The sequence below is a fragment of the Homo sapiens genome, chromosome 4, assembly GCF_000001405.40.
Source record: "Homo sapiens chromosome 4, GRCh38.p14 Primary Assembly".
Classification (NCBI taxonomy): Eukaryota; Metazoa; Chordata; class Mammalia; order Primates; family Hominidae; genus Homo; species Homo sapiens.
This window is the reverse complement of record NC_000004.12, coordinates 68,619,165-68,691,253: the sequence shown is the minus strand read 5'-3', so window position 1 is coordinate 68,691,253 and position 72,089 is coordinate 68,619,165. Positions and strand designations below refer to the sequence as shown.

The 72,089-nt window shown below is 36.9% G+C and overlaps 1 protein-coding gene and 1 pseudogene across 1 annotated transcript; both read left to right on the top strand.

The window, feature by feature from the left end:
- Window positions 20,602-44,657, top strand: UGT2B15 (UDP glucuronosyltransferase family 2 member B15). The gene is made up of 6 exons (NM_001076.4): window positions 20,602-21,359; window positions 23,066-23,214; window positions 28,115-28,246; window positions 36,072-36,159; window positions 36,998-37,217; window positions 43,871-44,657. Exons 1-6 carry the CDS (start codon window positions 20,636-20,638, stop codon window positions 44,148-44,150), a joined length of 1,593 nt encoding a protein of 530 aa, NP_001067.2. The 5' UTR covers window positions 20,602-20,635; the 3' UTR covers window positions 44,151-44,657.
- On the top strand, window positions 62,303-63,073 carry LOC728807 (UDP glucuronosyltransferase family 2 member B15 pseudogene; annotated as a pseudogene).

Sequence of the window (72,089 nt, the reverse complement as noted above, 5' to 3'; positions counted from 1 at the left end):
AGAAGGTAAGTACGTATAAAGTCAGAGAAGTACTGTTTTTCAATAAAAGAAATGAGGAAATGAAAATATAAAATAATCTATCAATCTCACAAATATTATGGAAAGACTTACATTATAGCATCTGTTAGAACCCTGTGGTCATCACTAATACAGCACACTCCAGGAACTCATAAACCTATAAATTAATGTCATTAGGATTTCTTTCAGCAATCACACATCCATTTTACTTGACATATTTTTCATTTAAGAAAAGTCATTAGACACATCAAGAAACATCCTGCTGAATGCAGACATGTAGATTGAGGAGTTATGCATTTTTCTAGCACAACTATCTAGTTAGCATTGAGGGGATTGTTTTGAATTGTGTATCTCAGGTCCCTTATTTAGAAATTAAAATATTTTCCCACAGTACCATAATGTTTCCTTCACAATTGAACGATACAATTTCTCTATCAAAGACTCAAAAATCAATGCAGGTAATTTGAAGTTTCTAGTATCTTTATACTCCTTCACTAAAGGATTGAAAATCATTTGTCTTAAAGTCAAACATCTGTTGAAATGTGAACATCAAGTTACTTCTGTATAGTTTTTTTTTTAACTATGTCTCTTCACTAAGAACAATATGAGTGAAATCCATGTTAGGCAAAAGTCTCTATTTCAATAATTTCTGAAAAAATTTCAGCTGCTATTTGACAATATGTTTACTTAAAATCTAACATTATTAAGACCTTAGCATGAACCCAAAGCAGTAGTAGGTACAAGGATTTCAGCCATACTCACAAAATACTCAACAGTTCACTTGAAGAACAAAAGATCAAGGGACTAGCTTAATTTTTGAAAAAAATTGAGTACTTCTTAGAAAATTGTTTTTTATGAGTAGAGTAGAATCCATTGATCATGGACCTCAAAGACTTGTTTTAAGTGTATATCTATTACTATTGCTGCTTTATAGAGTAAACAAATGCATGTTTTATTCTCTAAGGTTTATTTTAATTATGGTTTACGATGGCGAATACACTGATGTGATAGAAGAATAAGTTTTCTCCCACAATTCTCTTAGCACTTGGTCTTTCTTGTAAATACATATGAGCAAAATAGATAATGCACAAAAACTAAATTATCCCCAGGTATAAATACATGTATATTGTTTTATCTAAGCATAGACAATTTATATATCTTTGGCTACATTATTCTAACTCCTTTCAGATAATTATCAGTTGTATTCTCATAACAATTATCTTGTGTCATATGCCTTTGTTTTCCTTTTTCCCATTATGAAAAAATACTACATTATCTGAGATAATGGAGAAAAGTGAAACAAAGCTTCTTCAAAACTACAGGAATTTTTAATTTCCTCACCCACACTTACAAAATGTTCACTTTGTTGGAAAACTTCACGGCAAACCTGCAAAATCCCTGCCAAAGGTAAAAAAAAAAAAAAAAAAAAAAAAAAAAAAACCTGTTTGTTTTGTTTTGTTTTGTTTTGTTTGTCTTAAATTTTTGGTGGGAATGATACTATATTCTTCTTTCAGTGTTTTTGCTTGAAGTGAAAGAAAGATGTTTAGTGGGTGGGGTAAACCAGATGCCAATTAAAGATTCCTATTTCTATATCATCACAATTATATGAATTTCATTATTACTACAGAAAAAAGAGTACTACTAGAGACTATCTGAACCTAGTAATGTTCAAATTAAAGCCTTCATTTTGCAACATATAAGAAAGTATTAGTTATTCAACCAAACAATACTTCTTATAAAGTGCTTCACACAAACCACTGCTTTGGATTTTAAGAAGACAAGAAAAGTAGACATAGTTTCTGTCCCCACATTCCTTAAACTCTATGTTGAAAGATAAAATATAAGCAAGTAATAAAATGTGTGAAAAGCATTATCTTCAGTACCACAATAACAAGGATATATCCAGTTGGGATAACAGAAAGTATACTGGAGACATGGATAATCAAGATGAGAACTGAAAGGTGTGAAGAAATAGGTGATGAATGAGGGGGAGAGGAAGACACAAAAGGAAAAGCAGGCAAAGTAGTAAAGACAGTTCTCAAGTCTTCAAGTTTAGTTTGCAGAAGAATACTAAGAAACAGATGATTCTGAAGAGGCAAGTTGGAGCCAAATAATTATTAGGATCTTGAAATATTTATTATGGCATTGGGAAGCTACTAAAAAGAGTTAACAAATGGAGAGATCTGATTATATTTCCTTCCTTTAAAAAGTTTCCAAGATATTCAATGAATTAGACTGCAGAGGGTCAGAATAAAAAGAATACACAATTTAGAATTTTTTTAATAAAATCAGGCAGCAAATGATAGAAAAATATACCAGCATGTTGATAGAGATATTTATGTGTACTTTTGCCAGCTTTATATTGTATTGTGGAAAAAAGTTAAAGCAGGTAAAACACTTAAAATGTGTCTGGCACTAAGTCAGTGATCCAGAAATATTAATATTGCAATTTTGGTTATTTTTGTTATTTCCAATAACATTAATTACCTATCATATGCCAGTCACCTGAGATATCATTCCTCATTTAATAGATACTGATTATCATCTAGCACATCAACATTACATTCTCTAGCAATGTTATAGATGACAGATATCCTGTGGACTTGTTTAAAAGCAGAAGCAGAAGTTTTTGCAAACAGATGAGCAAGGTGAAATGCTAATGATGTATTGTAAGGATTGGGGCTCTTCACCAGTATTCTAGCTTAAAATGTACACCATTCTTCAACATAAAAAGAAATTGTGCCCCCAAAATATTTGCAACAAAACCCAGTGTTTACTTGCTTTCACTCCAGCATTTAAACCATTCATCCCTGAGATTCCAGAGGTCTACATGTTACAGCAAAAAAAGGTCATTTTACCCTATAAGAACAGGTGTTTTTCCACCTTATGCCAAGCCTGCAGGACAACTCAGGAAAGCTCCCTGGGGCAACTTATGTCTCAACGTCATACCTGCATCTCAGAGAATCCAAGAAAAAAATGAAAAGTGCTTGCCTAATAAAAACCAAATAATTTCTACCACTTGTATCTGAAAAGTGCCCTTAGTTCATAATAACAATTATTTATTCTATAGAATATTCCTTATGAGAGAACACAAGAATCTCATGTGTTTTAAATTAATATCACACTTTTAAGATATATATAGATAGCAATTATTCTTTGCAACATTATTATACAGTCTCTTAGGGGATCATTTCTGTTTACCTTCTTATTAGCATCAACATACAACTAAAATCTTATTCAATGGCTAAAACATAATATCCATGTTGAATGCAAATTATATAAGGTCTACATGGTAACTTTCTCGTGAGATAAAAGTTGATGAAATACTAATAAAAATTCAAAGCAATCTAACTTTATATTTTAATAATTTTCCCATGTACATTAAGGGAAATTAATAGTGCCACCAGGAAACGGAAGAGTTGGTAGGGAAGTAGGACAAGTGAAAGAATGACTAATAGTACAATCATGATAATTGCTAATACTTACTGTTGTTACTAAATCCAAGTCAATAGTTTTTGAAACCTGTCCCCTAATTGTTTATTACATAAAATAATTGTATTACAAATTGCTTGTTTTTCCATTAAGTATATCTTTCAAATTTTTAAATTTTCAATTTTTAAAAATTTTTGTGGTTACCTAGTAAATGTATATATTTGTGGAGTACATGAGATACTTTGATACAGGGATGCAATTGGAAATAAGCATATTATGGAGAATGGAGTATCTATCCCCTCAAGCATTTTTACTTTGTCTTATGCACAATATAATTACACTATTTTAGTTATTTAAAAATGTACAGTGAAGTTATTATTGACTATAGTCACCCTGTTGTGTGATCAAATAGTATGTCTTATTCCTTTTTACGTACCTGTTAAAATCCCTGCTTACCCCCATGCCCCCAGTACCCTTCCCAGGCTCAAGTAATCAGCCTTCTACTTTCTATGTTCATTAGTTTAATTAAGTTTTAGATCCCACAAATAAGTGATAACATACCATGTTTGTCTTTCTGTGCCTGGCTTATTTCACTTAGCACAATGAGCTCCAGTTCCATCCATGTTGTTGAAAATGAATGGATCTCATTCTTTTTCATGGCTGAATGGTACTCCATTGTGTCTATGCAACACATGTTCTTCATTCATTTGTTGATGGACATTCACGCTAATTCTAAATCTTAGCTATTGTAAATAGTGCAACAAACATGGGAGTGCGGGTATCTCTTTGACATACTGATTTATTTCTTTTGGGTATATATCTAGCAATGAGATTGCTGGATCATATGGTAGCTCTATTTTTCATTTTTTTGAGGAACCGTCAACTGTTCTCCATAGTGGTCTTTACTAATTTTCACTCCCACCAAAATTGTATAGGGTTCCTTTTTCTTCACATCCCCATCAGCATTTATTTTTGTCTGTCTTTTGGGTATAAGCTACTTTAAATGGTGTGAGAAGATGTCTCATTTTAGTTGTGATTTGACTTTCTCTGATGATCAGTGATATTGAGCATCTTTTCACATGTCTGTTTGCCACTTTTCTGTTTACTTTTGAGAAACATCTCTATTCAAATTCTTTGTCCATTTTTTTATCTTTTCCTATAGAGGGTTTGAGCCCCTTATATATTCTGGTTATTAATTCCTTGTCAGATGGATAGTTTGTAAATATTTTTCCCATTCTGTGGACTGTCTCTTCACTTGTTGATTGTTTCCTTTGCTGAATAGAAGCTGATTAACTTGATGTGATCTCATTTGTTCATTTTTACTTTGCCTGTGATTATGGGGTATAACCCAAGAAATTTTGGCCCAGAAAAACATCCTGGAGATTTTCTTTAATGTTTTCTTGTAGTAGTTCATAATTTGAGGTCTGAGATATAAGCCTTTAAACCATTTTTATTTGATTTTTGTATATGGATAGAGCTAGGGATCTAGTTTCATTCTTCTGCATATAGATATTCTGTTTTCCCAGCACCATTTATTAAAGAGACTGTCTTTTTTTCTGTGTATGTTAATGGCAACTTTGATGAAAATGAGTTCACTGCAGGTGTGTAGATTGTTTTCTGGGTTCTCTATTCTGTTTCATTGATCTCTGTGTCTGTTTTTATGGCAGTAACATGCTGGTTTGGTTACTATAGGTGCGTAGTGTAATATGAAGTCAGATAATGTGACTCCAAGTTGGTTTCTTTTGCTTAGGATACCTTTGACTATTCTGGGTCTTTTCCGGTTTCATATACATTTTGAGATTTTTTTCTATTTCTGTGAAGAATGTAATTGGTATTTTCATGATTTTATTGCATCAGTAGATTGTTTTGCTTAATATAGAAATGTTAACAATATTTATTCATCTAATCAATGAACATGGAATATTTTTTCATTTCTTGGTACCCTCTAATTTCTTACATCAGTGTTTTCTTACATCAGTGTTAATTTCTTACATCAGTAGTTTTCATTATAGAGATCTTTCAGTCCTTTAATTCCTAGATGTTCAATTTTATTTGTGACTATTGTAAATGGGAATACTTTTTTGATTTCTTTTTCAGCTGCTCATTGTAGGCAAATAGAAATGTTATTGATTTTGTCTGTTAATTTCATGTTCTGCAACTTTATTGAATTGTTCATTGTAAAAATTTTTCACTAGAACATGCTTGGATCAAAATATCTCATGTACCCCGTAAGCATATCCACCAACTATGTACCCACAAAAATATAAAATACTTTAAAGCAATGAACAAATTTTTTTAAAAATATACTATTGAGAGCTTCAAGAACATAAGAGACAAAGCAGAGGAAATAATTTCCAACTATTACCATGTTTTTGAAATGACTCACATAGACAAGAAAGAAGAAAAAGAATAAAGTAATCCTACAGAATTTATGCAACATCACTAAGTAAAAAAGAAAAAAAATTAACATGATGAAAATTCTAGAATGAGAAGATAAACAGCATAGAAATTATATTCAATGAAATAATAGCAGAAAGCTTCTTAAGTTATTGACAAAAGATGAACATCTAGATCCAAGAAGCTGAAAGTTCCACCAAGTTACTTCAATCCAAAAAGGTCTTCACTGATGCACATATCGTCAAATTATCAAGTCAAATGCAAAGCAGGTGTTCTAAAAATGGCAGAAGAAAGCTGACACATCATCTATAAGGGAATCTCCATTCAGCTAATAGTGGATTTCTCAGCATTAACTTATAGGCCAGGAAAGAATAGGAAAATATATGCTAAGTGATAAAATTTGTTTTATAATCATGTCAATGAAGAATATTATATAAAGCAAACTTTGATCCTACAAAAAAAACAGAGACAGAGGAATAAAGTATTTCTCAAACAAGCAAAAACATAAAGAATTTATTACCATTAAACCAGCCTTAAAAGGAATATTTGAGGAAGTCTAACATCTGAAGGTGAAAAGATGATAATACACTTCATAAAAACACACAAAATTATATAACTCACTCATACAGCCAACAGACAAAGGTGAAAGAAAAAATAATCAAACTTTATCAGTATAGAAAACTATCAAACTGTCAAAATAAGTAATAGAGAAATTAAGGAATAAGGGAGATACAAAATAAACAGAAAAAAATAAAAGAATAAGCCTTTACCTATAAATAAATAAATACCTTGAAAATAAGTGGATTAAATTACACAACTGAAAACGTAGATTGATGGATTAAAAAACAAGACTCAACAATATTCAGCCTAAAAGATACTCATCTCACCAATAAAGTTACACATAGACTGCAATTGAAAAGATGAAATAGATATGCTATGCAAACAGAAACCCAAATCAAGCAGAAATAGCTACACTTACCTCAGCAAAACACAAACTTTAAGCCAAAATTTTGAGAGGAAAAGAGAGACTTAATATGATAATAAATGAATCAATTGTTCAAAAAGACAAAAATGTAAATATATATGCAACCAACCATGAACCGCTGAGATATATGAAGCAAATATTATTATACCTGAAAGGAGAGATAGACCTAAGTCCAATAATAGTTGAGGATGTCACCATCACCTTTTCAGCATTGGACAGATATTTAGACAATAAAGCAACATGAGATTTAAACTGTACCATAGACCAAATTGAAGTAGTTGATATTTACAGAACATTTTAACCAACAGCTGCAGAATGTAAGATTCTTTTTATAGCACATATAACATCCCCAGAATTAACCATATATGAGGACATTAAGCAAGTCTCAACAAATTTTAAAAAATAAAAATTTTACTAATTATTTTATCTGAACACAATGAAATAAATTATAAAATCAATGCCAAGACAAAACTAGAAAAATCCATGAAAATTTAACAACATATTCCTTATAACCAATAGATAAAAAAGAAACAATTTTGAAATTGCTTAAAACAAAGAAAGATCACATCATGCAATAGCAAAATCTGTGAGATTCAACAGAAGCACTATTAAGAGACAAGTTTAGAACAAGAAATGCCTACACAAGAAAAGGAGAAAGGTTTCATATAAAAAATGTAATGATCTATCTCAAATGACTAGAAAAGCAAGAACAAACCAAAACCAAAATTACTATAAGAAAAGAAATATTAATAATTAGCTAGGCCGAATAGGAACAGCTCCAGTCTACAGCTCTCAGCATGAGTGATGCAGAAGATGGGTGATTTCTGCATTTCCAACTGAGGTACCAGGTTCATCTCACTGGGGAGTGTCAGACAGTGGGTGCAGGACAGTGGGTACAGTGCACCGAGCATGAGCCAAAGCAGGGTGAGGCATTGCCTCACCCAGGAAGTGCAAGGGGTCAGGGAATTCCCTTTTCTAATCAAAGAAAGCGGTGACAGATGGCACCTGGAAAATCAGGTCACTCTTAATATAATACTGCGCTTTTCCAACAGTCTTAGTGAACGGCACACCAGGAGATTACATCCCATGCCTGGCTCAGAGGGTCCTATGCCCACAGAGCCCCACTCATACCTAGCACAGCAGTCTGAGATCAAACTGCAAGGTGGCAGCGAGGCTGGGGGAGGGGTGCCTGACATTGCTGAGGCTTGAGTAGGTAAACAAAGCAGCTGGGAAGCTCGAACTGGGTGGAGCCAACTGCAACTCAAGGATGCCTGCTTGCTTCTGTAGACTCCACCTCTGGGAACAAAGCATAGCCAAATAAAAGGAAGCAGAAACCTCTGCAGACTTAAGTGTCCCTGTCTGATGGCCTTGAAGAGAGTATTGGTTCTCCCAGCATGCAGCTGCAGATCTGAGAAAGGACAGACTGCCTCCTCCAGTGGGTCTCTGACAACTGAGTAGCCTAAATGGGAGGCACTCCCCTGTAGGGGCAGACTGACACCTCACATGGCCGGGTACTCCTCTGAGACAAAACTTCCAGAGGAACAATCAGACAGCAACATTTGCTGTTCACCAATATCCGCTGTTCTGCAGCATCCACTGCTGATACCAAGGCAAACAGGGTCTGGAGCGGACCTCCAGCAAACTCCAACATACCTGCAGCTGAGGGTCCTAACTGTTAGAAGGAAAACCAACAAACAGAAAGGACATCCACACCAAAACCCCATCTGTACATCACCATCATCAAAGACCAAAGGTAGATAAAACCACAAAGATAGGGAAAAAAAAAGAGTAGAAAAACTGGAAATTCTAAAAATCAGAGCACCTCTCCTCCTCCAAAGGAATGCAGCTCCTCACCAGAAATGGAACAAAGCTGGATGGAGAATGACTTTGATGAGTTGAGAGAAGAAGGCTTCAGATGATCAAACTACTCCAAGCTAAAGGAGGAAATTCAAACCCATGGCAAAGAAGTTAAAAACCTTGAAAAAAAATTAGACAAATGGCTAACTAGAGCAACCAGTGCAGAGAAGTCCTTAAAGGACTTGATGGAGCTGAAAACCACAGGATGAGACTACTTGATGAATACACAAGCATCAGTAGCCAATTCAATCAACTGGAAGAAAGGGTATCAGTGATGGAAGATCAAATGAATGAAATGAAATGAGAAGAGAAGTTTAGAGAAAAAATAATAAAAAGAAATGAACAAAGCCTCCAAGAAATATGGGACTCTGTGAAAAGACCAAATCTACATCTGATTGGTGAACCTGAAAGTGACGGGGAGAATGGAAGTAACTTGGAAAACACTCTGCAGGATATTATCCAGGAGAACTTCCCCAATCTAGCAATGCAGGCCAATATTCAAATTCGGGAAATACAGAGAACAACACAAAGATACTCATCGAGAAGAGCAACTCCAAGACACATAATTGTCAGATTCACCAATGTTGAAATGAAGGAAAAAATGTTAAGGGCAGCCAGAGAGAAAGGTCGGGTTACCCACAAAGGGAAGCCCATCAGACTAACAGCAGATCTCTCCACAGAAACTCTACAAGCCAGAAGAGAGTGGGGGCCAGTATTCAACATTCTTAAAGAAAAGAATTTTCAATCCAGAATTTCATATCCCGCCAAACTAAGCTTCATAAGTGAAGGAGAAATAAAATCCTTTACAGACAAGCAAATACTGAGAGATTTTGTCACCACCAGGCCTGCCCTAAAAGAGCTCCTGAAGGAAGCACTAAACATGGAAAGGAACAACTAGTAGCAGCCACTGCAAAAGATGCCAAATTGTAAAGACCGTCATGGCTAGGAAGAAACTGCATCAACTAATGAGCAAAATAACCAGCTAACATCATAATGACAGGATCAAATTCACACATAACAATATTAACTTTAAATGTAAATGGGCTAAATACTCCAATACATTTAAAAATAAATGTAAATGGGTTAAATACTCCACAGACTGGCAAATTGGATAAAGAGTCAAGACCCATCAGTGTGCTGTTTTCAGGAAACCCATCTGACGTGCAGAGACACACATAGGCTCAAAATAAAGGGATGGAGGAAGATCTACCGAGCAAATGGAAAACAAAAAAAGGCAGGGGTTGGAATCCTAGTGTCTGATAAAACAGACTTTAAAACAACAAAGATCAAAAGAGACAAAGAAGGCCATTACATAATGGTAAAGGGATCAATTCAACAAGAAGAGCTAACTATCCTAAATATATATGCACCCAATACAAGGGCACCCAGATTCATAAAGCAAGTCCTTAGAGACCTACAAAGAGACTTAGACTCCCACACAATAATAATAGGAGACTTTAACACCTGACTGTAAACATTAGACAGATCAACAAGGCAGAAAGTTAACAAGGATATCCAGGAACTGAACTCAGCTCTGCACCAAGGTGACCTGATAGACATTTACAGAACTCTCCACCCCAAATCAACAGAATATACATTCTTTTCAGCGCCACACCACATCTATTCCAAAATTGACTACATAGTTGGAAGTAAAGCTCTCCTCAGCAAATGTAAAAGAACAGAAATTATAACAAACTGTCTCTCAGACCACAGTGCAATCAAACTAGAACTCAGGATTAAGAAACTCACTCAAAACCACTCAACTACATGTAAACTGAACAACCTGCTCCTGAATGACTACTGGGTACATAACGAAATGAAGGCAGAAATAAAGATGTTCTTTGAAACCAACGAGAACAAAGACACAACATACCAGAATCTCTGGGACACATTCAAAGCAGTGTGTCGAGGGAAATTTATAGCACTACATCCCCACAAGAGGAAGCAGGAAAGATCTAAAATTGACACCCTAACATTACAATTAAAAGAGCTAGAGAAGCAAGAGCAAACACATTCAAAAGCTAGCAGACAGCAAGAAATAACTAAGATCAGAGTAGAACTGAAGGAAATAGAGACACAAAAACCTTTCAAAAAATCAATAAATCCAGGAACTGGTTTTTTGAAAGGATCAACAAAATTAATACATCGTTAGCAAGACTAATAAAGAAGAAAAGAGAGAAGAATCAAATAGATGCAATAAAAAATGATTAAGGGGATATCACCACCAATCCCAGAGAAATACAAACTACCATCACATAATACTGTAAACACCTCTATGCAAATAAACTAGAAAATCTGGAAGAAATGGATAAATTCCTCAACACATACACCCTCACAAGACTAAACCAGGAAGAAGTTGAATCTCTGAATAGACTGATAACAGGCTCTGAAATTGAGGCAATAATTAATAGCTTACCAACCAAAAAAAGTCCAGGACCAGATGGATTCACAGCCGAATTCTACCAGAGGCACAAGGAGGAGCTGGTACCGTTCTTTCTGAAACTATTCCAATCAATAGAAAAAGAGGAAATCCTCCCTAGCTCATTTTATGAGGCCAGCATCATCCCAATACTGAAGCCTCGCAGAGATACAGCAAAAAAAAAGAGAATTTAGACCAATATCCCTGATGAACATCAATGGAAAAATCCTCAGTAAAATACTGGCAAACTGAATCCAGCAGCACATCAAAAAGCTTATCCACCATGATCAAGTGGGCTTCATCCCTGGGATGCAAAGCTGGTTCTACATATGCAAATCAATAAACTTAATCCAGCATGTAAACAGAACCAATGACAAAAACCACATGATTATCTCAATAGATGCAGAAAAGGCCTTTGACAAAATTCAACGACGCTTCTTGCTAAAAACTCTCAATGAATTAGGTATTGATGGGATGTATCTCAAAATACTAAGAGCTATCTATGAGCAACCCAGAGCCAATATCATACTGAATGGGCAAAAACTGGAAGAATTCCCTTTGAAAATTGGCACAAGAAAGGGATGCCCTCTCTCACCACTCCTATTCAACATAGTGTTGGAAGTTCTGGCCGGGGCAATCAGGCAGGAGAAGGAAATAAAGGGTATTCAATTAGGAAAAGAGGAAGTCAAATTGTCCCTGTTTGCAGATGACATAATTGTATATCTAGAAAACCCCATCATCTCAGCCCAAAATCTCCTTAAGCTGATAGGCAACTTCACCAAAGTCTGAGGATACAAAATCAATGTGTAAAAATCACAAGCATTCTTATACACCAATAACAGACAAAAAGAGAGCCAAATCATGAATGAACTCCCATTCACAATTGCTTCAAAGAGAATAAAATACCTAGGAATCCAAATTACAAGGGATGTGAAGGACCTTTTCAAGGAGAACAACAAACCACTGCTCAATGAAATAAAAGAGGATACAAACAAATAGAAGAACATTCCATGCACATGGGAAGGAAGAATCAATATCATGAAAATGGCCATACTGCCCAAGGTAATTTATAGATTCAATGCCATCCCCATCAAGCTACCAATGACTTTCTTCACAGAATTGGAAAAAACTACTTTAAAGTTCATATAGAACCAAAAAAGAGCCCACATTGCCAAGTCAATCCTAAGCCAAAAGAACAAAGCTGGAGGCATCACACTACTTGACTTCAAACTATACTACAAGGCTACAGTAACCAAAACAGCATGGTACTGGTACCAAAACAGAGATATAGACCAAGGGAACAGAACAGAGCCCTCAGAAATAATGCCACATATCTACAACCATCTGAACTTTGACATACTTAACAAAAACCACAAATGGGGAAACGATTCCCTAATTAATAAATGGTGCTGGGAAAACTGGCTAGCCATATGTAGAAAGCTGAAAATGGATCCCTTCCTTACACCTTATACAAAAATTAATTCAAGATGGATTAAAGACTTACATGTTTGACCTAAAACCATAGAAACCCTAGAAGAAAACCTAGGCAATACTTTGAGGACATTAGGCATGGGCAAGGACTTCACGTCTAAAACACCAAAAGCAACGGCAACAAAAGCCAAAATTGGCAAATGGGATCTTATTAAACTAAAGAGCTTCTGAACAGCAACAGAAACTACCATCAGAGTGAACAGGCAACCTACAGAATGGGAGAACATTTTTGCAATCTACTCATCTGACAAAGGGCTAATATCCAGAATCTACAATGAACTCAAACAAATTTACAAGAAAAAAACAAACAACCGCATCAAAAACTGGGCAAAGGATATGAACAGACACTTCTCAAAAGAAGACATTTATGCAGCCAACAGACACATGAAAAAATGCTCATCATCACTGGCCATCAGAGAATTGCAAATCAAAACCACAATGAGATACCATCTCACACCAGTTAGAATGGCAATCATTAAAAGTCAGGAAACAACAGGTGCCAGGGAGGATGTGGAGAAATAGGAACACTTTTACACTGTTGGTGGGACTGTAAACTAGTTCAACCATTGTGGAAGTCAGTGTGGCGATTCCTCAGGGATCTAGAACTAGAAATACCACTTGACCCAGCCATCCCATTACTGGGTATATACCCAAAGGACTATAAATCATGCTGCTATAAAGACACATGCACATGTATGTTTATTGCTGCACTATTCACAATAGCAAAGACTTGGAACCAACCCAAATGTCCAACAATGATAGACTGGATTAAGAAAATGTGGCACATATACACCATGGAATACTATGCAGCCATAAAAAATGATGAGTTCATGTCCTTTGTAGGGACATGGATGAAGCTGGAAACCATCATTCTCAGCAAAGTATTGCAAGGACAAAAAACCAAACACCACATGTTCTCACTCATAGGTGGGAATTGAACAATGAGAACACATGGACACAGGAAGGGGAACATCACACACTGGGGACTGTTATGGGGTGGGGGGAGGGGGGAGGAATAGCATTAGGAGATATACCTAATGTTAAATGACGAGTTAATGGGTGCAGCACACCAACATGGCACATGTATGCATATGTAACTAACCTGCACGTTGTGCACATGTACCCTAAAACTTAAAGTATAATAAAAACAAAACAAAACAAAACAAAAACAAAAACAAAAACAAAAAAAGAGGGTGCTTTTGGTGTTGTGCAAAGTCTCATGAGGGCAAAAGGGAGATTTTTTTGTCCATGACTCGCAGGTTTCTAGAGCCGGCTTGATGAGTTAGGCTTTAAGGACAGAGTTAATTTTTTCAACTTTGCCTGAAGATTGAGGTGTGTAGGGTGTGTGGAGAACTTACTTATTCTTAAGGATGTAGAGATGCCTCGGGTAATGTGGCTGATGAAGGCAGGACTGTTATCGGACTGGATGGATGTTGGGAGTCTGAAACAGGGAACTGTATGCATGATGAGTTTGTGTGATGATATTTGCACCTTTTGAAGTTGTTGGGAACACTTCTCCCTAGCCAGAGAAAGTACAGACAAGGATTAGAAGATAGCAGAGACATTTATCATGCAGCATATGAGTGAAGTCTACTTGCCAATCTTCCCCAGGTAACTGGCCCTGGGCTTGGTGGGTATGAAAAGGCAGAGGCTGGAGGGATCCCTGGGGTTACATTGAGTGGCAGATAGAGCAGGACTGGATAATTTCTTGAACATGGCTGGAAAAGTGACGACAAGTGAGAATAGCGTGGAGAAGCTGCAAGAGGTTGTTAACCAACATGGAAAGAGTTGTGGAGGCTTTGGAGGTGAGGAAGGCTTTGAGAGTGAGGAATAACTAAGCACCCTTCCTTGACATAATATCGTCCTTGCTTTTGAAGGTTTTGGGCTTGGAAATCTTTTTCTTCTTAGAAGTAAAGAGGAGAGAACAAGGACAAGGACAGCAACTGGCCTCGAAAGGGTAGTAGGGCTACTTGTTTGGCTACCTGATCTGCTAGCACATTTCCAGCCAATTTAGGATTGTCTGGGGTTTGGTGGCCCCTGCAATGAATGATGGCAACTTTCTGTGGGAGCCTGGCAGCTTGAAGGAGCTTGCTGATGAGAGAGCCACTTATGACAGTATTGTTTGCAGTGAGGAAACCCCGTTCTTTCCAGATGGATGAGTGTGAGTGCACTACGTGGAACACATAAGGAGAATTTGAATATATTGATCTGTTTTCCGGATGCTAGAATGAGAGCTCGAGTGAGGGCAATGAGTTCAGCCTTTTGGGAGGTGGTGCCTAAGAGGAGCAGATTGACTTCAATAGTGTTGGGGGGTGACACTATAGCATAGCCAGCATGTCGGTGTCCTTGATGTAGGAAGGAGCTGCCATCTACAAACCGAGTAAAGGACGCATCTGGAAGGGATTTTTCTGTTAGGTTTGGAAAAGGTATAAGAAAGGTTTGAACAGTATTCACACATAAGAGTGTGAAGAAGAGTCTTGGGCGGTTGTAGCTTCGGGTAAGAGCATGGCCGGGTTTAGATGGGAGGTGGTTAGCATGGTGATGTGGGGAGTTTCTATGAATAGAGCATACAGCTGGAGGAGCCGTGGGGCAGAGAAAAGACTTAGTACACTGCGGTGAGCTAACATGTCTTTGATGTTATGGGTTGAATAAACTGTTAGGTTGGCATGAAGAGATAGTTTTAGGCTTTTAAGAGTGAGGACAGCAACTGCCACCAATGCTCAGGGGCAGGCAGGCCATCCGAGAACTGTGGCTTCAAGCTGTTTAGGGAGGTAGGCAACAACCTGGCCGGGTGGGTCCCTTAGACTGGGTTAGAACACCTAGTGCAACTCCACGCCATTCATCGGTATAGAGGGAGAAAGGTTTGGTGAAGTCTGGGAGAGTGAGGATGGGGGCTGAGATGAGAGACTTTTGGAGTAGATGGAAAGGTTGGGTAATAGGCTGTGCAGGTTTTAAAGGCTCATGGAGAGGGCCTTTAGCAGCTTGGTACAACGGTTTGGTAAGTAGAGCGAAGGAGGAAACCCAGAGCTTAAAATATCCTGCTAATCCTGGAAAAGAGAGAATTTCTTGCTTAGTTTGTGGAGGCGGGAGGGACTGAAGGAGGGAGTATGTGGTCTGTTGTGAGCCCTTGCATTCAGGGGTAAGAGCTAGGCCTAGATAGGTGACTGGGGGGTGCATATTTGGGCTTTCTTAGGGGAGACCTGATACCCCTGTTCTGCCAAGAGGTTTAAAAGGGAGATAGTATGTATGGGTGTTGCAGTCTCTTTGAGAGGGGCTACACAGGAGCAGATTATTAACATATTAAAGAAGAGAGGATGATTTTAGGGATAAAGTACAGAAGTTACTAGCAAGGGCCTGTCCAAAAAGGTGGGGGCTGTCTCTAAAACCTTGAGGTAGTACGCACCAGGTGAGCTGACCTGAAAGGTGGGTGTCGGGGTTTTCCCAGGTAAAGGCAAAGAGGTTTTGGGAATCAGGGTGTAAAGGAATTGTGAAAAAGCATCATTTAGGTTTAGAACAGAAAAGTGGGTGGTATTCGAGGGAAGTGAGGAAAGTAAAGTATATGGGTTAGAAACTACTGGACACACTGGGAGTACAGCTTGGTTAATGAGCCTGAGGTCCTGGACTAAGTGATAAGTTCCATCTGGCTTTTTAACAGGTAGAACTGATGTGTTAAAAGGAGAGTTTGTTGGGCAGAGTAGGTGACTGGTGAGGAGGAGAGAAATGATAGGCTTTAGGCCTATGAGAGCTGCTTGGGGGATGAGATACTGCTTCTGTGATAGGAACGGGGTGGGCTCTTTAAGGGTGATGTGGATGGGGGTGTGGTGCTCTGTGACCGAGGGTGTGGAAGTATCCCAAACAGTGGGGTTAACTACAGGTGGGGGATAAGGAAAAGTTGCATGTTTCAGGGTGGGAGGTCGGAGGAGTAGAAGAAGGTTAGAAGCCTGTTAGAAGCCTTGGAGGGGTCTGGGTTGATGTGTTGGGTACTATGGGGAATGTGGAAGTGGAGAGTAGTGTGGAGTTTTGAAAGAATATCTCTGCCTAGGAGCGGAGCTGGGCATGAAGGCAGGACTAAGAAAGAGTGACTGAAGGAAAAGGTGTTCAGGGAGCAGAAAAGTGGAGGGGGGTCTTGGGGTTTGGAGACTTGTCCATTGATTCCCACAACAGAGACTTGGGAGGACTGGGTGGGTCCTGAAAATTTAGGTAAAGCAGAGTAGGTTGCTCCAATATTAATTTTTAAAAAACATGCATGCCTACCTGCCACCATCAGGGTTACCCTTGGCTCAGATGAAGCAATGGTAGTTGCTGGGACATCTGTTCCAGGGCACTGTCAGTCTTTAGTGGCAAGGCCATTGAGATCCGAGTAGGAGGTTTTGGCCAGCTCGGAAAGGGATGGAGGCGATCCTTGCTGGAGCCGCTCACAGCCTGACTTTCACTGAGTCCTCCACAGAGGGGGCACAGCCTGGTGAGCACAGCTGGGTTTGGGCATGGCCTGGACCAGTAGCCTTCATTGCCACACTTGAAACAGGCGCCAGGTGGAGGTGTTTTGCTAGGAGGCTTCTGTATGGAGCTGTGGCCCTGTGGGCCTGCAGGGTAAAGGCAAGCATTGGAAACTGTTTTTTTCTTTTACTTTCCTCATCACAACTGTTAAAGACTTTGAAGGCTAAATTAAGAAGGTCCCACTGTGGGGTTTGAGGGCCGTCATCAACCTTCTGAAGCTTGCGCCAAATATCATGGTAGATTGGGTGAGGAACTGAAGGTTTGAAATAGTGGTTCCTTCTGGGCTGGCTGGGTCCAGGTTGGTAATTTTCTCATGGCTTCAGTTAAACAAGAGAGAAAAAGGGCTGGGTTTTTGTCAGGACCTTCGGTGATTTCTGAAAGTTTTTCATAGTTTACCACTTTATGGGCACCCTTTTTGAGTCCTGCAAGGAGACACATAATCATGAGGTCTTGATGGCTGTGTCCAGAGGCCCTGTCTTGATAATCCCAGTGGGGGTCCTGGTTGGGAACTGCCTCTGTGCCAGTAGGCTGGGCAGGAGCTTGATGATGAATTGTATTAGCATGCACCTGAGCTAGGGTCCAAGTACGGTGCTGGTCTTCTGGGGTGAGGGTGGAAGAGAAGATAAGTAGCTGTCATGCCAGGTTAGTTCATAAGACTGAGTAAGGTACTGAATCTCCCTAATATAAGAGGTAGGATCTTCTGGAAATGAACTGAGTCTTTTGTTAGTTTGAGAGAGATCAGTGAGGGAGAAGGGAACATGAACTCTAACAATACCTTCAGTTCCTGCTACTTCCCGAAGGGGGCATTCTAGCACTGGCGCTAAAGTACGGGTGGGGCATGGGCCAAAGATGGTGCCGGAGCTAGTATGGGCAGGAGAGAAGGAAGAAGCCAGAAGGGGTTCCTGCTGAGGGTTTGAAGAGGGAAGGGGGGTTGAGTTGATAGGCATTGGAGGATAGATACGGGTGTAAGGTGGCGGGATGGGTTTACAGGCTCCGTGAGAGGGCTGTAAGGAAGGAGAATGAGTACAGGCAATGCTAGAGTTTTCCTGAGGAGAGGATGGTATAGGAAAAGAAGTGGGTGATGCTGGCTGGGAAGATGGTGGCTGGGAAGATGGTGGCTGAGAAGACAATGAGGAAGCTTGGGGAGTTAATGAAGTTGGTTGAGATGGAGGGGTAGGGTCTGGGAGGGGTGGACAGCAGTCTGCTCCATCCAATGAGGAAAAAGAGGTAGGGTCGGGAGGATAAAGGCAATGAGGGCGGCGAGAATGAAGAAGGATTTGAACAGGTAAGCAAGAATTGCAGAGGTCGGGCTGTGATCTGAGTGCAAAAAGGCCTGGACACAAGGAATTTCTCCCCATTTTCCCAGTCATCTGCAATAACTGCTTAAGTCAGTTAAAACTGTAAAGCTGAGTGTTCCATTTGCGGGCCATTTGGACCCGTTATCTAATTCATACTGCGACCAGGCTTTATCGTATAAAAAAGACAAGGCACTTATGGCAGATATCTTGCCTGAGGCCTAAGGTTTGCAGATTTTTAATGAGGCAGGCTGGAGGGCTGTTTTTTGGAATTGAGGACCGGGAGTTTCCCATAATGAAGGGTAGCTCGAGAGAACAGGGAAAAAGGAGACCATCCTGGACAGCTGGAGGGAGACGATAAAAGGAGTTATCGTCTCCGCTGCCTTTTTGGTTCCTGGAACGGGATGAAATGGCTTAGAGGCATCCCCCTAAGACCAGATGACCAGCGAGTGCCTGGCGCACGCTGGCGCCTTCTTGGATCAGTGTTGGATTTTTGGACTGGAGAAACCAAGAGAGGCCATGTAGATTTTGCCCTGTTAACCGGGCTCCAAGGGAAACTTACCAGTAGGCGAGATCAGTGGCTGATGCGCATGCACAGAGAGGCGACTGGAGGCTGAGGAGCTTCCTCTGTCTAATTGCTGTGGCCTGCTCTCTGGGGTGGAGGGATAGGTCCACAAGCGACACAGACCTGAGCCCCTCCTAGGATTTGGCACCAGATGTAAGGTTCTTGAATCAGTTTGAACCCCAACAGCGCGCCAACAGACAACAGGAGGCGGTGTGGAGCAACATGCTGTTTTAATGAACGCCTGGTTGCAGGTGGGCTGAGGCCTAAAATGGCATCAGCCCCAAGTGAGGATGGGACAGGGGTTTTGTAGTCCTCTGTAAACAGTAAGTGTCCCAGTCTGTTGTGACTGCTATGTAGTACCTGGATGGCCTATTTCTTGATCTTCAGGGGTACATCTCTTCCAGCCAGGGTAAGTGTCTTCTGGCCGGCTCTCTTCCTGCTTCTGCTATCTTGCTGACACACGCTGCTGATGCAAGTGGTCTTGCATCTTGGGGCTGGGCCTGAGAAGGGAGGAGTTACTCATCCCTTCAAGCCTTCAGGTCCTGAGGAGAATCTTTGAACCCCCTGCATCACTGGCCACCCTCCTGATAGATCCCTGTGATGCCAGGCAGGAATGAGCCGCTTGGGTATCCAGAGAGCTCCCAGTGCCTTTCTGCTACTTCCTCTACCCCTGTATTTTGCTTGGCTTGGTTCTCTAATTTGACTCAGCTTCACATAAAGTCAGGAACTTCTCCTGCAAACAGAACTTCAGCTTCTCCAGTGGGGATGTGTATTCTGGAGAGGGGGATCACCCTTTCCCACTTCCATTGTTGGGGCACTCACAGTGTTTGGGATGTCTCCCAGGTCCTGCAGGAGCAGTACTCTTCCTGCAGAGGGTGTGTGGATCCTCTCAGAATTGCTGGTCTGTTCTTGCAGTTGATCTGCAGCTAAAATTCACAATGCAAGCCTCTGCATGCTGCTCTGTCTGGAGCTGCAATCTAGTCCTGCATCCCATCTGCCATGATCACTGGAAAACCCTCATTTATTTTTTAAAGGGTCCAGAAAATGCTAATCTATAGAGATAGAAATTAGATTAGTGGTTGCCTAGGGTAGGATGGATGCAAAATTTCAGAGTGGGGGGTTAGAGGCTATTGTATAGAATCTTTTGGAGATAATACTGATTATTGTAGTGGATGTAAAATTCTGTGAATATACTAGGAAACATTGAACTGTACACACTAATTGGTGAGTCATATGGTATATGAATTATGTGTCAACAAAGTTTTAGAAGACATTACTTGCACCACGATATTAAAAAATGCCGTTTGAGTTGTATAATTACTTCTTCTCTCTATGTCAAGGGCACCGAACAGGCAGGAGCCTCTCACTTGCCACTGTTCTTAACAGTATTATAAAATAATTACATAAGACAGGTTACTTACATATTCTAGGTCATAAAAATTATTGCTTGACTAGAGTAATTGTAAACATAAAAGAACACCAAACACACTAAAATAAATATGAGGTCATCAATCTTTTGTTGGTCTCCTTGGCATGCACCTATTCAGACTGTTAGTATTATGTATTTACTTCAAATTTTAGCAGTTATATTTTAACTTGATTGATTTTTCCTCAGATATAAGTATGAGAAATGACAGAAAGAAACAACAACTGGAAAAGAAGCATTGCATAAGACCAGGATGTCTCTGAAATGGACGTCAGTCTTTCTGCTGATACAGCTCAGTTGTTACTTTAGCTCTGGAAGCTGTGGAAAGGTGCTAGTGTGGCCCACAGAATACAGCCATTGGATAAATATGAAGACAATCCTGGAAGAGCTTGTTCAGAGGGGTCATGAGGTGACTGTGTTGACATCTTCGGCTTCTACTCTTGTCAATGCCAGTAAATCATCTGCTATTAAATTAGAAGTTTATCCTACATCTTTAACTAAAAATTATTTGGAAGATTCTCTTCTGAAAATTCTCGATAGATGGATATATGGTGTTTCAAAAAATACATTTTGGTCATATTTTTCACAATTACAAGAATTGTGTTGGGAATATTATGACTACAGTAACAAGCTCTGTAAAGATGCAGTTTTGAATAAGAAACTTATGATGAAACTACAAGAGTCAAAGTTTGATGTCATTCTGGCAGATGCCCTTAATCCCTGTGGTGAGCTACTGGCTGAACTATTTAACATACCCTTTCTGTACAGTCTTCGATTCTCTGTTGGCTACACATTTGAGAAGAATGGTGGAGGATTTCTGTTCCCTCCTTCCTATGTACCTGTTGTTATGTCAGAATTAAGTGATCAAATGATTTTCATGGAGAGGATAAAAAATATGATACATATGCTTTATTTTGACTTTTGGTTTCAAATTTATGATCTGAAGAAGTGGGACCAGTTTTATAGTGAAGTTCTAGGTAAGTCATGTGTCTAACTGGTGCTTATTAAGTTCTAACTTTTCTGTGCCTTTGAAGGTGAGCTTATATAAATATAATGTCAGAAGATAGTGTTTTTAAGGGAAATTATGAATTGCAAATGTAAGATGATCTATCAGTCTCAAAAATATTATAGAATGTTGACCTTATAGAATCAGTTAGAACCCTGGGGCCATCACTACTACAGGACACCCAGAGAGTCATAAACCTTCATTGTAAAGCACTAATGATTTCTTTAAACTATCACATATCATTTTGCTATACATTTTTTCATCTTTAAAAAAAGTCAATAGATACCTCAAGAAACATCTTCATGAAGGCAGACACATAAATTTAGTATTTACACATATTTCTAGAAAAATTATCAATGCAGGATTGAGGAATTTGTTTCTCTTTGAGTTCCTCAGTTTCCTCATTTAGAAATTAAATTTTGTTTTTCATGTAAGAAGGATTCCTTCACAGTTGAGTAATATAGTGGCTCTACTCCAGAAACAGAAGCCTAAAACTTGAGATTTCTAATGTTTATACATTCCTTCAATAACAGGTTGACAATTATTTCTTTCAAAAACTGAAATCTTGTTGAAAGTGAACATCTAAGTTTTAATCTATATTTTATTAAACTGCATCTCTCCATCAAAGAAAATAGGGGCCAAATTAAGGGAGAGCACATATCTCTATGTCAATAAATTCTGAAAATGTTTTAATTCTCATTTGTAAATATATTTATTTTAAAAATCTAATTATATTAAGATCTTAAGATGAACCAAGACAGTAGTAGGTGTAAAGATTTCAGTGTTGAGCTCAAAAAACTCATGGTTTACTTTGAGAACCAAGGATCAAGGGACTAGCTTAATAAACTGTAGACACTAGAGTACTTCCTGGAAAGCTGTTTTCATGGGTAAGGTAAGATGAATTAATTGTGGAACTGAAAGAGTTGTTTAAAGGTATATTTGTTACTATTGCAGCTTCAGAGGGAAGACAAATGTGTATTTAAGTTCATAGTGGCTACATTAGTCCATTCTCACACTGCTGTAAAGAAATACCTGAGACTGGGTAATTTATAAAGAAAAGAAGTTTAATAGACTCAGTTCTACATGACTGGGATGCCTCAAGAAACTTAGAATCATGGTGAAAGGCTAAGGGGAAGCAAGCTTGGATCTTCTCACTTAGTGGCAGGAGAGAGAAGTGCAAGCAGGGGAAATACTAGACACTTATAAAACTATCAGATCTCATGAGAGCTCACTCAATATCATGAGAACAGCATGGAGGAATCCACACCATGATCCAATCACCTGCCACTGGGTCCCTCCCTGGACACATGGGGATTATGGGGATTATAATTCAAGATGAGAGGAGATTTGGGTGGGGACAGTCAAACCATATTAGTGACTTATTTTAATAATTATTTATGATTGTGAATATACTGATGTTACATTAAAGATGTGATTTCTTCTTACAGATCTCTGAATACATTGCCTTCCTTATATATACATATGAGCAACATATGCAATAAATAAAATCTAAATTATGACTATATATAAATGTATTTATATATATTTTATCAATGCACAGACATTTTATATATGTTTGGGTATGTTATTCCAAGTCCTTTCAGGAAAATACCTGCATATTCAAATAACAATTCTCGTGTTAGCTACCTTTTGTTTTGTTTTGTTTTTTTCCATCAGGAAGACCCACTACATTATTTGAGACAATGGGGAAAGCTGAAATGTGGCTCATTCGAACCTATTGGGATTTTGAATTTCCTCGCCCATTCTTACCAAATGTTGATTTTGTTGGAGGACTTCACTGTAAACCAGCCAAACCCCTGCCTAAGGTAAATGTATTCTTGTTTCATTTGTTTGCTTGACATTTTCAGAAGGAATGGCTGGATATGTTTCTTTCAGAGTGTTTAACTCAGAGTGAGGGGAATATGGGAGGTCAAAAACAAGGACTTGCCATTAGAAAATCATATATTTCTGTAGTATCACAAGTATGTGAATGTTATTATCATTAAAGACCAAAGAGGTTTACTAGGGAGATTTTGAAAACAGGGTTGGTTAAAGTAAGGCCTTCATTGTGCCACCCAAAAGATAGTATGATTCATTTCTTCAAAAAATATTTGTAGAGTGATTAATACAAACCACAGGTAAGTGCTGGATTTTCAGAGAATAAAGGTAGCACAGTTTCTGCTCCCTCATGCCTTACATTGTACTTTGAAAGATAGAATAAAAACAAGTGAAAAAGAAAAGTCTAAAAAGTGTTATAAGGAAAGACCACAATGATAAAGAAATATGCAGAAGAGATCCCAAACTCATTGACAATTAAAGTGAGTACTCAATAATGTGCAGAGATAGGTGAAACGATGAGGGGTTGATAAACACCCAAAAAGAAAACCAGAGGCCAGGCAAGGTGGCTCACACCTATAATCCCTGCACTTTGGGAGGCAGAGAAGGCATGATTGCTTGGGCTCAGGAGTTTGAGACCAGCCTGGGAAACGTGGTAAAACCTCATCTCTAACAAAAATAAAAAATAAAATAATAGCCAGGCATGCTGGTGTGTGCCTGTAGTCTCATAGTCGTAGCTACTTAAGAGGCTGAGGCAGGAGGCTTGCTTGAGTCTGGGAGCAGAGGCTGCAGTGAGCTGAGACCACACCACTGAACTCTAGCCTGTGCGACAGAGCGAGACTCTGTCTCAAAAACAAACAAATAAACAAAAAAAAAAAAAGTAAAGGCTTGCATTAAGGCAGAAAAGTAGAAAAGCAATAAGGGCAGTTCCCAGGAACTCCAAATTTAATTTACAGGAAAAGGTTGAGTAAAAGTCAATGATGGGCCGGGCGTGGTGGCTTACACCTGTAATCCCAGCACTTTGGGAGGCCAAGGCAGGTGGATCACCTGAGGTCAGGAGTTGGAGACCAGAGTGGCCAGCATGGTGAAACCCCGTCTCTACTAAAAATACAAAAGTTAGCCAGGCATGTTGGCAGGTGACTGTAATAGCAGCTACTTGGGAAGCTGAGGCAGGAGAATCACTTGAACCCCGGAGGCAGAGGTTGCAGAGAGCCGAGATCACGCTATTGCACTCCAGCCTGGGCAACAGAGTGAGAATCTGTCTCAAAAAAAAAAAATATATATATATATATATATGTAATTTGATATACCCATAGGGACAATGGAGAGCTACTGAAAAGAGTGAAAAGAGTTAAGAAATGAAGAGATATGATCAGATTTCCTTTTAAAAAATCCCAATATTCCCAATGTATAATATTGCAAAAAGGCAAGTTTGTAAAATGTAAAGATCATTTAGGAACTTTTACATGAGTTTAAGCAATCATGACTACTTTTATAATAATAATCACAACTTCATATTGTGCTGTGTGGAAAAAAAGTAGTTACCACAGATAAAACACTTAAGTTGTCTCTGACACACAGCCAGTGATCCAAAAATATTGTTGATATTATGATTATTTCAGTCATTATTTTTAATACTTTAAATTAGCTAACATGTGCCAGCCATTTAAGATATCAGTCTTCATTTAATAGTGATTGATTTTCCAACACATCAAGATTATATTCTCTAGCAAAGTCCTAGAGAACAGATACTCTGTGTACTTGTTTAAATGTAAATGTTTAAGTTTGGGCAGTCAGTTGAACAAGCTGGAAAGCTAAAGTTGTATTGTAAAGGTGGAGGCTCTTCATTAATATTCTAGCTTAAAAGGTAATTCTGTGTACTCTTATCTTATTCTCAAAAAAAAATTCCTCACTCACATTAAAAGAAAGTGATAGTGCCAGTAGCAGGGGGAAGAGAGTAGCAGAATAAGGACAAGGGATAAATGACTAGTAGTACAATAGTGATTATTACTGATACTAGCATGATCTCGGCTCACTGAAACCTCCACCCCCCAGGTTCAAGCGATCTGATTCTCCTGCCTCAGCCTCCCGAGTAGCTGGGATTACAGGCACCTGCCAACACATCTGACTAATCTTTGTGTTTTTAGTAGAGACAGAGTTTCACCATGTTGGCCAGGCTGGTCTTGAACTCCTGACCTCAGGTGATCCACATGCCTCAGCCTCCCAAAGTGCTGGGATTACAAGTGTGAGCCTCCGTTGTTGTTAACTTGCAGAAGGTAGACTTGAATCCAAGTAAATAATTGTGAAACTGATTCTCTAATTCTTTTGTACACAAAATAATTGTTGCGACAAATTTGCTTGCTTTTCCATTATGTATTAGATTCTCAGATAATGTTTGTATATTTCAAAAGAATAAGACTCTTGCCAAAAAGTATCAAGTGTTTGAAAAATGCATATAGGCATTGCCTTTATAATATACTCACATGAAACTGTACAGAGAATAAATCATGATGGTAAGATTCAATATCGGTAGCAAATACTCATTAAAAAAACTCTGGAAATAATTCAAATATCTTACATTAAGAAATGGTTAAAAACTTACATAATGTGCATACCAAGCCATTACAATCCTTTTTTCAAAACAATGTTTAATTACACTGTCAGCCGTGGTACAGGTATAGTTGGAAACTAAGGAACAAAATGATGAGTAGAACAAGATCACAGTTTTTTTGTAGAATAAAAAGGCATATACAATGAGAATAAAATTTTCTAAATAAACATCACATATGTACATTGAGTTATATAAATAGAATTAAACCCATAATGAAATGGCACACATTTTAAATTGAGATAGAGATATGGGTAAATGATTTTCTTTTTCTAAATTTTCATACTTTTATAAAACTACTTACATTGATCTTCTATTACCATTACTTTCATAAAGACATCACAGAATGAGATCAGTGCTGATCTGTCTATAAATAGATGTTTTATTACTTCAATACTGGGTGGGTGAAGCAGACTTTTGGCAGTGAATGAGACAAAACATTGAACTCAAGTTACATTAAATGTGGCTACAGGCAACTGCAATTACACTGAGTTCCTGGATGCCTCATGAATTATCTCTAATAGCCATACACTGAATCTCCAATTAAAACTGATGTCAGGCCAGGCACAGTGGCTCATGCCTGTAATCCCAGCACATCGGGAGGCTGAGGCGGGTGGATCACAAGGTCAGGAGGTCAAGACCAGTCTGGCCAAGATGGTGAAACCTGTCTCTACTAAAAACAGAAAAATTAGCCAGGCGTGGTGGCAGGTGCCTGTAATCCCAGCTACTCAGGAGACTGAGGCAGGAGAATTGCTTTAACCTGGGAGGCAGAGGTTGCAATGAGCCAAGATTGCATCATTGCACTCCAGCCTGGGTGACAGAGAAAGACTCCATCTGGAAAAAAAAAAAAGATGTCATAAAGTTAAATTATATTTTTTAAAAATACTTACCAATATATGGTCTGAATTGACATATTTTAGAATTTCTTTTTTTATTTGTAAACAGTTTTATAAAGAAATTTCCCCCAATGATTAGGACCAGAAAGTATATTTGTTATGACAGAAGGGGTTGGTCATTATTTTACTGAGAAAAAGAGAATTTTGAACAAAAGGGACAACAGCAACAAAAAGATGAGTATACAATTTTGATATGATATCCAGGAAACTTATGGGTCTACATTTCTTTTCCTCTTTCTCTCTCTCTTTTTTTTTTTTTGGTGTGAGAATACATTGAGCGATGTGGCATTAGAGAATGGATTTAAGTTTAAAAACAGGGACACATCAGGAAACACAAGTCAGAATAATTCTCATTCATTTCAAAGCAAACACATATTCACCAGGAGCTTCATATAGTGTGAGGGAGCTACTCTAGGGGGTGAGCAGATCTCCACTGGAGAAAGTCCTGGTGACCTCTCCCACTGTGGTTCAAGTGCCCCCTGTGAGACACAGCAAAGTGATGATGAGGGTCCCCCACATTCAGTTATACATAGCACATCAAATTCACAGTGTGATTTCAGGACAAAAGGTGTCATAGTCATACCTAAGCAATGACCTGAGAAATAAGATCACTTAATTATGTAACTATATAGTATATAATACTGTATTATAAATGGAATTCTCAGAACTATTTCCCAGAAATTCCAAACCACAATACCAGACTGCTGAATGTCAGTGATTCTTATACTTCAGCTTTTAAGGTGTTTTTGGGGGGTGGGGGTGTCGGGGGCAGTGAGGGGTAGTGGGGTAAGACTAGGAAACCCTAACTTTAAGTGAAATATAAAGGGTTAGAGAGCTAGAAGCTAAATAAATGTAGATATAATATCATTCCAATTGTAACTAACTTTTCCTCAATGCTCATAGTCATGTAATGGCTCCAATGACTCCTAACTAAAAGAACTGAACAGAAAAAAATAAAATAAAATAAAACTACCCCAAATAAACACAAGAGATTTAGTAGAACCACAAAAAAAATTAGAATTGAAGCCAAGTAAAGCTACCTTCCAATAACCTATGTTAGTAATTATAATATTATAAATAAAGTGTCTGGGTGTAACATTTTCTAGCATTATCTCCTCCTACTGCAGTGTCATAGCTTTGTTTCATTTCCTCCTTACACACACATACATACATGCATATGCACACATATTTACACAAATTTGCATGAAAGATCCCACATATATTATATTACACATCTCCTTTCAAAGAAACTGAATGATTAGGTCAGTTTAAAAAAATTACTCCAATAGCTTCTGACTTTCTCATCTTAGATGTTTGTAACAATCCTGTCAATAGTGTTTTCTGTGCTGTTGCTCTTTTCTGATAGAACAAATTCTTTCTTCACAGGAAATGGAAGAGTTTGTGCAGAGCTCTGGAGAAAATGGTATTGTGGTGTTTTCTCTGGGGTCGATGATCAGTAACATGTCAGAAGAAAGTGCCAACATGATTGCATCAGCCCTTGCCCAGATCCCACAAAAGGTTAGATAAAGTGCCTTAACTGTGGATGGCTACTAAATGAATCTGTTAAACTCTTCAAGAGTCCATTACAGAAATGTTCTGCCTGAAAATTTAACTGCTATGATAGTTCTAATTATCTCAGACATCTGTTCAAAACAAAAACATATATGGAAGATCTTAAAATCATAAAGAGAGGAGTTTTGGTTGATAATAACGTTGGCATTAATATTGTGATCAGAAGGAAATATATTTAAGAGGTGCTAGTGAAGTTTGGTATTATCATGGTATCGTAGCATGTACATAGAAATCACTAAATTCTGCCCTGTCATTTGCTCCTTTTGGTTTACAGGATTTTAGAAGGTACTGTATACACTGTAGATATTATCAAAAAGCAGTTAAATTTTAATAAGTTACTGTACTATCACAATAACAATAAGCAGGTATCGAAAAAACTTTGAAATGCATCATGCAGCTTCGTCTTACCAAGCAATCTGGCTGTTTTTACTTCCCATGTATTGGAATAGGTCTATTTAGTGTTCTGTTCAGGGTGCCATTCAGAGAAAGAATGTCCTAGTCTGACTAGCCACTGCTCTGGAGGTACCCACCTAGCCAAGTAGATTTAGAGAAAAAAAAAAAAAACTTGTCTGCTCTGCTGACTTGGGTGCCGCTAATGTCTTAAGCAGAAAAATGTAATGGAAAGGATGGAGATAGAATCCTGCTTTTAGGGTAGACTATGTGCATTATTAAATGTGGCCCAACAAAGACTATGCTCTAAGAATCAGATTAGTGCCTTCTCCAGATTGAGGAAGGAGCAGAAAATATAAATAAACATGGTAGGAACTTATTTTCTAATCTATACAATCTTTGTGTATTTTCAATTTACGTTTTAGTTTCTTATCTGACATAGCCCTCTCTGAATGATCTATACAAGTTTTTGCTGAAAACACAGAGTTACTTTAACACTCCCATATCAAATACAAGGTCAACACTTGTAAATTCTACTCCAGTTTATAAAGATTGCTTGGGAATTCTAAAATCAGTACCTTAGTTTGGTACTAGACATGGTAATGACTGGCTATAGCTGACCATATATCAAGGCTGTCAATGCTAGGTAGTGCATCATCTAAGTGTGAAAGATCAGTTAAGCAAAATGCAGCAAAATACAATTTTCTACATTTTCAGCATCTGTATTGTTAATCATGAATTGTCAATGGGCTCCTTTTTCCTACATTGTTAGCATTTACAAAAGTAGCAATACTGATAATAGTCTGAATTTGTGTCAAACACTGCCACTTGAAATTTTTCCTGAAAGTAGCACTTGATAGTTAGCAAATGAAAAGAAATTACACATACTACATATGTAGCATTATTTCTCACCATATGTGCAGTTTAAATATTTAGTCTTTTGTAATCAATGATGTCAAATTCATAAAATAACTTATGACTAGTAGACAAGTGGATATAAGTAAACTCTTCTCATATCACTCAAAAATTAATAAATTTATATTAAATTTGGAAGGTTACAGCTAGTATAAAGTATATAAAATAAATATATAGGTTATTACTAATTTGCTACTTTTTTATTACTAGAATTAAGACTGCTTAACAATTCTTAAATATTTGAATATTTCATTGATAATCTTGTGAACCCCAAATATCTGATACAGGTCTCAGTACATTTAGAAAGTTTATTTTTGCCAACTTGAAGCAGGGAGGAGGCATTCCTTTGACTTTCTGATTAGCCTCTCCAAGGAGGCAATCAGATATGCATTTATCCCAGTGAGCAGAGGGGTGACTTTGAATAGAATGGGAGGCAGTGATTTGCTTAGTGACTTTGGGGCCCCCAGGCTTATTTTCCTTTTACATTTAAAAAAAATCTTTTGGAGAAAGCATTTTAGAAGAAAATGAGTCTCTGGTCTCAGGTTTTCATCTGATCTCTAATGGCAAGGAAGGTTTATTCCTAAGCAGGTCCTGAGTTATTAGGAAAGTTCATTTTTAGTAGGTTGTGAAGTCTCATGTCCTATGAAGACAAAATAAAGGGAGAAAGGGAGAAAAACAAAACCAAACAAAAGAAAAATCCTTGAAAATTAATATAGGCCCATTACTCTGAAGTCCATAAATCAGTAGGCAGGTATGAAAGTGGATTATGTATGTAAATTGGTTGCTGTTATTTTCTTCTGGAGTTTAAGTTGTCTAGCTTAATTTGTAGGGCTTCATGAAAGCATGACTTAGTTTACAGTGACTCCAAACTAGGAAAAATGGTGGAAAGGGAGGAAAAAAAACCTGAAGACACTATTTTGAAGACGTGTCGCCATGAAAAATTAGAATTCAGTCCAAACTGTAGACAGTAATAAAAGTTGAAAAACATTAGGCAAGACTAGAATCTAACAACAGGTATACTGTTATTTTTGAAACATAATTTTTCTGTCTTCAGTTTCCCAATTTTACTAAAGACAAACCATGGTACAACTGATTTGCTTTATTATACTTGGCCTGATTATTGTATACAGAGGAGGAAGAATAATTTTTTATTTACATAGGCTTTTAAAGTGGCTTTGATGGAACTTTGTCTTATAGAAAGAATCTCAGATAGGACTTTTTTAAAGCTGAGGAAAGCCATAGATTTCTACCATCAAATACCTACGAGTTGGGTGAATTCCTCTCCTCTTGGGGTTCCAAAATAAACTTGGGGCTCCTGGGCCTGTCAGAAAGTTACATTCTTTGCTTAACACAGTTCAGGAACCCTGTACAGGGACCTTATAGATGAAGGTATGAGGCCAGTTTTCCCAAGGGGTTTTATTGGCTCCATAAGTTAAGTTTGATTCCCTAAAGGAAAGCCCACCATACCAGTGGAAGCCTTGATAAAATAACCAGTTTCTCCAATTGTGTTTTGTTAAAAATGAAAATAGATTCTTATTGCACTTATGCAAATAACTGTATTGACAAAAGTAAAAAATACTCACAAATAGTTTCCAAATTCTGAAAAATCAGGTAGAGGGAAACAAATACGTTCTAAATTTTTTTCATAGGAGTATACTAAATTGTTAAAAGCTGTTAATAGCTCAAAAAAAAAAAGATTCCTTCACTCTGAAAAAAAAACAAAACAAAGGATCAGCAATGTTTTAAGCAAAGTCTAAAAGATTACTTTAGTTTTTTATTATTTCAGTCCATGTAGTTAATTCCTGTTCTGCTTGATACTCATGAACATTTTAGTTCTCCATGAGTCCTGAAAGTTTTTCTTCCATTCTAATGTCACAATCTCCAAAATTATCAAAAACTTTTTTTCAAGAGCACCTGTTAGAATTTTATGGCTGAGTATAAAATCGCCTTCTAAAGAGGACCAAAGTAAGACAACAATTGTCTGTGGAGGACAAAAAGTTTTAGGGCAGACTCAGTCAAAGACACAATGGACAAGGAAATTTGTTACCTCTGTGGCACACAATAACTTAACACATATAATTGTTACTGATAACGTACACACTAAGTCATATCAGAATTATAGGAGTTTCCCATAATTTTGGAACACATAACAATAACATACTTATATAAATACAGCTCAAAAAGACCAAACACCATTTCATATTTGACAATGTTTCCTGTATAATTTTTATACAAAATAAACCAAATTATGTCATTTTTGGATGTTAGGGAAACTAATAAATTAAAGGATTACTTAGGTCAGAAAAAATCATAATTTATAATTTGTTTGGAAAATTTCTCAAATATCAAAGGTTTAAAACACTTAATATCACAGGTAAGATAAATCATTCATTTGACTAATGTGGTAACTCAAGGATTTCAAAAAAAGGCAAAAATCTTCATTCTTTGAGAGAGGAGACTCAATTTGCCAAACAATAAGCCCTAATAAAATAGCATGAAGCCAAATAACTTTGTTTTTCAAAATTTTATGAACAATCTATAAAATTCTAATCTTGACCATAAGATATAACTTTCCTCAGCCTTTCATAACCTTTATAATCTTTATTAAGAAGTCAGTTTATGCTTCCAGAAAACCTTGTTAATCTGACACAGGGGCCCATATGTTGGTCTTGCATTAGTGTGTCTTTGACATTAATGATTAATTTGTAAATAAACTAACTTATCTCTCAGTATCAGTTCTTAAAATCTCACACACCCACCTCTTCTGTGATAGTCCCTGGACCTTGAGGAGCTGAATAGCTTTTAGAAAGCACTGTTAGCATTATGCCACAACAAACAGAACTTGAGGAAAAAAACTTATATGAGTTGAAAATGAGTTGAAGGATAGTGTTGCCATTTCACACCCTTTATGGTTTAGCTTTGAAATAAAAATGATAACAGTTTTTTCCCAAAACAAACCTTACTGCCTGTGGACTAGATTGCTTAAGGCCACAGGGTTAGAAGTTATGATAATCTTACTTAATTCAAGATGTGGCTATTTTCATTAAACCAATATCAATGTCTTATTTATTAAAAAATTACACAAGCAAAGATCATTCTGTTTTGGGCTTGGTTTACAGTTTTGTAACCCTTATGTCAAATTTTGACACCTTAAAGTATTTGGCAACAATAAGTATGAAATTGCTTGATTAATAAATGCAAACAAAAATATATGCTGGAAATTCTTAAGACATTTCTAATATTATCATACTTTAGCAATAATTGTAAAGTTATCTTATTTATAAAAGATTTTATTGAAGTTACATAAACTTGAAAAAGCATTTGACTAGTCTTTTTTTTCTGGCAAAGTATTTAATTCAAGCACTTTTATTTTCTTAAGCCAATTAATTAGAGCTCTTTTATATATTTTCAGTAATAAAACACTGTGTACAAAACACATAAATACATACACACATTAAGCATGCCAATAGAAGTACATCTTATAGATTTATGAAAACTACATTTTGCCATATTAGACTTCCAAATTCTTGATAACCTGTTTCAATAGGTAATCTGTATGAATACTTGATCACCATAGGCAGTTGTAAGCTAAATAGTCTTACATTTGCATATTAAAAGAAACCAAGTGAAAATTAAATAGCAAAATTTACATCATAAGGTACAGAGACAAAAAATTTGGTGTGCTGGAAGGAAAATAAAATGGATTCAATTGCCTATTAAACATAAAATTATAGAAATTATAATGGCCTTTTAAATATATGCAAACACATGTACACACACACAAAAGATTCTATGGCTTTTACTTCAGAACTTTAGCCATGAGATAAAAAAAATTGACCAGCTTGCAGACAAAAACCTGTTGAATCCATAGTGTGGTTTTTATCTTAATAGAAAAATAAAAGCAAATTTAAAGCAAGAAGAAAAGAATTTTTTTTAAAAAGAGAGAACTTAGGAACTCTATAGCTTGCAGGACAACCTAGGGTTCTTAATGTATATGTGCACAAAGACCGTATTACCTTCATTTTACATAAACTCTGCCAAGTAGAGGTGTCATAAAACCTACCAAGTGATATCAGGGGGTCATTCTTCTTGTTTTCTCATCATTCTTAGATTATTTGTTTCCCACTTTTTTTCCTAAAAGGAGGAACTGAGCTGTGGCCTAGGGTTTATGTGTGGTGAATCAATGTGTGCTGCTTGTGGGCAGTACTCCACAGTGTGTCACCACTGAGTTGTTTCCACCCTCTTACATGTCTCAGTTTCTCTCTCCAGAGGTGTATGACCTCTGAGAGGGCTCAAAATGCTGGGTGATCTGCCCTCATATGTGTTTCCTGGACTAGCCTTTTTTTAAAAGTTAATTTTTATTGGGGATTTCCCTGCAGGGCCACTCCATGTCACAGGGGGTCAACCCCAAGACACTCCCACAAGGCCCCCAGTTGCTTAGGGGTGCCTTTTGCCTGGGAGGAGCAGATGCCCTTTCACTTTGGAGCTGAGAAAACTCAGTCTCTCATTTTCCTATGTAAACCACAGTTCAGTTTCTCACACAAATCCACACAGACAAGCCAAATGAGATTAATTTGGGGAATAAAAACAATAGAGGAGACCCTTTACAACACATCTCCAAACTAGAATTAGGATTCTTAAACAACAACTTCCTAGGAGGAAAAAAATAGCAACAGTCAATACTACTTCCAGTAAACTGTACTCAGCCACCCCCTACTTTGTAACTCGTCTGCCATTACACATGCCAAGGTAAAATCCTCTCACAGTACAAGGTAATCTGTGGTAATCTCAAAGCCAAAGAGATCAGGTCATTCAACATAGGAAAACAGAGCTTTGGACTGAGAAAAAAATCTGCCCACAACTCTTGGAACTCCACAAAGAAAACAGACACCCCTAAAGGGGTGAGTGGTGCCTTTGTTCTGAATTCTTTAAAAGAGTTCAAGTCATTAGAAGCCTTCTCTAGATTTTTCATACTGCAAATGGCAAAAGGCAAAAGGAGGTATAGGGTGGAGGAAAAGTAAACAAAAGAACATTTGTTTTTTTAAAGACAGGAAGCAAACACAGAAACCAAGAGCATGGTTTTTAGGTTTTGTTTTGTTTTGTTTTGTTTTCTCTTTTGCGTCTGCAAAGAATTTTAGCCAAATTAGACAGGCTTTGTTACCCACAATTTGGAATTCTCACTCAGATTTGATCAAGTCAGGTAAAGTTCATCAAATCTGATGGGAGAAATACTGGAATGTACAAAAAAAAAAAAAAATCCCAGAAATGTGATCACTAAGCACTGTAATGGTAAGGAGAAATTAAGTCCAGCTAGTTGTTAAACATTAACCAAGACAAAACCGCAATTCAGCTGTTTACCTACGGATGGGTTTCAGGCCAAAACTGCCCTCTGCCATCCTAGAATCAGGAAAGAAACCTCAAATTCATCCTCCCTCCTGGGAGCGAGCTCAAACTCCATAGAGTTACCTGCCTTCCATTGTCATGGAAACAGGAAATCTTGCCTTTCTTGTAGGAAGCAAGTAAAACTCCAAAAAAAACAAAAAGGAGTTGTACAGCAAAATAAACTTCAGATCTTGTCTGAATTTTGGGGTATCAGAGATTCTCTGGAGGGGTTGCTCCCAGACCTCAGCCAATTGTCTTCTTTGTTTGAGCCATAAATTTAGCTCATGCTGGTACCAAGCACTGATAGGACATTTATCAAAGGTCAGGGAACCTCCACTCAGAATCTCTTCATGGTTACCAAAATATGAACCCTGAATATATGAGACAGTTCTCAGATAATTTAGAAAGTTTATTTTGCCAAGGTTGAAAATGTGCACCCATGACACAGCCTCAGGAGGTCCTGATGACATGTGTCCAAGGTGGTGGGGGGACAGTTTGGTTTTATACATTTTAGGGATACATGAGACATCAATCAACATATATAAGATGAACATTTGTTCGGTCCAGAAATGGGAGACAGCTAGAAACAAAGGCAGAGCAACTTGAAGCATGGAAGGGGCTTCCAGGTCATAGGTAGATGAGAGACAAATAGCTGAATTCCTTTGAGTTTCTGATTAGCCTCTCGAAATGAGGCAATTTGATATTCATTTATCTCAGTGAGTCAAGGGCTGACTTTGAATAGAATGGGAGGTAGGTTTGCCCTAAGCAGCTTAACTTTTCCCTTTAGCATAGAGTTTGGGTTGCCAAGATTTATTTTCCTTTCACAATCTCATGTGTCTAGCTATTATGTTAGAAATGTCATTATTTCTTTATATACAAAATTGATTATAAAAGTAACGACATTAAACGTGGGTATTCAACTTACCTCAAACTTTTAGTAGTTCTCATTACTTGACATCACTTCTTCTTATTTCTTCATCTTTTATATGGATTAACTAACTGATTATTAATCTCTTCAGAATTCTAACATGCTATGTTTTTAGAGTTCTATTCATTGAACAAGATATTTTCCTTGCCCTAACAGGTTCTATGGAGATTTGATGGCAAGAAGCCAAATACTTTAGGTTCCAATACTCGACTGTACAAGTGGTTACCCCAGAATGACCTTCTTGGTAAGATTCTGGAGAACAAACAGTGAATATATTAGTAACAGCAAATTGGAGTGATAATAGTTCAACATAAAACAAACATATTTAGCATTTATTATTGGAAAACTAAAAAACAAATCAAATTTAACTACTTTATATTTATTTTCCAGTCTTAGTATAAAAAGAATGCACTATAGTAGTTGGCATTTTATTACATACAGTCACATTCTTTATGGTCAGAATAAAAATCTCTTTGTTCAGGTGTAATTTCCTCTCACAGGTTTTAAATAACATCCTGGATTTTCTGTCTGTCTCCTATTTATGCAGCTTTACCTCTGTTCTTTCCCCTACTGCAGGGTTATTTCAACAGGCACTGAAAAATAGCGGACACTTTTCTATTACCAGTGACTCTACTTTTTATGGGAATAAATAACCAATCTTTATCATGATAAAATGATAACACATTTCATGATGATGCATAACCGGTCCTTCCTCAGCCCCACCTCCACCCTACTCCCTGCTGCCTTTTAAAAAAAATTAAATATTTTAAATATTTTAAGTATTTAAATATTTTTTAAATATGTAAATGTGACCTCATTATTTATAATACTTAAAAGACCACGTTCTTGTATACCCAATCTTATTCTTTTTTTTGCACATTTTAATTTTTTAATTAAGAATATGCTTTTTCATTTTGTTCACCTGGCAATTCTTCTGAAATTTGAAAACAATTTCAATGCAGTTTTGTGGGTATAATGTTACCTAGGGAACAGTTTTGCTTTAAGTTCCTTATATTGTGCATTTCTTATTCAATTCTCATACCTTGTAATTAATAATTTTGTTAAAATGCATCCACTTTTAGGTCATCCCAAAACCAAAGCTTTTATAACTCATGGTGGAACCAATGGCATCTATGAGGCGATCTACCATGGGATCCCTATGGTGGGCATTCCCTTGTTTGCGGATCAACATGATAACATTGCTCACATGAAAGCCAAGGGAGCAGCCCTCAGTGTGGACATCAGGACCATGTCAAGTAGAGATTTGCTCAATGCATTGAAGTCAGTCATTAATGACCCTGTGTGAGTATTACAGTTTTGTGACCAGGTGGTATTTATAAATTATTTTGTCAACAGTGAATATGAATTTTAACCCGTTTTTAAGAGACTAATTTTGAAGGGATTGAAGTGATTTAACCAATGTAAAATCTGTCCTTACTTTCCACCAGACAGTTTATTTCAAAGTTACATTTCAACCCCACAGATTTAATGGGTCACCAATGACTGCAATGAATTATAAAATCAAAAAAATTAAAGATATGTAGATAATTATTTTAAATATTTTTAATGATAGAATGCACAATGAAAAGAAAGAACATAACTAGAGAAATATGATATTTCAATTCAATACCTAAAATTTCTGAAAGTATGAATCTATTCTTTCTCAAAAATTTATTTTTATTATCATTATTTTAAGAAATGTGATAATGAATTATAATTTGCATAGCATAACATTCACTAAAATTTAAAATCTAAATATATTTAGTATGTTTACATAGTTACAAAGCCACAGCCCTAAAGAACATTTTAATGAATTCAAATTAAACTCATAATGTATGAAGTCACTCCCAATAAACCTCTAGTCCTAGAAAAATACCATCTTACTTTGTTTCTCAATAGATTATTCTCTTCACATATTTTATATAAATGAAATCATACAATTTATGGTGTTTCATAAATGACTTCTTTCACTTAGCATAATTAGTTTTAGTTTTATTTATGTTGTAGGATGTATCAGAACTCATTCATTTTTATTTCTATATAATATTCTTTGATATGTTTATACCAAAATTACCCATTTATCAGGTCATGGACATTTTAGGTCTTTCCAATTTTGGCATTTATGAACATTGTTATACATATTTTCCGTGTAAAAATATGTTTTTACTTCTTTTGAGGAGATGCTAGGAGTGGACTTGCTGAGACATATGGGAAATTGTTGTTTATGAAGAACTGCTAAACTGTTTTTCAAAGTATTTGCATCATTTTTCATTACCACCAGCTGGATAGGAGGGCTCTAATTTCTTCACACTCTTCCCAACACTTGTTATCACCTGTCTTTCTATTACAGCCATTCTAGTGTGTGTAAAGTGGTCTCTCATTATGGTTTTCATTTGCATTTCCTTATGGCTGAAGATGTTAACCCTCTTTTCATGTGCTTACTGGTCATTCACACATCTTCCTTAGATAAATTTCTATTTTAATCTTGTGAATATTTTGTCTTTTTCTATTTATCTTATGGATTCATAAGAATTATTTATATATTATAGATACAATCCCTTATCAAATATGTGATTTTCAAATATTTTCTTCCACTATGGACAGATAGATTTTTTTTTTTACTTTTTGGAAGATGCCTTTTGAAATACAAAGGTTTCAATGTTGATAAAATAAATATGTAATACTTAACTTTTCCATAATCCAAAGGAAATACTATGAAAAATGCTGTGCCTAGACCAGCTACCATCAATTCAGAGTCTATTACTCCTACCAATATTATTATGAGGTTAGGTGGTACCAGCTAAGGGAATACATTAAAAACACTTTACCAAAAAATTAGTAAGACAAGAAATGATTTAAGATACTTCAAAAAAAGTAAGAAAGTAAAGAAACATAAAACAGGTTAGAAAATTAAAATATATATATATATAGAATAAGATGCTGGATTTAAATGTGAACTAGAGAAAGAAATAAAGGGTATTCAAATAGGAAGGGAAGAAGTTAAATTGTCTCTGTTTGCAGATGACATAATTCTATAGTTAGAAAACCCCTTTGTCGCAGCTCCAAAATTCCTTAAGCTGATAAGCAACTTCAGCAAAGCCTCTGGATACAAAAATCAATATGCAAAAATCACAAGCATTACTATACACTGACAGTACATGATTTGACAGAGAGCCAAATCATGAATAAATTCCCATTCACAATTGCAACAAAGAGAATAAAATACCTAGGCATATGCCTAACAAGGGATGTGAAGGACCTCTTCAGGGAGGACTAGAAACCACTGCTGAAGGAATTAAGACAGGACACAAACAAATGGAAAAACATTCCATCCTCATGGATAAAAAGAATCAATATTGTAAAAATGGCCATGCTGCCCAAAGTATTTTATATATTCAAAGCTATTCCCATCAAACTACCATTGACATTCCTCACAGAATTAGAAAAAAACTACTTTAAATTTCATATGGAAACAAAAAAGAGCCCATATAACCAAGGCAATCCTAAGCAAAAAGAACAAAGCTGGAGGCATCATGCTACCTGACTTCAAACTGTACTACAAGGCTACATAACCAAAACAGAATGGTACTGGTACCAAACAGATATATAGACCAATGGAACAGAACATAGGCCTCAGAAATAACACTACACATCTACAACCCTCTGATTGTTAACAAACCTGACAAAAACAAGCAACTGGGGAAAGGATTCCTTATTTAAGAAATGTTTTGGAAAAACTGGCTAGCCATATGGAGAAAACTGCCACTGGATCCCTTCCTTACACCTTACAGTAACCAAACCAGCATAGTACTGGAACAAAGACAGACATATAGACCAGTGGAACAGAACAGAGGCCTCAGAAAAACACCACACATCTACAACCATCTGATCTTTGACAAACCATACAAAAACAAGCAATGGGGAAAGGATTCCCTATTAAATAAATGGTGCTGGAGAAACCGGCTAGCCATACGCAGAAAACGGAAACTAGTCCCCTGCCTTACACCTTATACAAAAATTAACTCAAGATGGATTAAAGACTTAAATGTAAAACCCAAAACCATAAAAACTCTAGGAGAAAACCTAGGCAATATCATTCAGGACATAGGCATGGGCAAAAATTTCATGACACAAACACCAAAAGCAATTGCAACAAAAGCCAAAATTGACAAATGGGGTCAAATCAAACTAAAGAGCTTCTGCACAGCAAAATAAACTATCGTCAGAGGGAACAGGCAACCTACAGAATGAGGGAAGATTTTTGCAATCTATCCCTCTGACAAAGGTCTAATATCCGGAATCTACAAGAAAGTTAAACAAATTTACAAAAAAAAAAAAAAAAACAACACCATCAAAAAGTGGGCAAAAGATATAAACAGACACTTCTTAAAAAAAGACATTTATGCAGCCAACACACTTATGAAAAAAGCTCAATATCACTGATCATTAGAGAAATGCAAATCAAAACCACAATGAGATACAATCTCATGCCAGTCAGAATGGCGATGATTAAAAAGTCAAAAAACAACAGATCCTGGTGAAGCTGGGGAGAAATAGGAAAGCTTTTTACATTTTTGACGGGAATGTAAGTTAGTTCAACCATCATGGAAAACAGTGTGGTGATTCCTCAAAGACCTAGAACCAGAAACACCATTTGACCTAGCAATCTCATTACTTCGTATATACCCAAAGGCATATAAATCATTCTACTATAAAGACACATGCACATGTATGTCTATTGCAGCGCTATCTACAATATCAAAGATATGGAACCAACCCAAATGCTCATCAGTGATAGACTGGATAAAGAAAATATGATACATGTACACTATGGAATACTATGCACCATAAAAAGGAATGAGATCATGTCTGTTGCAGGGACACGGATGAAATGCAAAGCCATTATCCGCAGCAACTAACACAGGAACAGAAAACCAAACACCACATGTTCTCACTTATAAGAGGGAGTTGAACAATGAGAATACATGGACTCAGGGAGGGGAACAACACACACCGGGGGATGGAAGGGGAGTGAGAGTATCAGGACAAATAGCTAATACATGAGGGGCTTAAAATCTAGATGACAGGTTGATCGGTGCTGCAAACCACCATGGCACGTATATACGTATGTAACAAACCTGCACATTCTGCACATGTATACTGGAACTTAAAGTAAAAATAAAACTTTTTAAAAAAATTTGAACTGACCAGGTGCAGTGACTCACGCCCGTAATCCCAGCACTTTGGGAGGCTGAGGAGGGCAGATCACGAGGTCAAGATATCGAGACCATACTCCTGGCCAACATAGTGAAACCCTGTCTCTACTAAAAATACAAAAATTATCTGGGCATGGTGGTGTGCACCTATAGTCCCAGCTACTCAGGAGGTTGAGGCAGGAGAATCACTTGAACCCGGGAGACGGAGGTTGCAGTGAGCCGAGATAGTGCCACTGAACTCCTGGTGACAGAGCGAGACTCCATCTCAAAAAAAAACAAAAAAGCAAAAAAACAAAAAAGTGAACCTACCAGTACTCACATTAAATTTAAGCAGACCAAAAAGAAAAGACAAAATAGTGATCTTTGAAATATTTTATTTAAGGAGATAAAACATTTGAAGTACACAATTAAATGTAATCTATGTGTTATATATGTGTGTGTGTATATATATTGCACATTTATCTGTATATATGTATCCATACATATATCTCTGGTTGTGTGTGTGTAGACAGAAAATAAACATTTTTAAAAGAGTTTATGGAGACCGGGTGTGGTGGCTCACACCTGTAATCCCGACACTTTGGGAAGCCAAAGTGGGAGGATCACATGAGGTCAGGAGTTAAGAGACCAGCCTGGCCAACATGGTGAAATCCTGTGTCCACTAATAATACAAAACTTAGCCAGATGTAGGGGATGAGCACCTGTAGTCCCAGATACTTGGGAGATTGAGGCATGAGAATCACTTGAACCCAGGAGATGCAAATTGCAGTCAGCCAAGATCACTCCATTGCACTCAAGCCTGGGTGACAGAGAGACTCTGTCTCAAAAAAAAAAAAAAAAAAAAAAAAAGATTATATGAAATAGTTACCTGAATTTACCATATGCTGGGCCATAAATAAACACTAAGTAAATTGTATCAGATTCAAATTCATAAAAATTATATGTTCTAGTCATACTAGAAATAAATTATAAATCATCCAAAAACGATAACTGAAAACAATCTGATTCTTTAAAATAAAAAATATTTTTTAAAAAATTCAGTCAACAAAAAATTCTAATTATAAATGTGCCTTTCTCTCATCAACTATTCTTCCAAGTATACATCCAACAAAAATGAATAAATATTTAAACCTAATAAAATATACAAATATCTTAATACCATAATTATTAGTAAGGTCAAAAAATGTTAACAACACAAATATCCATTAATCACAAAATGAAGAGATCATCTGTGGTCTTTGTCAATCAACTGAATACTCTCTACACCAATGCTATTAAACAACTGCTAACCAAAAACAGAAATGAATATGTATTATTTAATTCAATTATATAAACAATACTAATCTATGATATCAGAAATCAGGTTAATACTTACTTTGAGGATAAAAATAGTGACTAAAATGGCCCAGGAGGAGAGAGTTCTTCTATGCAGTTTGTGATAAATTGGTGTCTTCACTTTGGGATAATGTTTAAGATAATCTTAAAATTTTGAGGTAGTCACATAGTATATATACATTTATCCTATGTATTTCATACTTGAAGTTTTACTGTAGAAGATATACAACATATTTTAAAGTTCCAGAAATCAAATAGCAAAGTAAGCATGAAGCACTAGAGAAATCCTATGGGTGCCTATAGTGTGGCCAGGAAAAGACTCTCCAAGAGGTATCATACAAGGGGAAGCCTCAAAAAGAAATAGAAGCAAACCTCAAGTAGTTGCAAGAAAGAATGCTCAATGAGAGAGACACGGGGAACAAAAGGTGTAAAGGGGCTAAGGTGAGAACACCTTCAGGAGTTTAGAGAAAAACCGAAGGCCATTGTCTCTAGAAGAAAGTGTACAGGGGGAAAGGGCTAGGACAAGTAGGTGCCTGTGTAGAGTTCTCTAGACCAAAGACAGATTTGGAATTTATTCTTAATGTAACAAGAAACCAGATGGAAATCTTAACAGGTGAGTGTCATAATTTGATATTAATTTGGAAAATATTCTGGCTACTAGAAGGAAAATATGGTAGAAGACAAAAGATTAGAGTAGAAGCTGAGAAACTAGTTAGGAGGCATTTCACCAGTTGTGTCACAATTCTTCTTTAAATACGTCAAAATGGGCTGGGCACAGTGGTTCATGTCTGTAGGGCCAACACTTTGGGAGGCAGAGGCAGGAGAATGACTTGACTACAGGAGTTCCAGACCAGTATGGGCACTACAGCAACACCTCATATCTAAAAGTGTAAAAAATAAAAAAATATAGCCAGGCATGGTGGTGTGCAGTTGTAGTCCTAGCTTCTCATGAGACTGAGATGTAGGATTACTTGAGACCGAAAGAGAAAGGCTGAACTGAGCCATGATCATGTGACTGCACTCAGCCTGTGTAATGGAGCAAAAGCCTGTCTCAAAAAATAAAAAAAAATTAAAAAGATCAAAAAGATCATTCTCAAATTCCATTTCCACTATCTTACTTATAGCACTTAGAATGGCTCATAATATTTTCTGCTCCAGAAAACATTAACTTTCCCACCGAAAATTCCATTTTTCATTTTTAAAGGTATTTGTCAGTGATAAAACTCCAATTTAAAAACCAAACTTTCTGTAATGACATGAATTAAAACATTGAAATTTCATGCCAATTCAGTGACACTTACTTTCAATCATTTGTGTGACACTTTTCAAAGACCATCCATAGACTTGATATGCTTAAGCAATAAATTTACTTTTAATGTTGATATCTTTATATTTATCCTTCAGCTATAAAGAGAATGTCATGAAATTATCAAGAATTCATCATGACCAACCAATGAAGCCCCTGGATCGAGCAGTCTTCTGGATTGAGTTTGTCATGCGCCACAAAGGAGCCAAGCACCTTCGAGTCGCAGCTCACAACCTCACCTGGATCCAGTACCACTCTTTGGATGTGATAGCATTCCTGCTGGCCTGCGTGGCAACTGTGATATTTATCATCACAAAATTTTGCCTGTTTTGTTTCCGAAAGCTTGCCAAAAAAGGAAAGAAGAAGAAAAGAGATTAGTTATATCAAAAGCCTGAAGTGGAATGACTGAAAGATGGGACTCCTCCTTTATTTCAGCATGGAGGGTTTTAAATGGAGGATTTCCTTTTTCCTGTGACAAAACATCTTTTCACAACTTACCTTGTTAAGACAAAATTTATTTTCCAGGGATTTAATACGTACTTTAGCTGAATTATTCTATGTCAATGATTTTTAAGCTATGAAAAATACAATGGGGGGAAGGATAGCATTTGGAGATATACCTAATGTTAAATGACGAGTTACTGGATGCAGCACGCCAACATGGCACATGTATACATATGTAGCTAACCTGCACGTTGTGCACATGTACCCTAAAACTTAAAGTATAATTTAAAAAAAGCAAAAAAAAAAAATACAACTCTTTTTTTTAAACCAGGAAGGAAAATGTGAACATGGAAACAACTTCTAGTATTGGATCTGAAAATAAAGTGTCATCCAAGCCATAAAAAAAAAAGAAAAGAAAAATAAAAATAATATAAAACCTTATGGGCTTATATTGATATTTATTATTCTAATCCAAAAGTTACACACGAAAGTTACTGAGCTTCATTATGTTTCACACATTGTATTTGAACACAACAACATTAAGAACTCCACTCATAGTATCAACATTGTTTTGCAAATACTCAAAATATTTTGGCTTCATTTTGAGCAGAATTTTTGTTTTACTTTAGCCAATGAAATCTTCAAGAATTAGGAGGAGGAGCCAAGATGACCAAATAGGAACAGCTCCAGTCTACAGCTCCCAGCGTGAGTGACACAGAAGACGGGTGATTTCTGCATTTCCATCTGAGGTACCGGGTTCATCTCACTAAGGAGTGACAGACAGTGGGCACAGGACAGTGGGTGCAGCACACTGTGTGTAAGCTGAAGCAGGGCAAGGCATTGCCTCACTGAGGAAGTGCAAGGGGTCAGGGAGTTCCCTTTCCTAGTCAAAGAAAGGGGTGACAGATGGCACCTGGAAAATTGGGTCACTCCCACCTGAATACTGCACTTTTCCAATGGGCTTAAAAAACGGTGCACCAGGAGATTATATCCCGCACGTGGCTTGGAGGGTCCTACACCCACAGAGTCTCACTGATTGCTAGCACAGCACTCTGAGATCAAACTGCAAGATGGCAACAAGGCTGGGGGAGGGGCACTTGCCATTGCCCAGGCTTGCTTAGGTAAACAAAGCAGCCAGGAAGCTCGAACTGGGTGGAGCCCACCAGAGCTCAAGAAGGCCTACCTGCCTCTGAAGGCCCCACCTCTGGGGGCAGGACACAGACAAACAAAGAGACAGCAGTAACCTCTGCAGACTTAAATGTCCCTGTCTGACAGCTTTGAAGAGAGAAGTGGTTCTCCCAGCACGCAGCTGGAGATCTGAGAATGGGCAGACTGCCTCCTCAAGTGGGTCCCTGACCCCTGACCCCTGAGCAGCCTAACTGGGAGGCACCCCCCAGTAGGGGAGAACTGACACCTCACACGGCCGGGAACTCCTCTGAGACAAAACTTCCAGAGGAATGATCAGACAGCAGCATTCGCGGTTCACGAAAATCTGCTGTTCTGCAGCCACCACTGCTGATACCCAGGCAAACAGGGTCTGGAGTGGACCTCTAGCAAATTCCAACAGACCTGCAGCAGAGAGTCCTGTCTGTTAGAAGGAAAACTAACAAACAGAAAGGACATCCACACCAAAAACCCATCTGTACATCACCATCATCAAAGACCAAAAGTAGTTAAAACCACAAAGATGGGGGGAAAACAGAGCAGAAAAACTGGAAACTCTAAAAAGCAGAGCACCTCTTCTCCTCCAAAGGAACACAGTTCCTCACCAGCAATGGAACAAAGCTGGACGGAGAATGACTTTGATGAGTTGAGAGAAGAAGGCTTCAGACGATCAAACTACTCCAAGCTACAAGAGGAAATTCAAACCAAAGGCAAAGAAGTTGAAAACTTTGAAAAAAATTTAGACGAATGTGTAACTAGAATAACCAATACAGAGAAGTGCTTAAAGGAGCTGATGGAGCTGAAAGCCAAGGCTCGAGAACTACGTGAAGAATGCAGAAGCCTCAGGAGCCGATGTGATCAACTGGAAGAAAGGGTATCAGTGATGGAAGGTCAAATGAATGAAACGAAGTGAGAAGGGAAGTTTAGAGAAAAAAGTATAAAAGGAAATGAACAAAGCCTCCAAGAAATATGGGACTATGTGAAAAGACCAAATCTACGTCTGATTAGTGTACCTGAAAGTGACAGGGAGAATGGAACCAAGTTGGAAAACACTCTGCAGGATATTATCCAGGAGAACTTCCCCAACCTAGCAAGGCAGGCCAACATTCAGATTCAGGAAATACAGCGAATGCCACAAAGATACTCCTCGAGAAGAGCACCTCCAAGACACATAATTATCAGATTCACCAAAGTTGAAATGAAGGAAAAGATGTTAAGGGCAGCCAGAGAGAAAGGTCGGGTTACCCACAAAGAGAAGCCCATCAGACTAACAGCAGCTCTCTCAGCAGAAACTCTACAAGCCAGAAGAGAGTGGGGGCCAATATTCAACATTCTTAAAGAAAAGAATTTTCAACCCAGAATTTCATATCCAGCCAAACTAAGCTTCATAAGTGAAGGAGAAAAAAAATCCTTTACAGACAAGCAAATGCTCAGAGATTTTGTCATCACCAGGCCTGCCCTAAAAGAGCTCCTGAAGGAAGCACTAAACATGGAAAGGAACAACCGGTACCAGCCACTCCAAAATCATGCCAAAATGTAAAGCCCATCAAGACTAGGAAGAAACTGCATCAAATAATGAGCAAAGTAACCAGCTAATATCATAATGACAGGATCAAATTCACACATAACAATATTAACTTTAAATGTAAATGGACTAAATACTCCAATTAAAAGACACAGACTGGCAAATTGGATAAAGAGTCAAGACCCATCAGTGTTCTGTATTCAGAAAACCCATCTCACATGCAGAGACACACATAGGCTCAAAATAAAAGGATGGAGGAAGATCTGCCAAGCAAATGGAAAACAAAAAAAGGCAGGGGTTGCAATCCTAGTCTCTGATAAAACAGACTTTAAACCAACAAAGATCAAAAGAGACAAAGAAGGCCATTACATAATGGTAAAGGGATCAATTCAACAAGAAGAGCTAACTATCCTAAATATATATGCACCCAATACAAGAGCACCCAGATTCACAAAGCAAGTCCTTAGAGACCTACAAAGAGACTTAGACTCCCACACAATAATAATGGGAGACGTTAACACACCACTGTCAACATTAGACAGATCAACGAGACAGAAAGTTAACAAGGATATCCAGGAATTGAACTCAGCTCTGCACCAAGCGGACGTAATAGACATCTACAGAACTCTCCACCCCAAATCAACAGAATATACATTCTTTTCAGCACCACACCACACCTATTACAAAATTGACCACATACTTGGAAGTAAAGCTCTCCTCAGCAAATGTAAAAGAACAGAAATTATAATAAACAGTCTCTCAGACCACAGTGCAATCAAACTAGAACTCAGGATTAAGAAACTCACTCAAAACCACTCAACTACATGTAAACTAAACAACCTGCTCCTGAATGACTACTGGGTAAATAATGAAATGAAGGCAGAAATCAAGATGTTCTTTGAAACCAATGAGAACAAAGACACAACATACAAGAATCTCTGGGACACATTCAAAGCAGTGTGTAGAGGGAAATTTATAGCACTAAATGCCCACAAGAGAAAGCAGGAAAGATCTAAAATTGACACCCTAACACAACAACTAAAAGAACTAGAAAAGCAAGAGCAAACACATTCAAAAGCTAACAGAAGGCAAGAAATAACTACGATCAGAGCAGAACTGAACGAAATAGAGACACAAAAAGCCCTTCAAAAAATTAATGAATCCAGGAGCTGTTTTTTTGAAAAGATCAACAAAATTGATCGACGGCTAACAAGACTAATAAAGAAGAAAAGAGAGAAGAATCAAATAGATGAAATAAAAAATGAGAAAGAGGATATCACCACCAATCCCACAGAAATACAAACTACCATCAGAGAATACTATAAACATGTCTATGTAAATAATCTAGAAAATCTAGATGAAATGGATGAATTCCTCAACACATACACTCTCCCAAGATTAAACCAGGAAGAAGTTGAATCTCTTAATAGACCAATAACAGGATCTGAAATTGTGGCAATAATCAATAGCTTACCAACCAAAAAAAGTCCAGGACCAGATGGATTCACAGCTGAATTCTACCAGAGGTACAAAGAGGAGCTGGTACCATTCCTTCTGAAACTATTCCAAACAACAGAAAAAGAGGGAATTCTCCCTAACTCATTTTATGAGGCCAGCATCATGCTGATACCAAAGCCTGGCAGAGACACAACAAAAAAGAAAATTTCAGGCCAATATCCCTGATGGACATTGATCCAAAAATCTTCAATAAAATACTGGCAAACCGAATCTAACAACACATCAAAAATCTTATCCACCACAATCAAGTCAGCTTCATCCCCGTGATGCAAGCCTGGCTCAACATACAGAACTCAATGAACATAATCCATCACATAAAAAGAACCAATCACAAATACCACATGATTATCTCAATAGATGCAGAAAAGGCCTTCGATAAATTCAACACACCTTCATGCTAAAAACTCCCCATTCACTAGGTATTGATGGAACATATCTCAAAATAATAAGAGCAATTTATGACAAATCCATAGCCCATATCATACTGAATGCAAAAAAGCTGGAAGCATTCCCTTTCAAAACCGGCACAAGACAAGGATGCCCTCTCTCACTACTCCTTTTCAACATTGTATTGGAAGTTCTAGCCAGGGCAATCAGCAAGAGAAAGAAATAAAGGGTATGGAAATAGAAAGAGAGGACGTCAAGTTGTCTCTGTTTGCAAATGACATGATTCTATATTTGGAAAACCCCATCATCTCAGCCCAAAAATTTCATAAGCTGATAAGCAACTTCAGCAAAGTCTCCAAATACAAAATCAATGGGCAAAAATCACAAGTATTCCTATACACTGATAATAGACAAACTGAGAGCCAAATCATGATTGAACTTCCATTCACAAGCACTACAAAGAGAATAAAGTACCTAGGAATATGGCTAAAAAGAGACGTGAAGGATTTCTTCAAGGAGAACTATAAACCACTGCCCAAGGAAATAAGAGAGGACACAAACAAATGAAAAAATATTCCATACTCACAGCTAGGAAGAATCAATATCATGAAAATGGCCACGGTGCTTAACGTAATTTATAGATTCAATGCTATTCAAATCAAGCTACCATTGACTTTCTTCTCACAACTAGAAAAACTACTTTACATTTTATATGGAAGGAAAAAAGAGCTTGTATAGCCAAGGCAACCCCAAGCAAAACAAAACAAAACAAAACAAAAAAAAGCGGCTGGAGGCATCACTCTACCTGACTTCAAACTGTACTACAAAGCTACAGTAACAAAAACAGCATGGTACTGGTACCAAGACAGATATATAGACCAATGGAACAGAACAGAGGCTTCAGAAATAACACCACACATCTACAACAATCTGATCTTTGACAAAACTGACAAAAACAAGCAACGGGAAAACTGGGAAAACTTGCTAGCTATATGCAGAAAACAGAAACTGATCCCCTTTCTTACACCTTATACAAAAATTAACTCAAGATGGATTAAAGACTTACATGTAAAACCCAAAACCATAAGAACCCTAGAAGAAAACCTAGGCAATACCAAGACATAGGGATAGGCGAAGACTTCAGGACTAAAACACCAAAAGCAATTGCAGCAAAAGCCAAAATTGACAAATGAGATCTAATTAAACTAAAGAGCTTCTGCACAGCAAAATAAACTATCATCAGAGGGAACAGGCAACCTACAGAATGGAGGAATTTTTTGCAATCTATCCCTCTGACAAAGGTCTAATATCTAGAATCTACAAGGAACTTAAATATATAAGACAAAAACAACACCATCAAAAAGTGGGCAAAGGCTATAAACAGACTCTTCTCAAAAGAATACATTTACGTGGCCAACAAACATATGAAAAAAAGCTCATCATCACTGGTCATTAGAGAAATACAAATTAAATCCACAATGAGATACCTTCTCATGCCAATTAGAATGACAATCATTAAAAAGTCAAGAAACAACAGATGCTGGAGAGGATTTGGAGAAATAGGAACACTTTTACACTGTTGATGGCAGTGCAAATTAGTTCAACCATTGTGGAAGACATTTTGGCAATTGCTCAAGGATCTAGAAGCAGAAATACCATTTGACCCAGCAATCCCATTACTGGATATATACCCAAAGGATTAAAAATCATTGTAATATAAAGACACATGCACATGTATGTTTATTGCAGCCCTATTTACAATAGCAAAGACTTGGAAACAACCCAAATGCCTACCAATGATAGGCCGAATAAATAAAATGTGTACCTATACACCATGGAATACTATGCAGCCATAAAAAATGAGTTCATGTCCTTTGCAGGGATATGGATAGAAACCATCATTCTCAGCAAACTAACATAGGAACAGAAAACCAAACACTACATGTTCTCGCTCATTAGTGGGAGTTGAACAATGAGAACACATAGACACAGAGAGGGGAAAATCACATATCAGGGCCTGTCAGGGGGTCTGGGACAAGGGGACAGAAAGCATTAGGACAAATACCTAATGCATGCAGGGCTTAAAACCTAGATGATAGGTCGATGGGTGCAGCAAATCACAATGGCACATGAATACCTATGCCACAAACCTGCACGTTCTGTAAATGTATCACAGAACTTAAAGTAAAATAAATAAAAAATAAATAAAAATTTTAAAAATAAGAATAAATAAAAGTAACAGGTTAAGCAGCATCATTGTCTGGGGTAAATACTCAAAACTCATCATCTCACTCCAGGGAAACTGAAAACATGGACACACGAGAAGTGAGTTTAAGAATGGAGGTTTAATAGGGGAAAGAAAGAGAAAGGAGAATAGCTCTCATTTCTGCAGAAAGGTGCTCCCGAATGGATCTTCTAGTCCCATGGTGAAATGCACAGGGATTTATAGATGAGCTTGAGGAAACAGTGTCTGATTTATATAGGGCACAAAGGATTGGTGGAACCAGGTGTGCCATTTACATAGTGTAAGAAGAAGCTGTCTGCCCCACCTTAATTTTCAATAAGCAAATGGTTTCTCTACATGGCCAGTGCCATGTTGCTGCTTCTTTACTGCACATATGGTTGACAAAGAAAAGGAAAGAGGGGACCTCCACGTTGAATATCCATGTTGAATATACCTGGCTTCAAGGTATCCCATCCCTTTTCTTTCTTTTTTTTTTTTAATTATACTTTAAGTTCTGGGGTACATGTGCAGAATCTGCAGTTTTGTTACATGGGTATACATGTGAAACAGTGGTTTGCTGCACCCATCAACCCGTCACCTCCATTAGATATTTCTCCTAATCCTATCCCTCCCCTAGTCCACCACACCTCAACAGGCCCCAGTGTGTGATGTTCCCCTCCCTGTGTCCATGTGATCTCACTGTTCAACTCCCACTTATGAGTGAGAACAAGTGGTGTTTGGTGTTCTGTTCTTGTGTTAGTTTGCTGAAAATGATGGTTTCCAGCTTCATCCATGTCCCTGCAAAGGACATGAACTTACCTTTTTTATGGCTGTGTAGTATTCCATGGTGTATATGTGCCACATTTTCTTTATCCAGTCTAACATTGATGGATATTTGGGTTGGTTCCAAGTCTTTGCTACTGCGAATAGTGCTGCAATAAACATACGTGTGCATGTGTCTTTATAATAGAATGATTTAGAATCCTTTGGGCGTGTACCAAGTAATGGGATTGCTGGGTCAAATGGTATTTCTAGTTCTAGATCCTTGAGGAATTACTGGCACAGTTGCCAGCATTTACCTATGCAAGCTTTAGCTTGTTTATCTAGGTTTGAAGCTTGATTTTTCTGGCTGCTTTTTGTTAGCAAGGAAATGATTTGGGGGGCTGCTTTTTATTAAAACAAAACCTTACCAAGGACTTTCACCCTCACTATCTGCCTAAATAATTTCTTTCTAGCTCCTGTATCACAGGCATAACTTTATCAGAAACCTGAGAAAATTTACAGTATTTAATCATATGAAAAGTAATATACTGTGAAAATGAAACAAAAGAAAAAAGAAAGCTCTAATACATTTGATCAAATTAGGTTGCACCCCATATTTTTTCAGCTAATTTTTTTTTCTCTAGCCTTTGCTGTGTCAAGGAGCTTTGTGAAGTCGTCTTCTGATAGGACAGGTCTCTCATTTTCTGCACCAGACTTCTTTAACATCTCTTCATGGAACCCTCGAAGAAACTCAGCTAGCACTCACTCACATATGCATAACCTGGCAGTGTGAGCAATAGAAAGTGATGGTTAATGATCACGCTTTACATCCACACAACTTCCTACTGGGTCCGCATGAGCTTTAGTCCCAACAGTTATGGTGATGATTAGTTTGGTAACACATTCTTGTACTGACTTTTCTCCCTTCTTGTTTCACCCTTTCCTGTCCCCTACTCCTGTACCCTAAGAACATTTCTCAAATTAAGTTATTGCACACTAATTCTTATCTCAGGCTTTGCTTTCTGAGAAAAATAGACTATGGCAGCTTGGGCAAGTGGCACTAAAAAGCAGACCCTCAACAAGGGACTTTGGAATTTAATAATTCACTGATAACTGGCAAAAACAATCTCATTGCCAATAACACTTGAGAGGTGATAACTCCTGGTATTCAGTAAAATCACTTTGAACAAAATGGATACAATTCACACAGGGGAGAAAAGAACTGAGGTGAAAGACATGGGGAAAGTGAACCATTGCTTTACCAACAGTATAAAGATCATGGTAATTACATAGTTTATAAAGTGAAGACTTTTAGCAGTTTTAGAGAGTTTGTAAAAAGAAAAAAAGCAGGCTCAGTTTGAATAAATATCAAATCAAAATATACTATGTAAGTCAGATGTTCTTGGCAGTGTTTAAAGAAAATCGACTTCTGTAGCAGCAGCAGCTGACCACATTGAGAATTTCTTCGCAAAACAACAGTGATGCACAGGAGACGACACTGTCCGCCTCTACTACACTTTATGCCAAATTCAGGGCCTGAAGAGCAAAATAATGGGACTCAGAGACTTGGAGTTGGAGAACAACAAATTAGAGATAGAATGACTCCTACCTGACAAATACTACAAAATTTAACTATTTGGGAAAACCTTTGTTCACAAGCTAATTCTCTTTTCCCCATGAACTTTTCTAAAGTGTGAACTGGTTGCTTTCACGGTCATTTTTAAACTTTAATATTGGATAAAATGTCTGAATTGTAGGTTGTGATAATATAAAACCAGCACTTTAAGGGGACTTACTGATTTTGATTATCACAAATGTACATGTATATATGTGTTCACTTCTTCCAAAACAAGGCACAGAATTATTGAGCTGCCTTACAGATGTTTGTGAAACTGAATGTGTTTGTAGAAGACAGTTAAAAATGATAATTATTCTATATAACCCTATTTTATATAAGGATGTCTCATGTTTCTCTCTTTCCTCAGAAGCCTGTAACTCTATTCATCCCATAACACTAATATGAAAACATAAGTCATTTAGCATGACCAAAAATAGGATAATGATTTTTTAAAATGTAAGCATATTGCAACTAATCATAATCAGTAACAATTAAAAGACCACAAAAATTACCAAAAATTGGCAAATAATAAAATCTCAGGAATTCTCAAGGCCCTCTTAAAAGCTACACATCAAGGAAACACTTTATGATCAAAGTAGTATGGGTTAACACAAACCTATGTGTCTTTATTGGTAAGAAGACCATCATCCAAGTCTCACAATAACCACTCTATGACCTATGGCATGAATGTATTCTAAAAATAAATTAAAATTTTGATGCTAAGGGAATTATTGGAAGAGATTGCAGCAACATTTTTATAAAATGTATCTAGATAAATGAAACATTTTTAAGAAAAATTGAATGAATATAGTGTCATAGTAGATAATATTGCTAAATCATGCATACAAACCTAAAGTAATTTACATCAAGCTTATCCTGCAACACATAGATAAAGGACTGGTATCTCTTGTATAGTGAGAGCTATTATATATCACCAACCAAAAAGACAAACAGACCAATATGAAAATAGATGAAGGATATGAATTGACAATTCACAGAAGTAAAAATGGCCAATCACATCAAAAAGATGGCTACTTGTACTAGAAAGTTGGACATTATAATTTAGTAAGTCAATAACCTTAAGTCAATGAATTTATTTTAACTTTTATTTTAAGCTCAGGGGTACATGTGCAAGTTTGTTACATAGGTAAATATGTGTCAACACCCAGGTATTAAGCCTAGTACCCACTAATTATTTTTCCTGATCCTCTCCCCCCTCCCACCTTCTACCCTCCAAGAGGCCCCAGTGTGTGTTGTTCATGTGTTCCATGTGCTCTCATCACTTAGCTTCCTGTGTGGCCATGTGTTCTCATCATTTAGCTTCCACTTGTAAGTGAGAACATGCAGCATTTGGTTGTCTGTTCCAAGACCTAATGACAGAAATACCATTTGACCCAGCAATGCCATTGCTGGGTATATACCCAAAGGAATATAATCATTCTATTATAAAGACACATGCATGTATATGTTGATTGCAACACTATTCACAATAGCAAAGACATGAAATCAACCTAAATGTCCATCAATGGTAGACTGAATAAGGAAAGTGCAGTATGTATACACCATGGATTACTATGTAGCCATAAAAAGTCAACGAATTATTTTCCCACAGGAGATTGATCAAACATAAGAATCTGAGAAAAGAGTTTGTGAGAGAGTATAAAGTGAAACAACTCTTACAAAAAAAATTAAACATACAGTTTGACTCTGCAATTCTACATCTAGTCATCTGCCATCCAGATATACTTGCACCTGAGTGCATGTATGTACAGGATGTTCCCTCCATCACTTGCCTGGCTATCAGTCAATGAACATACATACCTACCACAAAAAGTAGAAGGTATGCAGCAATTACAGAGAACAGGCATATTACAGACAATATCATGGAATGCTCTCCACATCACATTGCTAAATGAAAAAAAGTTTCAGAAAAAAAAGTATGATATTCTTCTTTGAAATAAAATTAAGAATCTGTAAATCTGTATAAACATAGAGGATTCTACTTTTAATTTTGATTCTATATACTTCATTCACTAACCTTTCACAAATTTGTTTTTATATATTAATTATATAGTTTTAAAAATTAATTAGTGAAATAAACATTGATTTGAGATAGCATGTTCTTGGGTTTTAATATAATATTATCAATCCATTAGTGCCATTTAGAAAACTTAAATTGACCAGCAATCCGGTGCTCTCTATCTGATAAATTTACAGCCTGTTTTTGGACACCTACTTGATATTTTAAATATTTATTAATAAATATATTAGAATGTTAATTAAAATTTTTAATTATGGCTAAAATTTTAGCAAACAAATTTTTAAAATTTTAATGTCTTATGTCAACATTTTATGAATTCTACAGTAGTTTAGTGATTTCTTCTAATTTTTAAGGTTATATTCGCAGTAATTTTGAGATGTGATTACAAATGCATTGGCAATCCTCTCATCAAGTCATATACCCTTCCTGTGAAATTTAGCAAATTTTGTGGCTGTCTCAAAAAAGAGAATATAGTGGAAGTGAGGAGCTTAACTTCCAAAGCTCAAAAAAATTGTTAATACATTTTCTCTGTCTGTCCTTCTGTCCTTTTCTCTGTGTTTCTGTCATTCTTTTTTCCTTTTTCTCTGTCTCTCCACTCGCTTTGGAGCCCTGTGCTATATCCACAGTCCCCAGGAGAAATATACCATTTGGTGTAGAAATACATATGTATGCCTAATAAGTCACAATTGGCCCAGCACTGCAGTAGCTTGAGACTTTTAATACTAATCACCAGATATGTGAGTGATTAACCTTCAGATGATTAGCCCAAGCTACCTTAGGACAGTAACCAACTGAGAAATGCTGTGCCATAAACACCTAACTGAGCCTGGCCAACAACCTAGAATTAAAACAGATGATGATAAAATGTTGCTGTTCTAAGCACCTTCATTTCAGAGCAGTTGGTTAAGCAGTGATAGACAACCAGAAAAATATTTTTACATATTTGAGTTATACTCCTGTAATAATATTAAAATTAATATATACCTACAAAAAAAGTGAATCTATATTACATTTTGTAACTACCTGTAACCCAGAAAGAGTAGTCAGCATAGGATGGTGGGTAAGAGCTTGCACTCTGAATCCAGATAACCTATATCATCTTTGCAAAACCATTACAGAATCACTTATGGTTAAGCAAATTACTTATCAGGTCTATGCCTCACATTCTCCTTCAGTGAAATGTAGATGAAGCAATGTCACTACCTACTTAATAGCATTGCTGAGACTAAAAGAGTTGCTGTATGTAATTGCTGTATATAGCAAAATTCAATTTGCTATAACTATTATTATTATTAAATGGATAAGTACATTTCTGCAATGAATTTGGACTTAACATAGTCCAAATCTTTTAAAATTTTAAAATTTTAAAATTTTATGTTTCAAATATAAATGATTAAAATTTCAAATATAAATTTTTAAAATTTTATATTTCAAATATAAATGATTAAAATGACAGCACTTTCTATTTCAATAATGTATTAATTGAGCACCTAAGCAAGAGAAAGCTATAAAAGGCATCCAAATAGGAAAAGAATTGAAGGTATTGTTCTTTGGTGATGATATGATTCTATACCTAGAAAATCCTAAAGACTGCCTAAAGCCTGCTAGAACTGAAAAATGACTTCAGTAATGTTTCAAGATACAAAATCCATGTACAAAAATCAATACCATTTCTATACACCAATAAAAATTCAGGCTAAGAGTCAAATCAAGAACACAATCACATTTATACCACACACACAAACAAAATATACTTAAAAATACATCTAACCAAGGAGACAAAAGTTTTCTACAAGAACTACAAAGCACTGCTGAAATAAATCATAGATGACTCAAACAAATGGTAGAGCATTTTATGCTCAGGGTTGGAAGAATCAATATCATTAAAATAACCATCCTAACCAAAGCCATCCACACATTAAATGCTATTCCTATTAAAATGCCAATGTCATTATTCACAGAATTAGAAAAAAATATTCAAAAATTTCCATAAAACCAAAAATTAGCCCAAATAGCTGAAGAATGCCTCAGCAAAGAGAACAAAGCCAGAGGCATCACATTACCCAACTTCAAACTATGTTATAAGGCTGCAGACACCAAAACAGCATGGTTCTGTTACAAAAACAGACACATAAATCAATGAAACAGAATACAGAGCCCAGAAATACAGCAACAGACCTATAGTCATCTATCACTGAGTCAACAAAAATAAGCAATGGAGAAAAGGACTCCCTATTCAATAAATGATGGTGGGATAGCTTGCTAGCCATAAGAAAAAGAATGAAACTGGATCTCTACTTTTCACCAAGCAAAAATTAACCCAAGATGAATTAAATGTTTAAATATAAGACCTAAAGCTATAAGACTTATTGAAGAAAATCTAGGAAATACCATTCTAGACATCAGCCTTGGGAAAGAATTTATAACTAAGTCCTTAATAACAATTGCAACAAAACTCAAAATTCACAAGTGAGATGTAAACTGAAGAAATATTAGCAAACTACACATCTGTTAAAGGTCTAATATCTAGAATCTATAAGAAACTTGAATAATTCAACAAGCAAAAATCAAGTAACCCCGTGAAAAACCGGGCAAAAGATGTGAACAGGTACTTCTCAAAAGAAGACATACAAGGAACCAACAAACGTGACAAAAATGCTCAACATCACTAATCATCATAGAAATGCAAATCAAAACCACAATGAGACCATCTCACACTAGTCATAATGGCTATTACTAAAAAGTATAAATTAATAATAATACCACATGCTAGTGAGGATCCAGAGAAAAGGAAATGCTTATATACTGTTGGTGGATTGCAAATTAGTTGAATTACTGTGGAAAGCAGTTTAGAGATTTCTCAAAAAAAAGGTAAAACAGAAGCACCATTCCACATAACAAACAAACTCACCTATTCTAAATAAAATGGAAATACAAATTAATTTATTAACTCATTATTAACATAATTAAACATAAATCATCTGACTCACTAAAAATCTATACTATTTTATTAAAATTGCATTGAATATATACAATATATTGAATATATAGTAATACAGAAATATATAGAAATATATATTGAATATATAGAAAGGTTAAAGGAAAAAATGAACCTGCAGAGATCAGAATAGGTTCTATAAAGCCTCAGATGGTAAATATTTTTGGAATTTGCAAACCCTTTAGACTCTTGTTCCTACTCAACTCTTCCACTGTAGTACAAAAGCAGCCACAGACAATAAGGTAAACTCTGTAAAAGTAAACAAAATCAACAAACTGTTAGCTAGACTAAGTTGGAAAAAGTGAGAACAGACCCACTAAATAAAATCAGAAGTGAAAGAGGAGACAAAAAACTGAGATTACAGAAACACAAATTATTACAGAATATTATGAACAACTATATACCAACAAATTGGAAAACCTAGATGATATTAATAAATTCCTGGACACATACAACCAACCAAGATAGACCCATGAAGAAATAAAAAACCTGAACAAACTAATAACAAGTAACAAGATTGAAGCTGTAAGGAAAAAGTCTCCCATAAAAGAAAAGCCAGTGTCTGATGGCTTCCAGTGAAATATTATTTAGAAAAAAATAGTGGGGTAATAACTGGAAATGGTAGAGTAGAAAATATCAAAGCTCTATACTTCTATCAAATATTTAAAATAATTAATCCTCCAAAAAATAAAAGAGGAGAAAACATAACCACCATTCAGTAAGCCCTTATGCTAAAAACCACACAATGGCTTCAAGTCCTGTCTTTTATATACCTGCAAATATAAAATGTTAATTTATACTCTCAGGGTAAAAGTCAAGAGAACTCTGTTTTAGGACCTTGTGATTTTCCTTGTGAGTAAATTGGGAAGGAGGCCCTCTGGAGAGGTATGTGGCCTTCTATTTTTGCATTTATCTGTTTAGGAACAAAATGGGAGCCAGTTTTACATGGTTTGTTTCCCAAGATTAACTTTTCTCTTTGACATAGTGAGTTTAATGTCTCAAGATTTTTACTTTCCTTTCGCACTAGCAAAGAAAATTCAGGAACATACGAAAAGCTTAAATGCCATAAACAAATGAATTTTATTCCAGGAATGCAAAGTTATGTTAACATCTGAAAAAGCCAACTAGTATATCATATCATTAGAATAAAGGAAAAAACTGCATAATCACTTCAATAACTGCAGAAAAACTTATTTAATGAAATTCAATACTCTTCATCATAAGAACACTTAAACTAGAAGTAAAGGAGAACATCTTAAAACTGATCAATAGTATCTATAAAAAAATACACAGCTGCTACTCGGGAGGCTGAGGCAGGAAAATGGCGTGAACCCGGGAAGCGGAGCTTGCAGTGAGCCGAGATTGCGCCACTGCAGTCCGCAGTCCGGCCTGGGCGACAGAGCGAGACTCCGTCTCAAAAAAAAAAAAAAAAAAAAAAATACACAGCTAACATCACACTAAATTGACTCTTCTCACTTCCACTCAATATTGCAGTAGAAATTTCAGTCAACAAATAAGAAAGAAAATGAAATAAAAGGAATCCACATTAGAAAGAAAGAAGTTAAACTATCTCTATTGGCATATATAATGATCTTGTAATAGGAAATTTTTACAAATCCACTAAAAAATATTCAAGTAAACCAATAAAACAAGATTTTGGGATCCAAGATAAGAAAACAAAAAATCTACAAAATTGCAATGGAAATTTAAACTAAAATGAAGATTAAACAATCACCCTTATAATACCATGAAAAAATATAATTCTTAGTAATAAGTTTAACAAAAAATTGTACAACTCTCACTGTGAAATTATTACTAGTGGTGGTTACTGCAGCAAATTTTTGTGGTTCTGCAGCAACCTGAATTCTTGCCTCCTCAGAAGAAAGAATTTGATTGAGGGGCACAAGGCAAAAAAAGAGACCGGGACAAGTTTCAGAACAAAAGTGAAAATTTATTAAAAAGGTTTATAGCAGGAAAGAAAGGAAAGTACACTTGGGGTATATCCAAGTGGCCATTTTGAAGGTAAAGTGCAGTGTTTGACCTTTGACTTAGGGTTTTATATGTTGGCATACTTCCAGGATCCTGCTTCCATTTTCCTTGATTCTTTCCTTAGGGTGACCTGCTGGTATGTGTGATGGCCTGCTAGCACTTAGGAGATGAGTATGCACAGTATGTTTACTGGAGTCATATGAATGCTCCCCTGAGGCATTCTTCCCTTTTCTGGTGCCACCGGAATGTCTTACTCCACCATTTGGCCTCTTAATGTGCATGCGTGAGCCCACTCACCCAACTCCTGAGATCTTATCAGGAAGCTGCTGATTACCAGATTTGATTTTTTCTATTTATAGGAAAGCTGCCTTTCTCTGGCTGGCTGCAACCAATTATTATTTTAGCGAGACAGTGTGACAACTGCCTGACCATTAACTGATGGTCATCTGACTTTCCTGGTAGGGTGTGGGAGCCGTCTTCTGCCCTGTTTGTGTCTGACTAGCTAGCCACTGTAACAAAATCTACAAAACGCTGTGGAAATAAGAACATCTAAATAAATAGAAAGGCATCACATCTTCATTTATTGAAAGACCTAATATTGTGATAATTACCATACTCTACTCCCCAAATTCATATACCAAATCAATGCAATCCCTATCAAAATCCCAGATCACTTCTTTGCATAAACAGACAAGCTGATTCTGAAATTTATACATATTCAAGAGACATACTAATAGCCAAAAGAAGCTAGGTGTAGTGAAACACATCTGTAAATCCAGCTACTCAAGAGGCTGTGTTGGGAGGATTGCTTGAGCCCAGAAATTTGAATCTAGTCTGGGCAATATAGTAACACCTCTACCTCTTAAAGAAAAAAAGCAAGAAGAAAAAAATTTTTTAAAAAACTGAAACAATTTAAAATAAAAATGAGCTGGAAAACTTACATTTCCTGCTTTTAAAGACAAATACAAATATACAATAATCAAGAGAGTGTGATACAGGCCTACAGATAGACATGTAGATCAATGGAATGGATTTTAGAATATAGAAATACACCCATGCATTTAAAGTTTTTGACAAAAGTTTCAAAACTATTTAAGGGGGAAAGAATAGATTATTCAACAAATATAAGTGGGAATAATGATTATCCATATACAAAATAATTGAGTTGGGACCCTCTACCTCAAATCACTTACAAAAGCTAATTCAAAGGTGATCAAAAACTTAAATGTAAGCACTAGAACTATAAAACTCTAATAATAAATAACAGGTACTAATTTTTGTAACTTGGAAATGGTTTGTGAGATATAAAATCAAAAATAAAAGCAACCAAATTAAAATTGATTAGTTGGACTTCATCAAAATCAATACTTTTGTGCTTCAATGAACACCGTTAAGAAAGTAAAAGGACAGCCCAAAGAATAAAAAAAAAACAAGGAAATCATATATGTGATAAGGTTCTTATATCAGAAAGATATTAAAAACACAAGTCCATAAGAAGACAAATAATTCAACCAAAATTAGGCAAAACATGCTCAACATGATTTCATATCAAAGAAAGGTAAAGCATAACCAGATATCACTTCATTCACACTGGCTATAATCAAACGAAATATAATCCCAAGTGTTGGCAAGGTTGGGAAGAAATTAAAATTCTTATACATTGCTGGTGAGAATGGAAATTGAAGCATCCACTGTGAAAAACAATCTGGAAATTCCTATGGTAATTTAGAAATTATATGGTAACAGACAATTCCTATGGTAATTTAGAAATTATATGGTAACTACTACTTTGAATTGTAGCAGTTATACTTTCACTTGATTGATTTATCTTCAGATATAAGTAGGAGAAAAACAGAAAGAAACAGCGATTTGAAAAGAAGCATTGCATTGCACCAGGAGAACTATGAAATCGATGTCAAATATTCTCCTGATACAACTCAGTTGTCACTTTAGTTCTGGGAGTTGTGGAAAGGTGCTAGTGTGGCCCACAGAATACAGCCATTGGATGAATATAAAGACAATCCTGGATGAACTTGTTTGGAGAGGCCATAAGATGACTGTGCTGTCATCTTTGGCTTCCATTATTATTCACCCTAGTAAATCATCTGCTATTAGATTTGAGGTTTATCCAACATCTCTAATTAAAAATAATTTTGAGGGTCTTGTTGTGAAACTGATCAATAGATGGATATACGATCTTCAGAAAGATGCATTTTGGTCATATTTCTCACAAGCACAAGAACTCTTTTGGGAATCTACAGACTGTGTTAATAATCTCTGTAAAGATGTAGTTTTGAACAAGAAAATTACGACAAAACTACAAGAGTCAAAGTTTGATGTCGTTCTTGCAGATGCCCTTGGTGCCTGTGGTGAACTGCTAGCTGAGCATGTTAAAGGCATGTTAAATACATGTCCTTTGTTGACAGTCTCCTGGCTACACACTTGAGAAGTATAGTGGAGGACTTCTATTCCCCACTTCCCGCATACCTGCTGTTCTGTCTGAATTAAGTGGTAAAATGACATTCGTGGAGAGGATTAAAAATTTAATACATGTGCTTTATTTTGACTTTTGGTTTCAAATGTTTGATACGAGAAGTGGGAGAAGTTTTACAGTGAAGTTCTAGGTAAGTCATGTTTCTAATCAATGGTTAATAAGTTCTAACTTTCCTTTTGCCTTTGAAGGTGAGCGTATATAAATATAATGTAAGAAGATAGTGTTGTTTAAATGAAATGATGAATGGCAAATGTAAGATGATCTATCAATCTCACAAATATTATAGAAATGTTGATATTATAGGCTCAGCTAGAACCCTTTGGCCATCGCTCCTATAGGACACTACAGGAATTAAAAAAAAAAAACTACAAAGTAAAGCACTTATGATTTCTTTAAGCAACTATATAAGTATTTTACTATACTTTTTTCATCTTTAAAAAAGGCAATACATATATCAATAAACAACTTGATGAAGGCAGACATTTAGATGAGGAGCTACACATATTTCTAGCATAACTATTAATGCAGCATTGAGAAACTTGTTTCTCTTTGTGTACCTCAGTTTTCTTATTTAGGTATTAAAATATTTTTCTCTATAAACAGAAGGATTCCTTCACAGTTGAGAGGTATACTGGCTCTATTTCAGAAACAGAAACCTAAAATTTGAGGTTTCTAGTGTTTGTTCATAGTTCACTAACAACTTGGAAATTATTTGCTTTGTGAACTGAAACCTTGTTGAAAGTGAACATTCAAGCTTTTAATCTATATTTTATTGAACTACTTCTCTTTATTAGGGAAAATATGGGCCAAGTTAAGGGGGAGCACATATCTCTGTTTCAATAAATTCTGAATATATACTAGCTATCATTTTTAAATGTATGTATTTTACAACTAATATCATTAAAATCTTAACATGAACTAGAAGCAGTAGTATGTTCAAGGATTTCAGCCATACTCTCAGAAAACTCACAGTTCACTTGGAGAACCAAGGATCAAGGGACTGACTTGATAAATTGTGGAAACTAGATTTTGTGCTTTGTAGAAAGCTGTTTTTATAAGTATAGTAAGATGAATTAATCGTGGAGCTCAAAGAGCTGTTTAAATCTATATTGGTTACTACTGCAACTTTAGAGAGGAAACAAATGCATATTTAAGTCCATAGTGGCTTATTTCAATAACTATTTGTGATTGTGAATATACTTATGTTACATTAAATATGTAATTTCCTCTTAATTATCTGAACACTTTGCTTTCCTTATATATAAGTAACATGCAATATATGAAAATTGTTATGCTTATGTATAAAAAGATATGTATACATTTATTTTATTAATGTACATTATTTCAGACAATGGGGAAAGCTGAAGTGTGGCTCATTCAACTGTACTGGGATTTTGAATTTCTTCACCCACCCTTACCAAATGTCGATTTTGTGGGGGAACTCCACTGTAAACCAGCCAAAACCCTGCCTAAGGTAAATTTACTCCTGTTTGATTTGTTTGCTTTGCATTTCAGAAGGAATGGCCAGATATGTTTTTATTCAGAGTGTTTGACTCACAGTAAGAGAAAATATGGGAGGTCGAGTAAAGCGACCTACCATTAGAAACTCATATGTTTCTATATCATCACAACTGTGTAAACTTTAGTGTCATTAAATATCAAAGAGGGATACTAAAGAGACTCTGAAAACAGGGTTGATTCAATGAAAGCCTTCATTGTGCAAAGTAAAAAAAAAGTATAAGTCATTCCTTCAAAGAATGTTTATGAAGTGATCAGCATAAACCATGGATAAGTGCTCGATTTTCAGAGAAGAAATGTAGGCACTTTCTGCTCCCTCATGCCTTACGTTGTACTTTGAAAGATAGACTATAAGCAAGTAAAAAGGAAAAGTCTAAAAGTGTTATAAGGTCACAATGCTAAGCAAACATCTAGAAGAGATCTCAAAGTCATTGGTAAAGTGAGTCCTCAGTAATGTGCAGGAATAGGTGAAAAGAAGAGGGGGAGAGGAAAACAAAAAAAGAAAAGCAGGTAGTGAAGTAAAGGCAGTTCCTAAGATTTCTAATTAGTATGCAGGAAAAAGCTGAGTAAAGTAGCAGATGTTGCTAGAGAGGTAAGTGGAAGCAATATAATTATAAGGAGATCGAAGTGTCTATTAAGGGCAATGGGGAGCTACTGCACAGAGTTAAGAAATGGAGAGATGTGATCAGATTCCCTTTCTTTAAAAAGCTCTCAATGTTGTCAATGGATTACATCACAAAAAGGCCAGATTGTGAAAAGTGTAGATCATTTAGAAGATTTTGCATGAGTTTATGCAACAGATAATGGAAAAGTGGACTAGAATGTTGATAGAGATAATTATGCCTACTTCTATAATAATGGCAATTTCTTCCTATTGTGTTGTGTTGAAAATATACTTAATACAGATAAAACACTTATAATGTCTCTCGTACATAGTGATTCAAATAGTAGTAATATTGTAATGATTTTTTATTTTTGTTATTACTATTAATAGTATCCATTAGTTAACATATGCCAGCCACTCGAGATATAATTTTTCTATTAATAGGAACAGTTTTCCAACACATCAAGGTTCTCCAGCAAAGTCCTAGAGAACAGATCCCCTGTGGACTTGTTTAAATATAGATTTTTGGGCAGTCAGATGAACAAGATGAAATGCTAACGATGTAAGGGTTAAGGCTTTTCAAGGTACACTATTCATCAACGACATAAATGTGTGCCACCAGAATATTCTCAGCCAAAGCCAATGTTTACTTGCTTTCACTCTAGCATTTAAAACTTTCGTCAGTGAGATCACAGAGGTTTATATCTTAGAGCATAAAAGGGTCAGTTTACCCTTTTAATGTTTTCTGCCTTATGCCACGCCTATAGGACACCTCAGTAAAAATCTCTGGGAAACTTGGGACTCATCATCACAGCTGCCTGACAGAGAAGCACCAAAAAAAAAATGAACAATGCATGTATAATAAGATCCAAATAATGTCTACCACTTGCATCTGAAAACTACACTGAGATTTATCAAAGAATTATGCCAGGATATAGGATGATCTTCCTTATGAAGAAACAAAAGAACCTCATATATTTTACTTTAATGTTATTCTTTTGAGACATAAGTAGAAAGCAAGCATTCCTCACTACTTTATTATATAAGTCTTAAGAGATCTTTTTGTCTACCTTCTTATTAGCAACAACAGAAAACTGAAATCTTAGTCGAGTTAAATCCCAATGTTTATGCTGAATGAAAATTGCATAGGCTCTATGTGGTAATTTCCCAAAGGACAAAGGCAGAGGTAGGACCAATGAAAATTCTATGCACTCTAACCTTATTCTCAAAAAATTTCCCCTTTCGCAATAGAGGAAAGTGATGGTGCCATTAGAAGGGGGAAGAGAGTAGGTGGAGAAGGAAGACAAGGGCAAGAATGACTATTAGTACAATGGTGATAAATACTAATACTAGCTGTTGTTATTCATTTGCAGAAGGTAGGTTCCAATCCAAGTCAATAGTTGTGCAGCCTGTCCTCTAATTCCTTCTTACATAAAATAATTGTTGTCACAAATTTGCTTGCTTTTCCATTATGCATTAGATTCTCAGATAATGTTTGCATATTTTAAAAGAATCAGACACTTGGGGAAAAGTATTAAGTATTATAAAAATGCACATAGACATTGGCTTCATAATATACTCATATGAAACTATACAGAGAACAACTAAATCACGATGGTCAGATTCAATATTTGTGGCAGACATTCATAAAATAAACACTGGAGACAATTCAAATATTTTACATTGAGAAATGATTTAAAATGTATACAATGTGTGTACCATGCCATTACAATTGTTTTATCAAAAAATGTTAAATTACACTGTCAGCCATAGTACAGGTATTGTTGAATACTATGCAACATAATGATGAACAGAAAAATATCACAATTTTTGTGTCGGAAGAAAAGACATATGCAATGAGATAAAAAGATTTTATATAAACATAATATATGTACATTGAGTTATATAAATAGAATAAAACCATAATGAAAGCACACAGATTTTATAAATGAAATTTATTTTTTTCTAAATTTTCATAATTTCACAAAATTTCTTACATTGATTTTATATTATTCTGATAAAGATGTCACAGAATGAGATCAGTGATGAATCTATTAACAGCCATTTCATTACTTCAATATTGGGTGGATGAAGAAGACTCTAAGCAGTGAGCTTGTGAGACCAAACATTGAACATGTCATATTAAATGTGGCTACAGATAACTTCAATTATACAGAGTGCTCAGGTGTCCCATGAATCACCTGGAATAATAATGTAATGACTGCTATTAAAACTGATGTCTTAAGGTTAAAATTATGCTGTTGAAAAATACTTGTCAATAGATGATCTGCATGGACAAAGTCAGATTTTTACTTTTGTAAACAGTAGTTTTAAAAAGAATGTTTACCCCAATGATTAGGATCTGAAAGTATGTTTGCATTGGAAAGGGAACACCATTATTTTACAGAGAGAGAAAAAAATGCATTTTTTAAAAAAGGAATAGCAGCAAAATGATAAGCACATAATTTTGACATAATAGTCACAAAACTTTTGACTTTACGTTTCTTTATTAAGTTTTTTTTTTTTAACTTATAGTTTAGGTTCAGGGGTAAAAGTGCAGGCTTCTAATATAGCTGATCTCCTGTCACGGGAGTTTGCTGTGCAGACTACTTCATCACCCAGGTACAAAGCCTAGGACCCAATAGTTATTTTTTCTGATCCTATTCTTCTCCCCAACCCTCCACCCTCAAGTAGACCCCAGTGTCTGTTGTCTCTTTGCATCCATGTGTTCTCATCAGTTAGCTCCTCCTCATAAGTGAGTACATGCAGCATTTGGTTTTCTGTTCCTGTGTTAGTTTGCTAAGGATGATGGTCTCCAGCTCCATCCATGTGCCTGCAAAGTACATGATCTCAGTCTTTTTTATGGCTGCATAGTATTCCATGGTGTATATGTACCATATATTCTTTATCCAGTCTACCACTGATGGGCATTTAGGTGATTCCATATCTTTCCTATTGTGAACAGTGCTGCAATGAACATAAATGTACATGTGTCTTTATGGTAGAATGATACATATTCCTTTGGGCATATATCCAGTAATAGGACTGCTGGGTCAAATGGTAGTTCTGCTTTTAGCTTTTTGAGTAATCACCACACCTCTTTCCACAATGGTTGAACTAATTTATACTTCCACCAACAGTGTATAAATGTTCCCTTTGCTCTGCAACCTCACCAGTATCTGCTATTTTTTGACTAATTATAGCCACTCTTACTTGTGTGAAATAGTATCTCACTGTGGTTTTGATTTGCATTTATCTAATGATCAGTGGTATCTCACTGTGGTTACAATTTGCATTTCCCTAATGATCAGTGATATTGACCTTTTTGTTCATATGCTTGTTGGCTGCTTGTATATCTTCCTTTGTAACGTGTCTATAGTGATGAACCAAGATGGCTGAACAGGAACGGCTCTGGTCTGCAGCTCCCAGCATGATCAATGCAGAAGATGGGTGATTTCTGCATTTTCAACTGAGGTACCTGGTTCATCTCACTGGGACTGGTTGGACAGTGGGTGCAGCCCACGGAAGGCAGGCTGAAGCTGGGCGGGGCATCGCCTCACCCCGGAGGTGCAAGGGGTTGGGGGATTTCCCTTTCCTAGCCAGGGGAAGCCATGACAGACTCTACCAGGAAAATCAGGACACTCCCACCTTAATACTGCACTTTTCCAATGGTCTCAGCAAATGACACACCCAGGAGATTACATCCCATGCCTGGCTCAGTGGGTCCCATGCCCATGGAGCCTTGCTCACTGCTAGCACAGCAGTCCAAGATCCAACTGCAAGGAGGCAGACTGGCTGGGGGAGGGGCATTCGCCATTGCTGAGGCTTGAGTAGGTAAACAAAGCAGCCAGGACGCTTGAACTGGGTGGAGCCCACCACAGCTCAAGGAGGCCTGCCTACCTCTGTAGACTCCACCTTTGCTGGCAGGGCATAGCTGAACAAAAGGCAGCAGAAGCTTCTGCAGACTTAAACATCCCTGTCTGACAGCTCTGAAGAGAGCAGTGGTTCTCCCACCATGGTGTTTGAGCTCTGAAATGGACAGACTGCCTCCTCAAGTGGGTCTCTGGCCCCTGGGTAGCCTAACTGGGAGACACTTCTGAGTAGGGGCCAACTGACACCTCATGCAGCCAGGTGCCCCTCTGAGATGAAGCTTCCAGAGGAAGGATCAGGCAGCAATGTTTGCTGTTCTACAATACTTGCTGTTGATCTTTTCAAAAAACCAGCTCCTGGATTCATTGATTTTTTTGAAGGGTTTTTTTGTGTGTCTCTATCTCCTTCAGTTCTGTTCTAATCTTAGGTATTGCTTGCCTTCTGCTAGCTTTTGAATGTGTTTACTCTTGCTTCTCTAGTTCTTTTAATTGTGATGTTAGGGTGTTGATTTTAGATTTTTCTTGCTTTCTTTTGTGGGCATTTAGTACTATAAATTTCCTTCTACACACTGCTTTAAAGGTGTCCCAGAGATTATGGTATATTGTGTCTTTGTTCTCATTGGTGTCAAAGAACATCTTTACTTCTGCCTGCATTTTGTTATTTACACAGTAGTCATGCAGGAGCAGGTTGTTGAGTTTCCATGTAGTTGTGTGGTTTTGAGTGAGTTTCTTAATCCTGAGTTCTAATTTCAGTGTACTGTGGTCTGAGAGACAGTTTGTTGTTATTTCTGTTCTTTTACATTTGTTGTGGAGGGCTTTACTTCCAACTATGTGGTCAGTTTTGGAACAAGTGTGATGTGGTTCCAAGAAGAATGCATATTCTGTTGACTTTTGGGTGGAGAGTTCTGTAGATGTCTATTAGGTCTGCTCGTTGCAGAGCTGAGTTCAAGTCCTGGATATCCTTGTTAACCTTCTGTTTCATGGATGTGTCTAATATTGACAGTGGGGTGTTAAAGTCTCCCTTTACTATCGTGTGGGAGCCTAAGTCTCTTTGTAGGTCTCCAAGGACTTGCCTTATGAATCTGGGTGCTCCTGTATTCAGTGCATATATATTTAGAATAGTTATCTCTTCTTGTTGAATTGATCCCTTTATCATTATGTAATGGCTTTCTTTGTCTCCTGATCTTTGTTGATTTAAAGTCTGTTTTATCAGAGACTAGGATTACAACCCCTGCTTTTTTTTGTTTTCCGTTTGGTTGTTAGATCTTCCTCCAACCCTTTATTTGAGCCTATGTGTGTCTCTGCACGTGAGATGGGTCTCCTGAATATAGCACACTGATGGGTCTGGACTCTATTCAATTTGCCGGTCTTTGTCTTTTAACTGGGGCATTTAGCCAATTTACCTTTAAGGTTAATATTGTTATGTGTGAATTTGATCCTGTCATTGTGATGTTAGCTGGTTATTTTGCCTGTTAGTTGATGCAGTTTCTTCCTAACATCAATGGTCTTTACAATTTGGCATGTTTTTGCAGTGGCTAGTACCAGTTGTTCCTTTCCATATTTAGTGCTTCCTTCAGGAGCTCTTTTAAGGCAGTTCTGGTGGTGACAAGATCTCTCAGTATTTGCTTGTCTGTAAAGGATTTTATTTCTCCTTCACTTATGAAGCTTAGTTTGGCTGGATATGAAATTCTGGGTTGAAAATTCTTTTCTTTAAGAATGTTGAATATTGACCCCCACCCTCTTCTGGCTTGTAGAGTTTCTGCTGAGAGAGCTGCTGTTAGTCTGATGGGCTTCCCTTTGTGGGTAACCCGATCTTTCTCTCTGGCTGCCCTTAACATTTTTTCCTGCATTTCAACCTTGGTGAACCTGACAATTATGTGCCTTGGGTTTGCTCTTCTCGAGGATTATCTTTATGGTGTTCTCTGTACTTCTTGAATTTGAATGTTGGCCTGCCTTGCTAGGTTGGGGAAGTTCTCCTGGATAATAAACTGAAGAGTGTTTTCCAACTTGGTTCCATTCTCCCTATCACTTTCAGGTACACCAATCTAATGTATATTTGGCCTCTTCACACAATCCTGTATTTCTTGCAGGCTTTGTTCATTTCTTTTTCTTCTTTTTTCTCTTACCTTGTCTTCTCACAATTATTTCATAAATTTGATCTTCAGTCATTGATACCCTTTCTTCCACTTGATTGATTCAGCTATTGAACCTTGTGCATGCATCACGAAGTTCTCGTGCCATGGTTTTCAGCTCCATCAGGTCATTTAAGGTCTTCTCTACACTGTTTATTCTAACTATCCATTTGTCTAACCTTTTTTTCAAGGTTTTTAGCTTCCTTGCAATGGGTTTGAACATGCTCCTTTAGCTTAGAGAAGTTTGTTATTAACGACCTTCTGAAGCCTACTTCTATCAACTCGTCAAAGTCATTCTCTGTCCAGCTTTGTTCTGTTGCTGGTGAGGAGCTGTGATACTTTTGAGGAGAAGTAGCATTCTGATTTTTAGAATTTTCAGCTTTTCTGCTCTGGTTTTTCCCCATCTTTGTGGTTTTATCTACCTTTGGTCTTTGATGTTGGTGACCTACAGATGGGGTTTTGGTGTGGAGGTCCTCTTTGTTGATGTTGATGCTATTCCTTTCTGTTTGTTGGCTTTCCTTCTAACAGACAGGTCCCTCAGCTGCAGGTTTGTTGGAGTTTGCTGGAGGTCCACTCCAGACCCCGTTTGCCTGGGTATCACCAGTGGAGGCTGCAGAACAGCAAATATTGCAGAACGGCAAATATTGCTGCCCGATCCTTCGTCTAGAAGCTTCGTACCAGAGGCACACCCACCTACATGAGGTGTCTGTTGGCCCCTACTGGGAGATGTCTCTCAGTTAGGCTACACAGGGATCAGGGACCCACTTGAGAAGGCAGTCTGTCTGTTCTCAGAGCTCAAACTCCGTGCTGGGAGAACTACTGCTCTCTCCAGAGCTCTCAGACAGGGACGTTTAAGTCTGCAGAAGTTGTCTGCTGCCTTTTGTTCAGCTATGTCCTGTCCACAGAGGTGGAGTCTAGAGGCAGTAGGGCTTGCTGAACTTCCATGCACTCCACCCAGTTCAAGCTTCTCGGCTGCTTTGTTTACCTACTCAAGCCTCAGCAATGATGGATACCCCTCCTGCAGCCAGGC

What these genes read in the sequence shown, in the direction of transcription:
- UGT2B15 (NM_001076.4), top strand. Translation starts at nt 20,636, where the DNA reads ATGTCTCTGAAATGGACGTCAGTCTTTCTGCTGATACAGCTCAGTTGT. An exon ending in TTGCCCAGATCCCACAAAAG is followed by an intron (nt 28,247 to 36,071) that starts GTTAGATAAAGT and finishes TTGCCCTAACAG; the next exon opens with GTTCTATGGAGATTTGATGG. An exon ending in TCAGTCATTAATGACCCTGT is followed by an intron (nt 37,218 to 43,870) that starts GTGAGTATTACA and finishes TTTATCCTTCAG; the next exon opens with CTATAAAGAGAATGTCATGA.